This window comes from Pelobates fuscus, chromosome 2 (assembly GCF_036172605.1).
Source record: "Pelobates fuscus isolate aPelFus1 chromosome 2, aPelFus1.pri, whole genome shotgun sequence".
In the NCBI taxonomy this organism is placed as follows: Eukaryota; Metazoa; Chordata; class Amphibia; order Anura; family Pelobatidae; genus Pelobates; species Pelobates fuscus.
In genome coordinates this window covers 318271690-318343778 of record NC_086318.1, presented here as the reverse complement: position 1 = coordinate 318343778, position 72089 = coordinate 318271690, and the positions used below count along the sequence as shown (strand labels likewise).

At 38.9% G+C, this 72089-nt stretch overlaps 1 protein-coding gene across 1 annotated transcript; it reads left to right on the top strand.

Moving 5' to 3' along the window:
• Positions 1-15202: 15202 nt before the first annotated feature.
• NR2E1 (nuclear receptor subfamily 2 group E member 1) lies at positions 15203-70497 on the top strand. Its single transcript, XM_063441301.1, has 9 exons — positions 15203-15818; positions 35969-36114; positions 59906-59993; positions 60437-60672; positions 63496-63642; positions 65521-65617; positions 65976-66125; positions 67791-67896; positions 69835-70497. The coding sequence occupies exons 1-9, from the start codon at positions 15794-15796 to the stop codon at positions 69995-69997; spliced, it is 1158 nt and encodes a 385-aa protein (XP_063297371.1). The 5' UTR covers positions 15203-15793; the 3' UTR covers positions 69998-70497.
• Positions 70498-72089: the final 1592 nt, after the last annotated feature.

Below are 72089 nucleotides of genomic sequence, written 5' to 3'. Positions count from 1 at the left end.
CATTGTTGTTTTGTTACGACCTCTAAGGTTTGAAGAAGCAACACAGAACTAGGGTTTCCTTAGGATGGAACAAGCTGTAGACCTTATTAATGAAGTACAAATGTGTCCTTTCGGCACTGTGAGCAAGGCACCCATGTGAAAATATGAGCAGAAAGAAAACTTTAAACAGAGTATGGAATAGTTTGGTATTAATCTGTCTAATTGCAAAAATTTCCTTCTGGATTATCTCTCAAATGTATACAAATTACAAAGGGATTATCTTATCCCTGAGAGCACTATGCTGATAATTGTACATGTTGATGAATATTTCCTTAATGCAATCAAGTAATATTTAATATTTTCCGATGAATCTTGATATTTTAACTGGAAACAAAACATTTTTGTAACCGCCAATAGATTAGGCTGACAGTCAGGTCATATTGTCTGTAACTTATCCAATTGCTTTCCTGCTGGTTTTCCTGGATACAATAAATCTCATAGAGTATAGTCCCTATACTATAGTGTCAGACAATCTGCGGTTTTCTTCTGGAGTGGCACAGAATTTGTAGTTAAATATTGTTCTAGATTTTCATGCCAGGAGGACCAATTACCAGACACCATAAACATAAAATAAAGTAATTGCCCATTATAAAAAGCATGATACTATACTATTGTTCCTTAACATTTTAAACTTTGGTTTTCATTTGGACACAACAATAAGCGTCCAGTCAGAAGACTTTTGGACCAAGTTGTTTCCATTTGGATGTACTCTTTGTACATTTTCCTTTCAAATACTAGGCAATTTAAATATATAAACCATCAGCCACATTTTATCCCATATTAAATATTTTTTGCCCATGTCTTTGCATGAATTTATATGTCTTATTTAATCGCATAATTCCACACAGCACACCGGTCTATATTAATTCCCAGGTTCCCATATGCAATGTCATTCCATTTTACATTTTGTGATCACATATACCACTACTTATACCATTTACTACTACAATTTACTACTTATAATTACATATGCCATGTAATTCCATATATTATCCCCTCATCTGATTTGTCTTGTCATTCCATTTTCCATCTTGTAATCACACATTATTGCATGATCCCATATTCTACGTGACTCTATTTTACATCCCATGATCCCACAAGGCGTGTAATTTCATGTATCCTGCAATGGGATAAGGAAGGATCCTCAGCAAAATACAAATCAGAAACTTAAGCAAAAAACTCAGTAGGAAAGATTAGACAAATCGAATCCAGAGCATGCTGGATCTGTTACAATGAACGCTGAAATTTAGGAACAATAGTTAGGACAAACTCAAAGTCAGGGTACAGCTTGGTCTGGTACACTGGAACTATTGGAAATGCAATCAGGGTTAAAGGCAAGCCGAATCAAAAACAAATGACAATAAGAACCTAATAATGCACTTAACTACTTCCTGACATTAGGGCATGCTATGCCATCCTACAATAGAAGGGCTCTAATACCGTTAAGGCAGTAAAGTATGTCCTAACAATCTGGCCCTCCGTCCAGCCTGCCTTCTTTACAAGCGTGAGGATCGTAATCGGAGGACACCATAATCACATGACTAGGATTGGCTGGATTTGCTGCAAGAGAACTGCCTGACCCTAAAAAAACCTGCACATGTGGGCAATCGTTGTACTCATGTGACATCATAGCATACAACTATCTGTGTTTAATTGCAGTAAAAGCTAAAAGTATTGACATTCGCAGTTAAAATGCCATGCAGGAAATAGCAACATTTCTTTTTTAGGTTTTATTCATATATAAATTTTTGATGTGACATTAAAACCCTACTTCTCCTGAACAAAATTATATATAATAAGTGTGGATACACTTAATATGAAGAAGGTAATTTATGGTTGAACAAATACTCAAATTCTAGGTTTTGTTTTGGTTAAGAACTTGGACAATTGCCTCCGTCCTTAAGAGTTTAAAGACTTAGATGTCAGGAAAGGGCACTGTTCCTAAACTTGGATAGGTTTAAATAAGACCAGGCCCCTTGCGTTATGACTGGATCAAACTAACACATGTTAGTGTTAACACGTTTTGGCAAACATTAATATGGATAAAAGCTAGATGAAGCTTATGCTTAACAAATTCTGGCTCTCTATTTTAAGTACTAGAAAAAAAGAGAGGTAAAGGCTGCGCCAAAAAATAAAACTAAATAAAATTCAGTAAAATTAGTCCCAATGTAATAAGATAAATAGATAATAAAATGTCTATTTCACACGTTCCACTGGTAGAGTGTTCTCTCTTTCTGTGATACTTCGGATCCTCCCGTGATATGGAAAACACAAAGGAAAAAGGACCAATTGTGCAGAGTGTATGGGATACGTGGCAAAAAAGTAATAAGATGTAATACACTCACATTTACATGAGCTATAGCCAGCTCAGGGGTAACAGGTGTTCAGCAGTATAATCCCTGCTTATAGGATATGACGTATTCTTGTCCACTTTGGGTCTGGTACTGTCCAATTCTCAGGTGAAGGGAACAAAATGGGGACAACAGATAGTGCTCTCTGATGGTAAAATGTGGTATAAATTAAAAAAGGAAGAAATATACTCACAAATTAGAGTGCAGATGACACTGCACTTGAGATATAGCGTGGGCGGTATAATCCCCACCTCAGGATATATAAAATGCCAGGAAAGGAAATAAAAAATTATGCGATAAAAATAATAATAATAATAATATGAATGCTATTCATATTATTATTATTATTATTATTTTTATCGCATCATTTTTATTATTATTATTTTTATCGCATCATTTTTTATTTCCTTTCCTGGCATTTTATATATCCTGAGGTGGGGATTATACCACCCACGCTATATCTCAAGTGCAGTGTCATCTGCACTCTAATTTGTGAGTATATTTCTTCCTTTTTTTATTTATACCACATTTTACCATCAGAGAGCACTATCTGTTGTCCCCATTTTGTTCCCTTCTCCTGAGAATTGGACAGCACCAGACCCAAAGTGGACAAGAATACGTCATATCCTATAAGCAGGGATTATACTGCTGAACACCTGTTACCCCTGAGCTGGCTATAGCTCATGTAAATGTGAGTGTATTACATCTTATTACTTTTTTGCCACGTATCCCATACACTCTGCACAATTGGTCCTTTTTCCTTTGTGTTTTCCATATCACGGGAGGATCCGAAGTATCACAGAAAGAGAGATCACTCTACCAGTGGAACGTGTGAAATAGACATTTTATTATCTATTTATCTTATTACATTGGGACTAGTTTTACTGTATTTTATTTCGTTTTATTTTTTGGCGCAGCCTTTACCTCTCTTTTTTTCTTGTACATTCTCACTCCAGAGGGTTAGAGGGTGACCCTCTGTAAGGTTGCTGCCTTTTTATTATATTATTAGCGCTAACCTATTCCCCACTTTTTTTTCCCATTTTAAGTACTGCTGGAGGGGTGTGGACCCTAGATAAGAAGTTCAATCATTCTAATATGGTTAGACTACTTACGATAGGAAACACCAAGCCACTTCTGGTACCATAACCACAGTAAAGCTGTTTATATAAATGGCATGGTAAGGGAAGCATAAACATAAAGTGTAAATGGGGAGGAGAAGATGGAATTGGGAGCATTGGATCGCTGGGTTAGATAAAGCTATAGAAGCATGTAACATACTAATTGGAAAGACAAGTAAGGATAGACATGTAAATGGCAGAACTTGGATGATGTATAATGTGTGCTGTGCCATTCATATGTTAAGACTGAGCCACTGTTTGCCTAAAATGATAAAAAAAAAAGATAGTAATAATAATAATAATAATGATAATGATAATAACAAAGCAGAGCTTACCTCTATCACAGCCCAAATGTCAAGTTCTCCGCTCAGCCGAATCTTTCTCTCCTAGATGCCAGGTAGGGGATGTAGAGGGAGGACGTGCTGACGGTAGGATATGGGAAGCACACGGTTGGGGGGTGCAGTCATTATTGCATGCAGTCATTAGTGCAGTCATTATTGCATGGATTGCAGGATAAAACTTACCAGGAAAGGTTAAAGGATCTTAACATGTATAGCTTGGTGGAAAGACGAGACAGGGGGGATATGACATAACATTTAAATACATAAAGGGAATCAACACAGTAAAGGAGGAGACTATATTTAAAAGAAGAAAAACTACCACAACCAGAGGACATAGTCTAAAATTAGAAGGACAAAGGTTTAAAAATAATATCAGGAAGTATTACTTTACTGAGAGGGTAGTGGATGCATGGAATAGCCTTCCAGCTGAAGTGGTAGAGGTTAACACAGTAAAGGAGCTTAAACATGTGTGGGATAGGCATAAGGCTATCCTAACTATAAGATAATGCCAGGGACTAATGAAAGTATTTAGAAAACTGAAACAGAAGCTGGAGTTACACGTCCGGCAGCATAGAGGATAAAATTACTACTTCGAATCACCACGGTTCTTTAAGATAAAACTTGGCTTTTATTGGTCAACGTTTCAGTTTAAATATAAACTTCTCCTGATGAAAGACACTAGAGTGCTGACTGTGTACTTTGTTAAGTTTGTGTGTGTTTGTGTGTGTGTGTGTGCATGTTTGCGCGCGTCTCCTAACAAATATATGGTAGTTCAATAAATAACACAGATAAACTCACTAATGCACAGAGAAGCTCACTGACGCACAGAAGAATGAGTGTAGGTAGAGGGGTTGCAGCCGAGAAATCACCCCCGACCCTCTAATATCTAGTGTAGCTTTTATGATCATACGTTTCCTTTTTTGAAAGATAACTAACATTCTACTAACAGACCCCATAGTGATAATAGATAATTTAGTCTGTAGAAGACTGCATTGTTTAATGTATGTTCCCTAAGGGGTGCTGGAATTGTAAAAGGTTGTCATACCCTGATTTCCTTTGGTTCCTACAAGCTCACTAGATCAAACACACACAAGCTCACTAACACACACACAAATACATTCACTGACACACCACAGGCTCACTGTCACTCATCATGCAGCTGTGCTAGTCTCTGGTGGTGAGATGTTCTATGTGGTTGGCGGCAGGTGGCCTCTGCACCTGGTTGTCATTTCCTGGGCTCTTCCTAATGGCTCTTGTTGGCTGGATGGGCCTATGGAGTGGCGTATGGGTGCTGGGGATGGCACTAGGGTTAATCTTGAACATCCCACGCCCCACAGTATTTTTCTACCACATAAGGGGAGATATTGAGGAAGTTAAGAGGTGGAAAATTGCTCCAAAAGATCTTGACTTTGAATAAAATATATGCTAATATTTTGCTACTGTATATTTTCTGCCATTGAACTAGTGATATACATGGTAGACAGATGTTTAATACCTATTAAATGCACACTTGAGCATGGAGTCAACACATTCCCTATTCAACACATTATAAACATAAGTCTCATGATTTGTTGAAAATATCAGTTTATGCAGTTACTGTAATGGGCTCTCACATAGCCAGAATAAGACACTTAACTTTCTATAGAACTGCAGAGCTTATACCACAAGCACTGCTGTATGTGCATAGCAAGGGTTTCTGGGAGTTATAGTTCAAGTATCAACATTCTAGAAAAGTCCTGACAACACTGAGTAGTATTTTTAGAGCAACTTCACATTGCTCCTCTAGTACTGACTTGGTAAATACACTTTGAATTGCCCTACAAACACATGACAGCAAAATAATAATAATCAAATACCTATCGTACACCAAAGTGCAGGTAAAAATATCTTAAAGAATATTCCTGAGAACATTGTGAGGATCTGTATTCTCTAACCTCTACATACTCACACTAATCTGGGGATCTATACTTCCTTCTTTAACTCATACTTTGATAGCAAAGAAAAATCAACATGGGTCCGTCCAGCTCATATGGAGTAAACCTCCCATCAACTGGACCAGACAGTTACATAGTAACATTGATTTCATCAATAGCTGAATAACCAGAGGTATAATATCCCTTTATCCCTGCTAACATCTGTCATCTAATAGGGGATTGAAATTTCAAAATTGGGGAGATTCCAATTTCCAACCTGCACTAATTGTCACACTGGATTTATTTCATATATGAAGGTGTTGGAAAAAATGATGCAAGTGAACGTTTAACTCTTTCATAGATATCCATATTTGTTGAATGTCCTACCCAGGGGCAAATGGTCCCATTGTGTATTCAAAAGGAGAGATATATTCACCTAAAAGTGTGTTGGGGTGAGCTGATTTGCAAAGTTTGCTAAAATAGCTCTGCAGCTATCAAATCTTAGAGTTACAGTTTTAATAACTTTGCTATTCTGGTGTATATTTGGTATTGTGTGTGTGTATATATATATATTTATGTATATTTTTATGTTTTTATGTTTTTTGTACGTTTTTTGCAGCCATCATTGTATGTGCTTTGAAGAGGGTATTTGAGATGAAAACAATGAACCAGATGACATTTCGATAGTAGAATACAGCACATGATGAATAAGAGAAGGGATATTTATCTGTCATTAGATTAACTGTTAGTGGTCACTCCCTCCAGTTTTGTGACATATAGTTAATTTATCTTCTGGCTTCCTACAAAAAAAGAATAATAATATCAATATAGCTTGAGTACAATGAGAAAAGTGAAATATGATTTGCTATATCAGGGAATGTTGTATTACACAGATAAGAGTTTATCCCACATGGAACAGAATGGAATAAAATGTAAATTAATTAACCTTAGATGGAAAAGTTCTTCATTGTCAGATGTGAGATAATTAATGCCCTGCAGTTGTTAATAAATGTTTTGCTTAAGAACACTCAATACTAAGAAATTATGAACACTGTATATATAGTAAGAATCATTTATGAAACTTTAGATAGTAACATTACAGGTCTGAATAGTGATCTCTTGTATAAACAAACAATACAGTATGTACCATATGTAGTATAAATGAATGTTTCACAACAGTCTAAACAGTCGATAAGAATTCTAAAATACATTTTACAAACATTCTGTAAAAAAAAAAAAATTCAACTAGAAATCAGATTATAAGCTGCTGTTTTTATGTAATATTATGAACAATTATAGTAACCTAACTGGTTTAATAAAACTATACAGGTATCATGAATAATATACTATGCAATTACTTAATAATTCCAATTATTTCAATGTAGTAAAAGAGCAGGAAGTGCAACTTATTGCAGTACACTTTCCCAGTGTAAAAAAATGACCACTACTCAAGATCTCAAGATCTTATAAGTACTTCATACAATCAATTACAGAAATACCTTGTGATCGATTAGACGGTTAGTATGAGTATTGGTCTACTCTGCCTTGTAGTATACCAGCTAAGCATGTGCATGGGGAAAATTTTCGGTTCGGTTCGGCATTCCGAAATTCAGAATTTTCGCAATTCGGGACTTCGGCAATTCAGCACTTCAACACTTCGGAACTTCGGCAACTTCGGCACTTCAGCACTTCGGAACTTCGGCACTTCGGCAGTTCGACACTTCGGTAATTCGGCATCTTCGGAACTTCGGCACTTCAGCACTTCAGCACTTCAGCACTTCGGAACTTCAGCACTTCGGAACTTCAGCACTTCGGAACTTCGGCAACTTCGGCACTTCAACACTTCGGAATTTCGGCACTTCTATTGCAGCCGCTTAGTAGATAACTCCCTAATTCCTACGGTATTAGGGTGTTATCTACCAAAAGGCTGAAAGACCTAAATTGGTCTTTCAGACAAATTTACTAATACTAAGTAAAAATGACTTAGTATTAGTAAATTTTGCCCCTACTCGCTATACCGCGAGTAGGGGCATGTCTAGTAAACAGTGAGCAGCCTGTGGCTGCTCACTGTTTAAAAAAAAAATGGGGGGGGCGGAGCTAGCAGTCAAGCCGACAAGTCGCATGAAACCCGAGCTCCGACATTACAACGGCAAAACAGCCAAATACTCAGCAAAAGCTACCTCCAAAAGCCGGGGAAAGACTGAGGGAGAGTCAGCACAATATGGGGAAACACTCACGGAAACCCCGAGGGTCATCCGCGGGACATACCCACGATATCGGGCAACTCTTGTCCCAGGCCTACAGGCCCAAAATGGCGGACATCTTTCACACCATGGGGATGGAGTCACTCTCTGCCTCAGAGGATGAGTACCTGCGCGATATGCCGACCCAGACACCCCAAAGGAAGCAACAAACTGCACCGCCAAAGCAGTCAGAACCACCACTAGCCACTAAGGCCGACCTGTCAGGCATGGTGACTGACCTTAAGGCATTCTTCGCAGCAGAATTAGCAGGCCTCAAGACGGAGCTGAGCACACTTACAGGCCGCATGCGATTCACAGAATAATTAGTCCAGGATTTGAGAGTCCAGCAAGACGCCACGGCGAAGCAAACACAGGAGCTAGTAACCACATGCTCACAACTACACGCCCGGGTGGGGCAGCTTGAAGATATGGCGAGACAGAGAAATATCAAGGTGAGGGGGATCCCAGACACTGTGACAGCAGACTAACTGCCACTCCTCATAAAGAGGCTGCTACAGGCTGCCCTACCATCTAAGCAGGCCAAAGGACTGACACTGGACAGCCTATTCCGCATACCAGGGCGCCCACACAATGCCCCAAACCCTGCAAGGGATGTCATAATGAGCTTCAAATCCCGCTCAGACAAAGACGGATTCCTCCATGCTGTCAGGGGCCAGACCCCGTAAGCTTTTGAGGACCTTACATTACACTTCTACCAAGACCTGAGCCGCCAGACAATGCAGTGGCGTGCATCCCTGAAAGAAACCACAACACAATTGAGGGCAGCGGACATTCAATATAAATGGGGCTAGCCCCGAACGCTAATTGCCACACAAGAAGGGCAAAGCCACTGACTAACAACGCCGGTGGAAGCACCACAATTTCTACAAGCACTAGGCATTCGCCCTATGGCAGTCGCCAAGACGAGAACGACACACCGGTGGGATGTCGCCAACATAGCACCGTTCACCCCATCGGGACAGGCAGCCCCACTAGGAAGCAGCACTATGCACCCACCTGGTTCTTAATGTGGGAAAACTGTCCGTCACAAGGAACTAGTAAAGGCACCGGCCGGATTTATACTACACTGACTTATGCAATGTCCTCCCCTTTTGTATATAATTTTGTATATAATTTGTTTGCCAGTTATGCATTTCTACATTTAATGCCGTGTCATAGGCTAGCCACCTAGTCGGTAGACCGCGACAGCTCAAATATACTTCTTACTCAACACACAGACCGCACGATACCCCGACCTCACAGACCCTTCGACCTGACACAACCCACAGGGCACCCGGGCGACACCTGAAGTCACAAGTGGCACGTACCTACACTGCAAAAAAACAAACAAAAAAAACTCCTCCCCCCCCCCCCAGACTCCGGGGTTAAGGAGGCTTACTATATATGGGCCTTATAATGCCTCTGGCCGCCAAACCGGGGACACAGAACCAGAAACTCAGACCCAGGCTTAACTCACCTATCTTGAAAAATGCACACAAAGCATCCCAAAGAATATGTCTAACTATAGCTTAAGCCTGGAAGCACTGCTGTTTTCCCCTATGTGTTGGCCTCCTCTGCTCACAAACCTAGTACCTGATTTCACAGTAGTTATGTCAACATGCCTGTTTCAGCCTGTTACTAATATATCATGAGCCTGTACAATATGGAACTGGATTTTGGTGCTGTGGCTCTTACACATATACCTAACCTGTTATAGTTTAACAATTTCCGAACCAGAGGCAAAATCACTCGCCTGTACACTATCACACTATTAACAAGCCATCACAGAGTACTATGCCTGTCTTTATCATTAAAAAATTGTGCAGTATATTCTTTTAGACATGTCACTTTGGATATCTCCTCTGTCACTAAGCAATGTCGTGATCACTGAAATCCTGTATCTTATTTTATGCACAACAAAAATAAAGAATTTAAAAAAAAATAGCCCTAAAGTAAAACGATGGGGGGGGGACCTATTGTTCTCCCCCCAGCCCCACCCCTGAGCGGTGGGTGGGGGCCCTAAATACTAATAAGGGGGGGGACCTAATGTCTTCCCCCCTGGCCCCAACCCCTGAGCGGCGGGTAGGGGCCCTAAATTGGTATAAGGGGGGGACCTAATGTCCTCCCCCCTGGCCCCCACCCCTGAGCGGCGGGTGGGGACCCTAAATACTAATAAGGGGGGGACCTAATGTCCTCCCCCCTGGCCCCCACCCCTGAGCGGCGGGTGGGGACCCTAAATACTAATAAGGGGGGACCTAATTTCCTCCCCCTGGCCCCCACCCCTAAGCAGTGGGTGGGGGCCCTAAATCCAAAAAAGGGGGGACCTAAGGTCCCTCCCCATGGCCCCCACCCCTGAGCGGCGGGTGGGGGCCCTAAATACTAATAAAGGGGGGGACCTAATGTCCTCCCCCTTGGCCCCCACCCCTGAGCGGTGGGTGGGGGCCCTAAATCCAAAAAAGGGGGGGACCTAAGGTCCCTCCCCATGGCCCCCACCCCTGAGCGGCGGGTGGGGGCCCTAAATACTAATAAAGGGGGGACCTAATGTCCTCCCCCTTGGCCCCATCCCTGAGCGGTGGGTGGGGGCCCTAAATCCAAAAAAGGGGGGGGACCTAAGGTCCCTCCCCATGGCCCCCACCCCTGAGCGGCGGGTGGGGGCCCTAAATACTAATAAGGGGGGGGACCTAATGTCCTCCCCCTTGGCCCCCACCCCTGAGTGGTGGGTGGGGGCCTTAAATACTAATAAAGGGGGGACCTAATGTCCTCCCCCCTGGCCCCCACCCCTGAGCGGCGGGTGGGGGCCCTAAATACCAATAGTGGGGGGGACCTATTGTCCTCCCCCCGGCCCCCACCCTGAGAGGCGGGTGGGGGCCCTAAAAAAATGCCTGCCCCCCCGAGGTGACTAGGGGTCCCCAAACCCCTAGTCACCCCCTCCCCCCCAAAAAATTATCCTTCTACCTAACCCCCTCACCCTAAAAATAATGAGGGGGGGACATTTAACTAAGAACCTGTAAAAAAAAATAATAACTTACCATTCGATGTTTTCTTTCTTCTAAAATCTTATTTTTTCAGCCCCAAAAAAGGCCAAATAAAAAAACATAATAACCGACGCAATTAAAAAAAAAAAAAAAAAGCGAGTGCAAAAAAAAATAATCCTTCTTCACCCATGGAGGGCTCTGCGCAGACTGAGCTCTGTAGGGCGGGGGAAGGCTTATAAAGCCTTGCCCCGCCCTCCAATTATGCTCAGAGCACTCTGATTGGTGGGTTTAAGCCATCCAATCAGAGTGCTCTGACAGGTAAATGAAGAGACTGACAGGTAAGTCTCTACATTTACCTGTCAAAGCACTCTGATTGGTTCGTTTGAAATCCACCAATCAGAGTGCTCTGTCGCATTTTACACAGCGTGGGAAAGTTCTTTGGAATTTCTTTGGATTAAGTAACCAATCAGAGAGTTATGAGTCAAATTACACAGCGTGGGAAAATTCCAAAGAACTTTCCCACGCTGTGTAAAATTACACAGAGCACTCTGATTGGTGGATTTCAAACCAACCAATCAGAGTGCTGTGACAGGTAAATGTAGAGACAAACCTGTCAGTCTCTTCATTTACCTGTCAGAGCACTGTGTTTGGATGGCTTAAACCCACCAATCAGAGTGCTCTGAGTCTAATTGCAGGGCGGGGCAAGGCTTTATAAGCCTTCCCCCGCCCTGCAGAGCTCAGTCTACGCGGAGCCCTCCATGGGTGAAGAAGGATTATTTTTTTTGCGCTCGTTTTTTTTTTTTTTATTGCGTTGGTTATTATGGTTTTTTATTTGGCCTTTTTTGGGGCTGAAAAAAGAAGATTTTAGAAGAAAGAAAACATCGAATGGTAAGTTATTTTTTTTTTACAGGTTCTTAGTTAAAGGTCCCCCCCTCATTATTTTTAGGGTGAGAGGGGTAGGTAGGGGGATCATTTTTTTTGGGGGGGGAGGGGGTGACTAGGGGTTTGGGGACCCCTAGTCACCTGGGGGGATGGGAAAAAATTTTTAGGTCCCCCACCCGCCGCTCAGGGGTGGGGGCTGGGGGGGAGGACAATAGGTTCCCCCCCTATTGGTATTTAGGGCCCTCACCCGCCGCTCAGGGGTGGGGGCCAGGGGGGAGGACATTAGGTCCCCCCCTTTATTAGTATATAGAACCCCCACCCACTGCTCAGGGGTGGGGGCCAGGGGAGAGGACATTAGGTCCCCCTCTTTATTAGTATTTAGGGCCCCCACCCGCCGCTCAGGGGCTGGGGCCAGGGGGGAGGACCTTAGGTCCCCCTACCTTTTAGGATTTAGTACCCCCACCCGCCGCTCACGGGTGGGGGCTCTGGAAGGGGGACCTTTTTTTTTTTAACAGTTAGCAGCTACAGGCTGCTCACTGTTTAATAGACATGCCCCTGCTCACGGTATAGCGAGTAGGGGCATAATTTACTAATACTAAGTCATCTTTACTTAGTATTAGTAAATTTGGCTGAAAGACCAATTTAGGTCTTTCAGCCTTTTAGTAGATAGCTCCCTAATGCCGTGGGAATTAGGGAGTTATCTACTTATTCATTCCTGTCATTACATTGACTGGCCAAGTAACTTACATTTTATATGAATGTATGTTACTTGATTGTTGTAAGTGTTGCAAATGCTTACAGCTGAATCCTGGCTATGTTTGTATACTTTTTATTTAAAATTGTATACAATGTAACATTTTTCTTCTTTCACTGGGTAAGTACATTATTAGTACTTAGGCAATACTGTGCTTCGGAACTTCGGCACTTTGGCACTTTGGCACTTCGGAACTTCGGCAGTTCGACACTTCGAAAATTCGTCATCTTCGGAACTTCGGCACTTCGGAACTTTTTCACTTCGGAACTTTAGCAATTCGGACATTCGGAAGTACCCGAATGTCCGAATTGCCCGAAATTCGTCCGAATTCATATTCGGACCGAAACGAATTGCACATGTCTAATACCAGCTGCACAGAGACTCTAAAAGTCAGATAAATAGTTTACATTAATCTCCAACTAGTGTTAAAACTCCCAACCAACTACATTTGGTCCAGCACTCACCACAAAGCCATCCAAATGTGTTAACCCTTTGAATGCTAGAAGGATGTAAATATTGAGTATTAAGTGTTGAATATGCTTAGAGGATCCACTATGGAACCAAACCTGTCTGAATTGCTAAATATGTCTATGGTATGAAATACATATTTTATTTTGCAATAATCAATAATCCCAATTTATGCAAATCTCTTGTGACATACTCCCACCAAGTGAGAAGGGCAAAAATGGCTTAATGCTTTTGGTTGTATTGAAGATGGGGTGCAGCTAGTCACTAAACAAATGTAGCATATAAGGGGAGGCTATCAATATCTTGTAGCCTTTTCAATGATGTGATCAAGCTTTACCCCTTTATTACTGAAAAAAAATGTTTTTAAATAGGAGACAAGAGTCCAGCTGTAATCATTGTAACACTGGCAGGGAAAGGGTTAATGTCGTTCTTCTCTACCAGGTAGTAAAAACTTGCCTGTGAATGCCTGTGAATATAACTTTTTGCCCCCTCCCCCACACACCCATCTTTTCCAGGAACTTCTGCAGCCAGATTAAATTCATTCAAAAACTCACTGAGGAAAACAAGATGTGGAAAGGTTGGTTTGTAATCTGCCTGCCCTCCCATTTTGGCAATACTGCTTGCTTTGTATATCTACAGTGAATGTGTTAATATGGTAACATTGTATCTGTACTACAAGCACATACTTGAAAATGAGATCCATTATACTATATTATTCAAGTACTTTCTGAATTACACAAATGACAGACTTGTATACATGACAACAGTACTCTTCTTGCAATTGTCATTTTATTTTGGGGGTCAGATTGTTTTTCACCCTGTTTTCTATATTTTTTTTCCTTTTTGGGGCTCATTCATTAACCACCAGTTAGTTCCTGTGAGTAAATAGCTGAATTGGGAAATAGAAACCAAAAACAGTTAACCAGTTAACCAGGTAGATAATTTTTCTTCATGCTCAGTAATTTTGGCCTTACTTTACTACCTGTCTGCTTTCAACACACTATTCACGTTGATTAATGAGTGAGATGCTTCCAGATCCCTTAAAGCTACACTGTTGTAAATGCCAGAATCACTGTGTTTAGGAGTACACCTTGACCTGTATACCTACGTTAATGTTACCTACCTACCCCAGGTCACTAATACCACATTAAACATGGCTGATGTGGCCCCAAGTTAGTGTATAACTCTAGTAGTCATGGGAGATGAGGTTTAATAATTCACATGGTGATTTGTAGGACCGATTGATGCTCAGCACTGTGCAGAGTCCACACACTTGATGTCTGAGTGGTCCTCTGGGTTAAGCCTTAAAATCCCAATATGTTGTACATGCCTCACACAAACGGTCAATTCAGCATGCAGTGACATCTGTCAATTAGCTAGTCTATTAACATATGGATTCAGTTACTTCCAATTACTTGAGCTAAGAGTCTTACAATCAGAATATCCATCATTATCATATCGTAGAGTGAGACATTATATATGCACTTACCGATTCTGTACACTGGAAGTTTGTAAACTGAGGATAGATAGATAGATAGATAGATAGATAGATAGATAGATAGACAGACAGACGATTTATATAGAAATATTTACATTTATAATATATATATACTTAATAGAGGCAGGTAGTGTGGCCTGGATTTGTAAATGGGACCTAGAAATTAAAACTTTCCTGAGATTTGGACTCGGTCACTAGTTTCTCCAAAAACGATATATAGACGGGTAGACCGGTTTGTCATAAAATTGTAGATTAGGAATTCTATTAAGATTCACTTAAATGGCCAAGTATTGATAGACAGACATACCTGGTGGTCCAGAACCTAGCAGCCAGCCCCAGACCAGCCCCCATCCTAGCACAAGGTGTTTAGGCAGAGAAGAGGTGAGTCCCAAAACCTGGAGCACGCACACAGCACTGAAAGGGTTAACAGCCCAACCTGATGGGATACATTGTGACTAACGTTCTGCCATGATACAGACATAGCGACCCTGTATGATCATTGCTGGGCTTTCCTCTGAGTCTAAGAGATTCATTAATATCACCTCCCTCCTCCCTCACTGCACACACCTCCCCTGGCAGTGATGACGTCAGGTTCCTCCAGCACTTTGGGAAGAGCAGGGGGGAAGCTCACTGGGCAATGGCTGGGAGCCCTCCTCTCCTCCCTGGTGCTCAGTCCTTTAGCTCCTACCCTGGTTTTATTCTAAGGGCTGGAGCCTGCAGCTCAAAGCACAAAGTCACTCAATGCAATGAACTTCTGGCTTGCAAACCGTGTGTGATCCACCCTGCAGAGAGCCAGGCACTGCTTAATCTGAACTTCATTCTGCACCTCCTCCTCATGCAGTCAACTTCTCTAAGCCTACTTAGACACCAGCAATACTGCCCCAGGAAATAAAGACTACTTCTTGACTTCCATAGCTATTGTCACAGAACACAACCAACAACTGCATTTTAATACCTCCGATAAGCACGTCAACTTTTTGTTGCTGTTTGTCCTTGTCTGTGCTTGTTCTTCTGCTGGAGATGGTTTGATGGAGTGAACGTTCTATGCAGATTCAGACTCGCTGCAGCACCAGATCGCTTGTTACTTAGTATCGAATCCCATCTCCAAGGATGCTGACTTGTCAAGTGAGGGCTGAGCTGTAGCTCTCTGTACTGCACCTGTTACAGGACTTTCTCTGGAGCATCGCAAGAGACACAGAAAATCCATCAGGATGAGTAAACCAGCAGGATCAACAAGTGGGTAGCTTCTTCCTTGGAGATTTTATTATACTTACAAATAGTTCATGACCTATACTACATTTACAATTGGAGAGATAATATATTATATATATAATACAATATAATATAATATAATATAATATATTATAATATTATATATTATATATTATAATAAAATCTATTGTATATTATACAGTAAATATATATATATATATGTATACATAAACTATCTATCATTTGCATATATATATATATATATATATATATATATATATATATATTATATATATAATGCAAAATATTTTTTTCTTTATTTATTTGTTACATTTGTAATTGCCTTTGTGCCTTTATGTATTTACTAATCTTATTACACACCGTGTACTGTTTTACACGGGTACCATTAATATTGTACTCTAGCAGTAGGTATGTACATAACCTGTGAGATAAGATCGCTCAGCTAATAGTGCATAAAATAGCAGTATAACATTGCCAAGTACACTAAGTAATGTGTTATTTTTTTAATGGATCATGTTCTTGACACGATTTACATCAAAAACAAGTTTTTTTTTAAAAAAAAAATAACTTTTCTCTCTGACAAACTTGTTTAACATGGAAATGTAACTTGTCACTTTCAAATGCAAAGTAGTGTGATTGGGGAGATTTGAAACATAGGAAATATTGTAGTTTGCAATTTAATAGCGATAGTGTAAAAAAAAAAAAAAAAAAAAGAAAAAAAAGTTTGCTACCAGTTTATTAGAATCAGGCAACTCTGTTCTAATCCACTGCTGCAAAGCGGATTTAAATCCAACCTATTGCACATAGCATCTCTAATTATGGTTAATAAGCCTGGAAACAAGCGAAGCAAAAACAACTTAAAAGTCACATTTTCTTTAATCCCGAATCCTTTAATACTGGAAATTCTCAGTATAGCTAATTGTTTATTGCAGAAGTTGCTGATAAGCCCATGCAAAGTTTATCTGGGGAGCTATTCACTAAACAGCGACATGTGATAAATAGAGATATAGGCCTAAATACTCGTGTTGGGATCGTTCTTCAGCAATTTCTACAGCTTGTATTTTTAATCTAAATTTTGAAGTTCGGATAAAAACACACACACACACACACACACACACACAAACAACAAACAAACAAACAAACACAACAAACGAACAGATCAATATATGTATATATAAACCTTGCTGACCGAGACAATGGATATTAAATATCTATCTGTCTATTTATCTATATTACAATAAATCGAGTTCACAATTAATTTGATAACAAGACATCTCAAATGAAATTTAAAAATATAAAAAAAAACTATTAAATGCGCAATTCACACGCAGTTAAAATGCAGGCAATATATATATATATTAATCAATACGGTTATTGACTGATACATTTATATCCCGTTCTAACTTTGTACGTTACAATAAATAATATAACCGGTTTAATATTCGATCGTCGATATATTGAATGCCTTTGCAATAATTGATTAACATCACTTTCTGCTTATTCATACATTTTATTTCAATAAAATCTAAAATTTAACACGTTTAGGCTCTGCATATGAAAGTTTCAATGGATGCGGTGTATTTAAATTCTTTGGGAGTGATGCTCCCTTTAGAGCATTATTTTGACAGACAAATAGAACTCTTAAATATATGTGACTGTGTAATATCTTAAGATATTGCTGTAACTTAATAAACGATAATAAATACGCAGATAGGTTAGAAACTACCAATCAATTAATAATACATGACAGTTTATTTCAATGTAAGTAAATCGAAGAACAACTCTGTCAATATATCTACCATGGGAACATTATGACAAATAAATAATTATATATGATGTATTTCGAAAAATATTAGAAAAGATAAAATGTATATATATATATATATATATAGATAGATAGATAGATAGATAGATAGATAGAGATATATATATATATATATATATATATATATATTTATTTATTTATTTTTTATATAATTTACTGGAACGTATATAAAGATATACTTTGTAAATACTTATATTTTATACTTTTCATAATAATTTTCTCCTATGAAATCCAACAAGTTAAAATAAATATTAGAATATTGAAAAGAATTCCATCCCCACATGCATAGTAATGATTCATAGTATTTGACTTCTTCTGGTCTAATGCAGTGGGAGGGGGGTCTTGTACTGTGCAGTCTGGCTGGGAGTCCATATTAGTTAGTCATTGTCCCATCTACATACATGACCTGCTGATGGGAGTACAGGATGTGACCTGTGACTTGGAGGCCACCAGTGCTGGGCTTCTCACTGTATAGTTATGTGGTCTGATCTCTGCCTGGGTGGTAGTAAGAACTCAGGGAGCAATCTCTCAAATCCAGACTAACTTCTTTCAACAGCCCCTGATGGTAATTACAGTAATCTAAACTGCCATATATCTTTAAGCAATTATAACACACAAAAAGTCCCAAAGCACCCCTGCTGAGAGATGTTAAAAACGGTTCCCCAGTTCAATAAAAATCTGCTTTCTCTGGCTGTACTGTCAGACCAGGCTGCTCAAACACAGGGACCCTCCAACCCTAATTAATCTGTTCTCCCCATGACCCTATGTCATGTTAACATTGCTCCCAGCATTTTCCATTGTTCTAACCAGAATATTGACCCCAATAAGCCCTGTCAGGTCTCATGGTATGAGGTATGTTATTTATTTATCAGACAACCCAAACTGACAGTGTGCCCCTACCAGCACCCTATGCTGGGCCCAGGGTGATAGGCTGTATGTTTGTTAACTTACATCAGAGTAATGATATACATTAATTATTGTATTGTGTGTCAGACTGAGCAATGTGTCCTAAGAATCACACATCTGTGTGTGTACATAGTGTATTTATACTCATTATATATCGTTAGATTATAAAATATGATGAGAATAAACCACCTACTGATCCCCAAATGTAATATTAGGCATCATGTACAAATCTCCTTTGGTATGTTGATGTGGGTAGGTGATGCTTAGCAGTATAATATATATATATATATATATATATATATATATATATATATATATATATATATATTGTTATATATGTGCAGTTTTGATGTAATGTGGGAGTTATGACGTCATTGCGGTGACAGCACTATGTACAGTGGATGCCATAAGGGTGCAGGGCTGCAGAGCCATTTTGGGTGCAGGGAGGAGGCGTTTGTATGAGTTGAAGCTAAGCCTGCAGGAGGGGATAGGGGGATTGAGTGCCCTCCCTGTTGGCATTGTGTGATAGCAGAATTCCCATGCTACTCTTTTTGACGGGTCACTGGTAAATCAATAGGTAGGTGGCAGAAAGGGCTTGTAATTACACATTCATAAGAAGCAAATAAAACAGGTTTGTTTTTTTTGTTTTGTTTTGTTTTGTATTTTTTTGTTTTTTTATAGACAACCTTTGGGGAAAACTTGCTACCTGCAACCACACCAACATGTTCTATCCAGAGAAAGTTATTTTACTAACAGACTTTACTGCTGGAGATAATTGTATGGAAGATTTCTATCAAGTAACTTCACAGCCCCCTTCACCCCCACCCAGGCTTAATCCCTCTCTCCCCAGTCCTGTTGTATATAGCAGCTGTCGAGTTCCATTTAGTTAAGAGAAGTGGCAGCTTGGCTTATTGGAGGCAGTCAAACCAGTTTCAATGGGAAAATCATTAAGTTAACACTTTATCTAATGTCCCTGTTGTCTGTTCTTGGACATTGTCTTAGAGTCCCTGCTGTAGAGAAATATCTAAGGTCTGTTTTCAGTCCAAGCCTCCCTGGGATGATGCTTGCTTCGAATACAGCCCTCAATCACCCTTCACTGCCTCCTAAATCACCTTTACTCCTCAATACTTCACTGGGATCATCTCAATGGAGTTCATGTAATTAAAACAGATTCTGCAAAATAGGTCACCTTTCCCTATGTTAACCTCGTACTCCCATTCCCAGTGAATATATAGGGACTTATTTATAAGTCTTTAATATTAAAAACAATTTAAAAAGATTATTCAACAATCGCAGACAATAATGTGTTTAATAACTAAAGTATAAATACCCCATTATATCATTAAGGATTGTGATATGACACACATAAGGAGTTGTTTATAAAATCATTCTGGGGCAACATTCTAAAAGTGGAACCCTCAGCCTGGACATTCTATTGGTTTCCATGGTGACTGCTCCAGCTTTAGAATTTTGCTCCAGAATGCATAACCTCTTTAAATTGGTGGGATCGACTATCTTTAAAGAAGAGCCTGTAACTTTGTCAATCAGAAAGTGGATTGTTTTTGCTAATGATATGAGAGTTTCCACCTTTTAATTTAAGTCGTGGGCTATCTATTATCCATATCTTAAAATAATAATAATAATAATAATAATTTACTTTGATTAGCTTGTACACAATTATTGCGATTATGACATCGAGTAAAATATAAAATGGTATCTAACGCAACTAAAGTCGTCCCCAAGTCTTATGACATGTGATGTTATATAATCTATATTTTATTTAATGATTATAGTGGAGTGTATAGTGTATAGGAGTTAGGTGACAGCTCAGATAAAAAAAAAAATCACACCCACTTTTATGATGACTTATATTATTTTGCTTTTTCATTATCACTTTTGTTTGATGCAGGAGAGGACAATTCTCTGTGATTAGTTAATTTTTGGAGAGGGGCACAAAATCTACACCCAGGATAATTTAGTGATCTATAGCTTGAAGCAGGCTTGCATAAACTATGATAATATATGTTAAATAAAATATAATAAAATCAAGTGCTTTTCATAGCACGTTGAACTGCTCAACATCAAATTCAAGCCAGACCGTTAAAACCTAAGGTTTATTCACTAAACACATTGATAACAAAAAAAATACTTGCAAAATTTAAGAAAAAAAGCCCCCAAAAATTCAGAATGGGAATTTCATTTTCTTAAAAGTTTTTTTTTATCTGAATATTGACCATAGGATTTCAAAATCTATAATAAAAAGAGTTAGACATTAAACCCAGCTAAAATGTTTTTACAGAACTTATTGACATTTCATAGTATAAATGCAACAAACAGACTTTTCTTCCAGTAAACTATATATATATTGTTTGAAATATAAAGCCATCTATCTATCTATCTATCTATCTATCCATCTATCTATCTATCTATTCTTTTCTTTATTCTTGCGATGTGATGATTGCTGAGTAAGGACAGAAAACATTTGCATTTAATTTGCAGTTAGTGACAGTAAGTATATATCCGACAGTCAAAGCTTGATGGGATCTACATAGTGTCAGATTTTGCCCAGGCAGTGTAAGTAGTTATGGTACATTATGTTTATATTTATAGGACATAAAAAAGTGCACTGCCATAGAATAGCAAACTCTGATTGTCCAATAACTTTTTTTATCACATTATACAGAAATTCATAGACATCTGGTGCAATAGTTAAACGGTTAATTATCAAACACAAATGTGACATTATTACAAATGTAAAAAATATACAATGTGCAAAGAATCCAAACATATTGACAGTAAATAATTATATTTTACACTGACTGAGGACCTATTAGCTTTACAGAAAATTGTTCGGGTCACAAAATACAATTGCAAAATGTAGGGTTATTATTTTTTTTTTTTTTACTATTATTTTTTTTTTTTTGTGGTTAATTTCGGAAATTCTCTAATCAGCTAACCACAACTAACTGATTCATGAATAGGCTCCTGGACTGTGGCTTTTAGGATTTAACCCTCATCGCCATAAAGGGTTAACATACTTATGTGAAAGTTTTTTTTTTTAACTTGTTTGGAATGCAATCTTTTCGTAAGATCTGCAAAATATATATCTGATGATAAAATGATTCTATGTTTTCAATGACAATGTAGGTAGATGAACAGGCATTATTCAATACACATCTCTTGGGACTTATTCATGAGTCAGTTTCAGTATTTATTTTGACCCTTAATTTGCATATATTAGTGTGAAAATTAAAAAAAAATAATAATTTAAATCTTCTTTTGTAGCAGGAAAAAGGGAAACAGCAAAGGCATTGTCTGGCAATTGTATTTTACACATTTTAGAGTTATTGTATCAGTTCTACAATCTAGTGGAATATACAGTTTTATGAAATAAGTATATGTGAAATCCACATAATAGTTACCAACTCTTTTTGTGGTCCTAGACATATGCTATTAATATGAAGTAATATGAATGATTAGATAGATATTAAAGCCCAGATCACAGTGCTGTGGATGGAATAGACTGGACATGCATGCAGCTGTGAAAAATCTCAGTGTTTTATTTCTGATTCAACACTTCATAAAATCTGAATGCAATAACTGCATGAATCCAATATGATGACATGCAACATATTAAACATTATATTACAGGGAAACAGAACTGAAACGAAAATATTTATCATAATCAAACTAGCCCCCAGTATTTTGGTTCTAATTGTTTTGTTTTAGAAAATACACATTGATTAAGAAAAAGGTAGCTTAAAAAGGATTATCTGTCTGTCTGCCTGTCTGTCTGTCCATCCTTCCATCCTACAAAATTTGAAGATGTTCAGAGATATTTAGCAGAACACGCACACTATAAAAACAATAGTGAATATTCACACTCAGTGGCTTTTTTGTTTTTGTTTTATGAAGGGTTCATTTTGAGTAAAGGGATTAACTTGTGGAAGACTTTTGCAGAACTTTTATAATTTTGTATATTTTAAGCACCTGTGAATAGTGTATATATATATATATATATTATTATTATTATTATTATTATTATTGCCATTTATATAGCGCCAACAGATTCCCTAGCGCTTTACAATATTATGAGAGGGGAGATGTAACTATAAATATAAATATAAATTACAAGAAATTACAAGAAAACTTACAGGAACGATAGGTTGAAGAGGACCCTGTTTAAATGAGTTTACAGTCTATAGGAGGTGGGGTATAAGACACATTAGGACAGGCAATAGCCATCAAATAGGGTGAGAGTGATATATAATTTGTTCTGCTCAGAGATTTTTGTCAGGTGATATTTTTGCCATTATTGTAGTTTGGACATGCTGGGGCTTTACTTGGGTCTGTAGACTGTCAGCTCCCTGACTATGCTATGAAATTGCTTTATTCTGGTTGGCAGAAATAATTATGCAGCCAATCAGAATACAGCTGTGATTTAACCAGGTAAAGTTATTGGTTTCATCTTGACTTGGACATTGACTTTCCATTAAACTGTAGGTTCCTCACTCTTTCACCAACAAAGTCCATTACTGGCAAATTCCAAAACTTTTACATATATATTAGAGTTTTGTCCGTTTTTTTTTAACACTACTTGTGTTGAGTACTATGCTAATATTGTCTTTTTTCTCAAAAAACCCCAACAATTGTTTTTTTCTTAAAAACTGTTCTTATCTATTAAAATGTTTTACTTTATAGATATATTATTTACATTACGTTTATGTCGTCTCCCTGTTCCTGTATGGAGCATTAGATGATGTAGCTGAATGACACAGTGAGTAGGCTATAGGTTCTTGGTTATCTACCAGTGGTCATCATAATGGAGGAGCAGGGACCAACACCCAACCAGCATGAAATGGTAGGCCAGTAGGCTATCATGCTCAGCTTACTGCTGTCACAGTATATGTAAGAGAACCCAAACACACAGAACCTAATCTACAACAGAATATATTATCCATATTACCAGACCATAGAATGGCAGTGCGTAATGTATGAATGGTCAAGGTCAAGGGTAGGAGAAATTAGAGTAAATTAGAGTAAACTTTAGACAAGCCAAATATCAGGAATACAGAGAACAGAATAAATGGTAAACAAGCCAAGGTCAGTAACTGGAGATGAAAGATATCACAAACACACTATTGGGCTAAACAAGAAACACAACATGGCAATTGGGAGGAGAAAGGCCGGGTTTGAAATACCTGTGGCTTTATTTGAATTGCGTCACGTTATAAAGGAGCTCCAGAATATGCAAGGTCAGTGGATTGCTGATTTCGTGTCATTCACGACTTCGTTTGCACGTGCCAAATAGGTGCACTGGGGCGCACCATTCAGACATGTGTGCAATCGCTTATAAACAGTCTCCCTTGAGCAGCTTGCAAGGTTCTAGCAAAAGTAGAAGACTATTGCATCATGGACGAGTTAACAGCAAAAGTGAGATGCACAATGTCCACCTTTTCCAAGGTTTGGGAACCGTGGAAAAAGGATGTCTCTAGCCAGACCTAGGAAGACTTATGGAATTTAGGGAGGGCACGCGTGGTGGCACAGGTTTTTTTTTTCTGGTTTCTTTCCATTTCTTTATTTCTCCTTATTACATTGGGCTAAACCACACACAAGTTGGAGAACATGCTCACTGTCAGGTGTAGGGAAATGTGATGCATTCTAAGATACAAACCACGATCTATTGAGCCCTGTGCGGCTCATCAACGTCTATAATGTATGCTGTACCTTTGAGACATACTTACGAAATGTTCTATATGTACCTTTCTTGAGTTCTGCGAGACTCCTACCTGTCATTTAGTCATTTTGAACGGATGTACTCTATTTGTGTAACATAAATAAAGAATTTAAAAAAATAAAAAGTTTAAATATTAATAAAGCTAAAAATATGGATGATGGCATGCTTAACACACACACACACACACACACACACACATATATATATATATATATATATATATATATATATAAAGTATTAACGATAAAATATATTTAGTAATCAATTTAGTTATTTACATCAAAGTGTAATCCATGTAATATCAACAAGTTACTCAACTCCACCTACAGTAAGGATTTAAAGAATACAGTAATTAGTACGAGTTTATAAAAATAAATGTAAAAAATTGACATGTTAGTAGAACCAGATGAGATATGAGACCACTATGCAAATATATAGGGTCAGTACAAACCACTATATGCTAACCTGTTCATTAGCACGTGTTCAATAGATCCTCATTGGCACAGACATAACAAATTCAAAATATAAACTGCCCACAAAAGTTTGATTACTGAAGCACCACTGACGTCTAAAAAAACTACAGGAACCATCAGGCACTGATAAAAGTCTATTAAAAGAATTTTGTTAAATAATTATTTTGTTACAAAGTCTATTGCAATGCAAGAACTGTCACAGTGCCAGTTTTACAACTGAAAACTGATGCAACTGAACTACTTATTTAGACATGATGACAAATACTCCATGTAATTCAATGCGGGTGCACTAGTCCATTTTTCCATTGTGCTCCAACGTTTCCTGAAACATTTAGGAACACCCTTGTAAGTTCCAATGTGAACCTTTGCTGTGCTACTAAAGGTTAGGCAGGTGACATTTTGTCCTTAATGGTCTTTATGAGAGGCACATACGAAAATAAAAGTAAAAAATTAGTTTTCAAGAAATGATTTTGTGTTAATTAAGGTGGGGGTTGCACCTCTAACAATAAATACGAACAGTTGTGAGTACCATGATTGAGGACAAGGGTGTCAGTTTCTTAAAATACTCTTAAAGTTACTGAAAAACATACATGTATGATAACGCTTAAAGTAATCTAACTCATCTTGCTTAATTTGAATGCTATAAGCCTTTTCAAAAACAAAACATTCTGTAGGTCAAACTTACCACTTTTAGCCCCACCTTAAGCTAAACTAAATGTAAGTGCTCGAGGTATGCTGCATATACCTCAATGATGCTACTATGGTGTTATGTACATTATGTGCACATGCATGTGATATCACAGATGGAAATATAAGGTGCATTTGAGAGAAGATGACTAAGAACACATCGTAGTGTAGTATTTAAATTACACTATGGTGTCTTATTCATATTTTCCCTCACATGTACTTCCTACTATTTGCATTTGATTTACATTGAGGATGTATTAGGATGACACTTCACAGGACAGCAGCAAACTGGAGCAGTATTTGGTTTTTATATCATTTCACTTATTGATGTTTGTATAGTGTGATGTCATAGGCAACATGTGAGCATAATCACCGCTACTAATATGCATGCTCAATGCTCCTGTTAGATTTGTTTGAGGGACCATGGATTGTCTGATAATTATAGCAGTTTTCTATTACTGTTACACTGATATTATCCTTTAGCGCAGAGGTGCCCAAAAGGTAGATTCCCAGATCCCCAAACCATCATGGGAGTTGTAGTTTTACAACATCTGGGGATTTACTGTTTTGGGCAGCCCTGCTTTAGAGGGAACATTAAAAATGTGGGGGGTGGAAGGGGCAATGTTATGTAATCTGGTTGGTACAAAGTACCATCTGTAGAGGATTTATCAATGTTGTTCTAGGTGGGAGGATGATAGGAGTAGTTTAAGCGGGTTGGATATTATGTATCCCACTCTTTAGGTGTCATCGAGCATTGGAGGTCTGCTTCTCATTGCTTCGCATATTTGGAAGAGGAGAAGCTGTCGTGTTTGGTTATTAGGGTATGGCACATGGAGATCGGTTAACATTGAGGTGAAAGTTTCGCATTTATACACATTTGTTCCCAGGTAGTGAATGACATGGTAGTAAAAGATAAGTCTGGGTGTTGTCTCAATGTTTTGGTTAAGTAGGATTTCCACGGTATAAATATAGTGAAGACTGTGGGAGTGAATATTTAGCGGAGAAGCGTGGGTAATCTAGTAGTGTGCCCACTTCGAACAGATGGTAAAGGTGTGTTGCGCCCCTACAATGCCATTGTAATGGGTTAAATGTGGGGATGGAATAAGACAGAGCCCTAAGTGGGGTTGCCAGGGAGAAGGTAGGGGTGCTACCCAATTTGGGTCGGTATTTATTTCATATTTGGAAGAGGAGCTGGACCTGATGGGGAAAGAGAGCAACACTTGGTCTAAGTTGTTTTGACGTCCAGAGCATATTGGGGATTTCGTGACCTCCTATTAAGTCTGTTTCCAGGGAAACCCATTGTGGCCTGGCAGTGGTTATGATATGGGGTATAGCTGTGGCTAAGACAACCATTTGATAGTAGGCTTGTATGTTGGGCAGTGCCAGCCCTCCTTGTTGCTTGGGGGCTTGTAACAACTTAACTTTTTTTTAAATAATTTTTTATTTTTGTTGTGCAGATTACATTGCTAGATCAAGCGCCACAACAGCACACACAAGGTTTACAGGGTAATCTTTGGCATGAGCATATGCACAATATTTTTATATTTTGTGATGCATAGGTAAGCTTAGTGTAACATAAGAGTATGCATAAGAAATTGTAGTGTGTAGTATACATGTAAAATAAAAGAAAATACAGAAGATATAAATTGTGTGAGCTAAGTCTGGCTTGATATAATTAAATAATGGGTAATACCTAAGGTTAACTTGAAGTTGGAGCTCAGGCATTTAGTAGCAGGTATGTGGGTTAGTACCCAGGGTCCCTGTGGTAGCTGCTGTGATTTGTTATCGTGTGTCCCTGGGGGGTTTCTCCTAGAGGGGAGGGCGATGTTCACAGGGTGACTTGGCCCTTCAGCCCATGCCTCGGTGTGGGATTGGGGGGGGGGGACTCCGGGTTTTCCAGAGTGGTAATATTAGAGAGTGCAAATGCTGGATCAACGTAGTGAGAATGAGGTCTGGCAGTCTGGTGGCTCGTCTTGGAGTACCCCACTATGTGTGATGGGGGGGGGGGGGGGGGAGTAGTGTTGTGCGTGTGGCCTCAGTGGAGGAGGATCTAAGAGTGATGGGTAACATCAACATAAGAGAGAAACGGTAACATAAAATAGTAATGAAAAATTTAGAGACACTTGATAGAGTAAAATGTAAAAACTCAACTCTAGTGGTGAGGCAAGTTCAGGCCTGTCTCTGCAGGCAAACTGGAGCCGCTCAGGTGGGGACAGCTGCCCGTTCATCTTGTCGCGCTCCCCGAGGTATGAAGGGACGTGCTGTTGTAGGGTTCCAGGTGGTGTGAGGTAGGGAGGATTTTGTGCTCGATCGCACTGTGTCCAGGGCAATGGTTGGTAGTCCCAGCTTAGGTAACAGATCAGTTGCCTCCCCGAGATCACTGACGGAATGTGTGGCGGTGCCGTGTAGTATCTCCAGTACGCGTTGCAGTCGCCATCGGTACGTGAGGCTGTTGGATCGGAGTAGCGCCGTGAAGGGCTTAAGTGATCTCCTCCACGCCATGGTGCTCCCGGACAGATCTGCATAGAACGACAGTTGCATTCCTTTGAAGGGGTATGGTGAGTGGTTTCAGACTGCGTTCATGAGAGCTATTTTATCTTTGCTGCTGTGGAACTTTACTAAGAGATCTCTTGGTGCTGACGTTGGTGCTGTCGCTAGTTTGCGAAGGCAGAACAACCCCTCCACTCCCACCTGTTTAGCCTGCTTTGGGGTTAGCAGTCCTGCGAGGAGTAGCCATAGGAAGTGTGGTAGCTCTGTCTCCGGGATCTCCTCCAAAATACCCCTAATCTTGAGGTTCGGTGCGCACCTCCGATCTTCCAGCTCTGCAAGCTTTTGGTCCATTTTTCTTTGTTGGGTTTGTGGCTCTTGTATAGCCGTTTGAAGTCGGGTTGTTTGTTGGGCCTGTTTCTGGGTTTCGCTCTCTATAGTGCCCATGCGGGTCGTGAGGCCGTGTAGGTCCCCTCGGAGCTGGGCCATGTGGGCCTGGATTGTATGTGCAATATTTTTTTTAGTAGTTTTCCACAATAAGAATTGCAAACATAAATACATTATTTTTTATTTATTTATTTTTTTTCAAATCTCTTTTTTATTTGAGGCATAAAATTATATGGGGTACAGAATGAGAAAGGGGAGACGATAAAGTTTCATACATAACCGGTATAATACAATGCAATTTATATCATCTCTGAGTAACAGTTGGCCTCATTTTGTATTAAGAAGAGTAGTTCGAGTAAGTTTAGCGTAGTAATAATGTAAGTGGTTAGACTTAAGTGAGATATCAAGCAGAGTTATAACAAAAGTGACACTATACAGGCTAAACAGATAGGTATATTTTACACGTCGTTACCAAGTATAGTCGAGTCTTAAGAGTCTACAAGAGACTAAAATAAAATAAAATGAAATACAAAGGAACGCTTGCTCATGTGCCTATCGAGTGAGTAATAAAGTTTAAACATTACGCTTTGCCTAGACATTCTACATACATGCATGCTATGGCTAATCATTGTTTTAAGCGGTAAGTTAGTTTGTGATGTCAGGCAGTAACAAAGTTAATGAGTGCTAGAAAATATGATTTAATACATGCTAATCTGAGCTGTGATCATGTTTAAGCATAGCACTTGTCTGAGTATTCACGTAATGTTATCTGGAATTGCAAGGACTAGGCATGTGCTGAATATGTAATTAAGGGGAAAACCACTGGGCTAATCTTCAGTTGTAACTGGCTGCACCTTGCTATACATGAGGGAAAACAAATAGATAACAGACTTAATAATAACAGATCAGGCTTTGCGAACCCGGAGCCGGTATGCTGGGTTAAGTCCCTGGTACCCGTAGATGATCATGAGGGTAGCTGTCAATCCATCCGGCGACTTAGGTGCCCTTTCGGGGTCACCTGGAGGTTTAAGCATGAGTTACTGTCGTCTACCACTCCCGGTTCCCTGGTTTTGAGTGCAAATTTTGGCACGTCGTGTTTGCTGAGAGGGTAAAGTGAGTTTAACGGATGGATATCAGAGTGAGTGTGGGACTTGGGAAGGCCGGTAGGCATTAGGGCAGTCCATTAAGGGAATCCTGTTGCCAGAGACAGTCCATTGGAACTTGCAGGGGTTCGGTGCCATAGTAGTGGGGTACAGTGGTGTGCACCCGACGACCCCTCCTAGCTCAGCCGATGCCCACGTGCGGAAAGTTCTTGATGGCGGTAAGGAGGCCCAGCCGCGTGTAGGCCTCAAGTCCCCAGTGAGGCAATCCAGTGTCCCAGACTCCCCAAAAAGGTACCATCGGGTGCAGCTTCTTCTCCTGTTTATTAGCTGTGGGGACAGTGATCTGTGCGTGTGGGTTCTCGAGTAAGGCACCTCGATTTTTGTCTCCAGACGTGGGAGCTTGTGTCAAACACGTCTGGGTTGCTTGGCTGCTAGTAAATACATTATTTTAATATCCTGATGCAGGTGCATTCAAAATATGCCACCAGGGACCTTATTTAAATATTCACTTGCAGGGTGTTTGACCACTATTTTGTTTCTTTTGGGGTTTTTTATGTCTACTATATGTGACAAGATTATATTTCTGTTCTGCACTAATATTTCAGATTTGCATGAAATATATGACAAGAGAGGGACACAACAACTTATACAACCCTGTTGCGAGACACAACAGGGTTGTATAAGTGCTACATAACATTCAGATAAATATTGTTTGCAATAAAAACTTTGTTTTCTATTTGAATCAGTTTCACATTACATTTAGTGCTTCATTGGTCTTTGGAAATACTATGAGATGCACAAACAAACAGGGATATTTACTAAAGTGAGAGTTAAAAATGAATTTAAAATTTAAGGCTAGAGTAGATAAATTGAAAGCACAGCTGACAGAGAATATTTCCAGCTTTTTTTTTTGACCATACATTTGAAATTCACACTTTGGTGAATAACCCTGATAGTATACCAACAAATGAATCATAAAAAGTGAGTTTCTTTCTTCTGATGGCACTTTTAAATTGCAGCTTATCTTCTTCTTTCCCCCAAAGAAATACCTGGAACATTTACTCCCTGAAATAAAGGGTTGTATTTCAGAAACGATGCTCAAAGATCAAATTTGTTCAGTTCCAACTGATCACACACACAACGCTCCTATTTGAAAACATTCCCAGAAAATTGCTCCTGAGATCGGAAATGATGGTGCTGGTGCCAGGTATCAAAATAATTTAGGCAGAAATAATATTCTTTCTCCTGCTGCCGAGTCAAAAAAGAAGCACAATATTTTAAAGCATTTGCGTTTGGGCATCACAAAGGAAAAAAAAAAAATCACTCTTGACGAAAGAATGACAATTTGATTCATTATGAACATGATTTCTGGTATAGCCCACTATATTGTGCCGTACATAGTTTTAAAGCATCCATTAAGTTTAATAATGCAGTCTCTATTCAGTTAATTACTTTATTACGCTTATAGTAAAGAACTACATATGCTGCTGTAGATCAACTCTTTTCTGATGTCTCATTCTTGACCTCACAACCTTTGTACAGTTCTGTTAATGATCGCTTGAACAGAGAGCTGTTTGTATAAATCTTATATTATTCAATGGGTTATTTATTTATTTGGTAGTATAAACCATTGCTAACCTGTTAGCCTTCCTTTATAACTAAATCCTACATTGTACAGTCTGATGTAGCACTTTCCAGCTCTATGCTTTGCAAAGCTGGCCCTAGTATTGCACTCCATGTTCACGATGATATCTGCTTATGGAGAACTTACCATAAAGAGGCTAAACAATATTTCCTTCAAGCGAGTAAATACCCTTTTACACGTGGCAATACACTACGAATCTTGCTCACCATACACTAACTTTACACACAGTTGCTAAACCTGCTGTAATGTGTACAATTATTCACTATCCCTTTTCTCCAGAGTGAAAGTAGAATTTTATTTTGCCCTTTCCTCTGGTTAATCAAAATCCTTGTGTAGTCAAGCAACATCCAGTTCAAATTGTACTACGTTCTCTAATTTTGTGTCATCTACTGAAACCATTAATCTACATGGTTTCAACGCGCCCCGCACAGTTAATAATAAACACATTAATTGACTCCCAGGAGAGAAGGCCAACGCATTCTGCTTAGCATTTGTCCTATTTAGGAATGTTCCTAAACTCTTCACATTCTATCATTAACCCCTTAAGGACACATGACATGTGTGACATGTCATGATTCCCTTTTATTCCAGAAGTTTGATCCTTAAGGGGTTAAACCAGTTAGTAAATACAAGCATGTTCCCCTAAACCTATTTCTATCAGTATGTAGAGCAGTGTTTGTTAACCTCTGGGCCAGGGCTAAAAATGTTTATTATGACCTATATTATACTAGATGAGTTTCTCTGAGCTAATGTTCCAGTTGAGGAATGTCTCACCAAACTAATGCCATTTATATAATTTGGGGTCCTTATAAAAAAAGGTAATAACCCATTGATCCATTGTTGTAGAGTAGTCATATCACATGTTTTCATAAAATGAACGTAACTTTGCAACAACCTTTCTCACATCACTGAATGCAAGTACGGTATGTTTGTTCGGCATAATCTGTCCAGTACAAAATACTCGTGTTGACTCCTATCCCCCACATACTCGTATGTATTACATAAAATCACACATTATTTCACCATGAAAAAAATAATGGTCACTCTTCAAGATGGATGTACCGCCAGCATATATAAAATCTTGGATCCATGGTTTGGAGTCAACCCAGAACAGAGACTTCTTCATCTAGCCTTCTTCATGTGAGAGAATCATTTGAAAGATATGTATACAGATATGTATATGTATACAGAGTCAGACAACTTTTACTGTGGACATTTCCTTTTATCTTAACGGTTACTGTTTTCCAACTGGTGTCCCTCCCTGGTTCCTGTAGCTTGTCACTATGTAATAATTTTGGGAACTTTTGATATGTTTAAACACCATAAATTGCTAGCGCTAGCATTGACATAAGAACCAAAGAAATTCCGGAGGGACAGGCTTTTCTACCAAATATATGCTCCGTAGGGAGGATATGTTAAACCTTGTGGTTTTCTATAGGCAAAATGATAGACTATTACTTGGGAGGCTATTAATAGAATGGATAGAATAGTACAATACAACTCACTGTAGTAATTCTAGTAGCAATGGTGTTTTGGATCTATCCCAGAGTAAGATGTTAAACTGTTTTGGCATGATTTAACACTTAATTTGGAAGACTTATTCAACAATATTTGTTTAGCCAAGATTGTGAAAATATTGGAATATATATCAACCAAAGATAAAAATAAAAATGTATATTATGTATATATTTTGCAGTATAATAATATGTGCATTACGCATAATTTTTCCAGAAACAATCACATCGATTGCATTTGTCTGAACCACAACACTTACATGGACAAATTCAGTTTTGCCTGAAACAAATTTGTTTTGGGGGATGAATCTAAATTTTTCACTGTGCACAAATCTACTGTTAGTTTCATTATGTCACATCTATCATTTAATCTCAGAGTTCACATTCTCTAATCTATATAACTAGACAGATAGGGCGATCGGTTACTCCTCAAATTTCCTCTTACTTTCATGCAGCACAGCTAACAGAGGTACCCAATTGCACAGCTCAGTGAATCCACCCAAATGGGTTGCTATAGAGATGGCTCCCGATCCATTTTTATATGGATCCCGCTAGGCACCCCAACAACTTTTGGTCTTCTCAGAGCAGGATCAGCTGGATATCAGTTTGACCAATATGTTTTCTCATTCAAGTCCTTTATTGGTGAACAGTGCTCAGCTGAAACACTTAGCCACTGAGTAATGCCTACATTAGCATTCACCTTCTCCAGCTCTGAGAGGACTGGATGTGGCTTGGGCAGCCAACAGGACCCAGGTAAGTGTCAAATCATGCAGAAATGGTTTGACAGATTACTCTGGGAGGGCACCACATCAATAACTATTGCCTTAACACAATTTCTAATTTCAATAATTAAAATAACTGGTTCAAATATCTGACCAATATTTTCTAACCTTAATATTGTGGAATTAATACACCTAAAACTATATGGGGTTTAGGCAAATTTTTATGTAATTTTCCAATTGTCTTCTTGTATTTATGAATGATGCTTTTGAGTCATCTGAGATTTATTTTAAACCCAATTTTCTTGACAAATCTATCTGCTACGTCACATTTACTTTCATTTGAACACATTAAACTTGTTTCATATGGGTATATGTTTAGTGTATTCTGGTAATGTTAAAGTATATTCAATACATTCTTCTATGAGCTTTGGATGACATTAGTATGCCCCAGTTTCAGTATTTCAAGAATCCTCAGCAATTTTATTAAAATGTTCCAAATCAAATATACATTTATCCTACACCAACATTTGCAATACCATCCTTGTTTTAATATTGTTGAATAAGCTGTCAAAATTATTTAATATTTTTGATAAACTTTTTTAAAATATTTTAAAATACTTTTTTTCAGCGTATTAAAATATCAGAAATATATGATATATATTATTTCTTTTTAAACATTACAAAAGTAAAATATTTTTCTTAATATCAAATCATTTAAAAACTTTATCCAAAAGTATTAAAGCCTTTGGAAAGCTTATCCAACAACATTAAAACAAGGCCATGGTTGGTTTAGCCAAGATGTGAAAAGATTGGAATATATATTAACCAATAAAAAAATAAAACCGTGTATTATGTTTATATTTTGCATTACACTAATAGGTGCATTTTTGTAACTTCAAAAATGCTACCTGACTTTTAAATTATAATTTAGACTCATTTAGTTGACTTTAAGGAATAAACCAATGCCTATTTTGACACTCAGGGAACAAATCAAACACAGATTTTGTGGTTTACAATTTGAACTCCGATCAGAGGATGAGGCTACATTGCATGAATCTTTTAGTAGATAGTCCACCAAAGACCAGGGTGTAAATCCTGAAAATCATGCCCATTTCATTTGATTTAAATTTAGACATTAGCCATCTTTTATTTCTCAATGGGAAAGAGAGTTTGGTGAAAATTTTGAGGAATCAAAATGACCCAAGACTTTTGAGAACTTCTTTAGAATCATTACCTCTACTACTGGGAAAGAGAACTGTTACTTAAACCATTCCAAACTACCCCATGTTTTCCACCACCCCGCGGTACTCACGATATTGAGGAGAAAAGGCTCTTATATTCATATGTTGCAGGAAAGTTCATGTACACAGGAGACCTTTCACAACATCTCATGCATACTTCTAGCTTTACATAGATTTTTAGGCCTGAATTGGCACAAAGCTGGTGACAACCCAATGCTGGAAAAAACATTCTCTAACTTTTTGGTTGCTATTGAACATATCACAGCTACTCTAAATGATACTTACATAAATTTTCGAGAAACATGGTCTACATGAAGAGAGCCTTGCAAATGTCCCTCAAATGTTGGATCCTTTCAATCTGTATAAGTCACTTTGAAATAGGATGGGCACAGACTTATTTCCTTTCTTTTTAATTTCTTGTTTGTTCTTTTCCCACTCCGTTATCTTGTTTGGCCTTATGTTTCATTCTTAAAGGGAAACTCCAGTGCCAGAAAAACGATCCGTTTTTCTGGCACTGGAGGGTCCCTCTCCCTCCCACCCACCAATCCCCGGTTACTGAAGGGGTGAAAACCCCTTCAATGACTTACCTGGGGCAGTGGCGATGTCCCTCGCCGCTGTCTCCGCCTCCGCGACGCTTCTCCTTGTGATTGCGTCGGCCGGTGGGCGAGACTGATCTCGCCCACCGGCCGTGGAGAGCTAATGCGCATGTGCGGAAATGCCGCGCATGCGCATTACGTCTCCCCATAGGAAAGCATTGAAAAATAATTTCAATGCTTTCCTATGGGGTTTTGAGCGACGCTGGAGGTCCTCACACAGCGTGAGGACGTCCAGCGACGCTCTAGCACAGGAAACCTGTGCTAGAAACTAGGAAGTGACCTCTAGTGGCTGTCTAGTAGACAGCCACTAGAGGAGGAGTTAACCCTGCAATGTAATTATTGCAGTTTATGAAAAACTGCAATAATTACACTTGCAGGGTTAGGAGTAGTGGGAGTTGGCACCCAGACCACTCCAATGAGCAGAAGTGGTCTGGGTGCCTGGAGTGTCCCTTTAATTTTTATGTTTTCTGAGTGACATATTTAACCATTCATGTTAAGATGGGATGCCATTGCTAAATATAGTTTTATTATGTTTCTACGGTACTAACACTAATAATATGCTATTTCTGTATTCATTTCAATTCACTATTCTCTTATTACTTGTTCCTGTTTGATAATATAATGTTGTATTTGACTTAAAAAATGGACAACATAGACAACAAAGACAAGAATAAATTAGCTAAAAGAGGCAATCAAGAGTCATAGTAAAAAAATATCAGATAAAAATTTGCTTGTATTTCTGATCTGTCCATATAACATTAATGTAATACCGTGTGATTAACTTTCAATATTCCAAGTCTAAATTATTGTGGTTTTGTTCCTGCACATAGGTCGGATTCTGGACATTCCTTGTAAAGTGTGTGGGGATCGCAGTTCTGGTAAACATTATGGAGTGTATGCTTGTGATGGTTGTTCAGGATTCTTCAAAAGAAGCATAAGGAGAAACAGAACTTATGTCTGCAAATCTGGTAATCAGGTAAGTCATTTTCATTTCTCGTAACAAGTAGGGACCAACTACTAAAACTGGGTACTGCAGGGGGTGCATTTTACATTCTATACTAAATTCTATATTGTTTTTTGAGAGGGAAGATGTGTCTTTGTGGATGATGGCCCATATATTCTGGTTTGACTGCTATGTTTGTTTAATGATATCTATGTGGGCTTGATGTATGGATCTATGAATTTATAGAATTACAAACTGAAATCAAATTATGTTTGAAACACACCCTATAATCATAATAGGGCGGGGGGGGGGGGGGGTTGCTTTTGCTTTATTTTGGAAACACATGTCAGATTTACTATCTCAATTGGACAGTTTGTGAGACGAAGGAGAAACTAATGAGATATAATACAAAATAAGGAATTCTGATAAATTATTTCTAAATGAGATTTTAAGTTTGATGTTGGGATAAGAGAAATGGCAAATGATTTAGGTAAACTAGAAAAATGGATTGTGAGCACTCCTAATATTGATCCAGAAGTAATACAATAAATGTAGTAAAGAGACTAAAAAGAGACTCGCTCAAAAGGATTCAATGAAACACTATAAGAATCAAGCATAGGGACACAGTGCATCTAAGATTGCAATGCCGTAAAACTACAGCATAAATGTTGCAATGTAAGAAATTTATCAAAAAATCAAAGTAGATACAAAACTAAAAAAAAGAGCTCACAACTCAAGCAAGTGTCCTTTATCCAAAAAAATTAGGTATGTCAACTAAAATGTTAATGGACACACATTGTGTAAAACCCTAAAATTACTATACAAATAAACACCACAGCAGTAATAGTGAGAGATAACCCTGCACATATATAAATAAATAAAATAAGGCCAACAAGTACGAGTCCAGGAGATGCTAAAGACTTGATGGATGTAACACAGGGGGATCAAAAAAATCCTATTATGACCAGCAAACTCAACCCAAAGATTCCTCAGTTGGAGGCCAGGATGCCAAATGTTCACTGATCTTGTGAACAGTGTTGTCTGTAGTACACAGACCGTACTCTGGCACCGTGCCGCAATTGGGGAACATACCAAGCTGGGATCGCGTGGTAAGTCGCAGCCGGTAACTTCGAAAAAGGCAGTGGCTGCCTTAAAGGAGCAGTGTAATAGGTCTGACAGTGGATCAATACGTCCACGCGTTTCGTCTCTGTATGAGACTTTACCAAGACAATACTGTACACTATATCAGTGAACATTTGGCATCTTTGTCCTCTGACTGAGGTATCTTTGGGCTGAGCTCTCTGGTCATCATAGGATCTTTTTTGATCCCCCTGTGTTACATCCATCATGTCTTTAGCATCTCCTGGACTCGTGGAGGGCCCCCCACGGATAAGTACTGCCACTTGATTACTTGTTGGCCATCTTTTATTTATTTATATATGTGCAGAGTTATCTTTCATTATTATTGCTGTGGTATTTATTTTTATAGTATATTTAGGGTTTTACACATTTTAGTTGACATACCCTCTCTTTTTGGGTAAAGGTCACTTGCTTGAGTTGAGTGCCCTATTTTTGTTAGTTTTATATCTACTTTGATTTTTTTTGAGACATTTCTTACATTGCAACATATAGGTTGCAGTTGTTTTTACAGCATTACAATCTTAGATGCTGCACTGTGTCCCTATGCTTGATTTTTATAGTGTTTTATTTATTGAGTCCTTTTGAGCGAGTCTGTTTTTAGGCTGTTTTTCCTTTTATTAAATATATACTGCTTTCTACATTTATTGTATTAGTTCTGGATTAATATTAGGAGTGCTCACACCATTATACTTGTGTTGATTGGAGTCGCTCGTCCAAGTGTGAAGCAGCCCATATTTTTTATGATTATTTGAATTACATGACCCGCTTATTTCTTTAATTTCTCATATTTTTGAGAATGCGACATCCCTTCTTCAGTAGTGAGAAGGAAAGTATTAGGTGTACAATATGTTTTTGGTAATGCATTTAGTAACTGTTTTGGCTAACAAAATGTATAGCCCAAATCCGCTTCCATACAAAATGGGACAATGTTAGTGGTGGCAAAGTCCCTTTAATAGAAAGGTAAACTGCAGGGGTTTAACATTGACTGTAGAATTGTGCAACAATTTCCCATGAAGATGGGTGAAGATATATTTTTACAGTCTTAGGAAGCAGGGCCGGCCTGATGGCACTTTCACAGTGACAGGGGTGGATTTTTGCCACCCTTTTACATTTTAAGGTGCCTGCTGTGGGGCCTGGGTTGCCTATGCATATATATATAGCGATTACCGCTCTCTCTCTCTCTCTCTCTCTCTCTATATATATATATGCAGTTCTGATTTTCCCCTCTTTCAGCTTTATATCTGTTCCTCCCGCAAACCGCGAGAGCGCTGCCGCTGGCCATGGCATGCATTCAGTTGCCATAGCAACCCACGCAATGCTTACATGCCTCAAAGCAATTGTGTGTATAGATTGGTTTTAAGACAAATGTAAAAAATTTTATTGTGTAAATTAATAGTTTTTGTTTTTCATTTATATGTTCACCCTTTAAAAAACAAAAAAATATTTAGGAAACGAATACCTTTAGAGAGTATGTAGTTTCCTTTATCTTGCAATATTTCACACATGGTCTGAAAAACTAGGATAAAAACAAAAAATCAAAATTTTCTCACATGCAGTACATGCGACAAAATAGATTATTAAAAATGGTCAAATAGAGCCAACGCTAACGGTCGCACGTCTATGGAGCTCCGGACCGCGAGGTGCATAACTTACCGATTTTCGGCACTCCAGCTAAGCAAACGGGCCTCAAACAACCCCCTCAACATACCCAAGACCCATGGGGAAAAAAGCGAAAAAGCCTCGGCAGGAGGCACCCCGGCTAGGCATGAGCATTGGGGACATGTGGAGACAGGCCCAGGGCGCCCACGGGCACAACATGGCGGCCATCTCAGGAGACTGCTCTGACCTCTCAGAGGACTTCTCCTACGGCACAGAGGAAAGCTACATGCCTGCTCCAGCGCTCCCACCACCGCCGCCTCCCTCGACAAAGCAGGACTCAGCCCCGGTGACAACCACTATACTGAAAGAGCTGCTGGCGGATCTGCAAAAAAACCTCCAGGCAGACATGGCCACGATACGCCAGGACCTGAAGGGCCTGACAGGCCGCATCGGAGAGCTAGAAACCACCTCACAATCCAGCATGCAACGGATCACAACACTGCAACAGGAGGTCAGTGATCTGAAAAAGCAAAACCTGACGTTTGAAAGCCGCTTTGCCGCATTGGAAGATGCCCGTCGTCGAAACAACTTGAAAGTAAGGGGAATCCCTGAAAACACACCAGACGCTGAACTCCAACACGTGGTGAGAAGACTGCTAACAGCCATACTAATGCCCAAACAAGCCAAAGCAATAGTGGCAGAGGATATGTTCAGAGTGCCCAAGCCAGCAAAAGCACCGCCAACGACTTCCAGGGATCTGATAATCCAGTTCCAAAATGGAAAGGACAAAGCAGCTGTCATGAACGCGCTTAGGGGCAACTCACTATATATTTTTGAGGACATGTCACTAACATTCTATGCAGACCTCAGCGGCAGCACACTGGCATGGCGCCGAGAATTGAGACCACTCACCTCACTTCTCCAACAGCACAAGATAAGCTATCGCTGGCGCCCCTCTCGATCTCTATCCATCACCCATGGGGATACAACCCACGTGGTCCGAGACCTCCAAGAAGCCGCCACAGCCCTGCCAAACCTAGGGATCCACCAACGATTTCTTAACATGGCCCCCCAGAGCACGGCACCTAAATTGACCCACAGCTGGAACCCAGGAACATCCACAGAATTCGTGCCCAAACAGGCACCATCTGGTGCACCCACCCGAGATAAAACCAGACCCCGTACAGGACTGCCACCTACAGGCCCTGACCGGGACTCTTATGCCTAAACACCCATACCCACGCAAAGCATACAAACCCACATCCCGCTAGTATCATGCTGAACCAGGACTGTGGCACAGATGGACCATACGGCAGTAGAACACCCTACAGACACCGGTTCCATGCTAACCTTGTTAAATCGTTTTAATATATATATTTTTTTCTCTAATGTTTTAATTAATTTTTTCTTTAGTGCAAGCAGTCTCTAAATGTTTATGTTTATTTTACCATACATGTACGGCCCTCGGACCAGCTTCAGTAGACACTGCTGCATATAAGCGTTAACCTCAGCGAATTGTGTTATAATATACTTTGAGCAATTCAATTTTATCTGCTGTAATTAACCTACACCCAGCTGTGTCTAACCTGCCAAGGTTAACCTACGACAGGTATCTCTCACTCGTACTTAATTTGACAAAATGCTGAGTACCATAGGTTCAGAACAGCATACGACAGGCGTATAACCACACATATTGTACCTTCTGGGAGCAGATACCTGGACCGTTTATCCTACGTTTAATTATGCTTTTTCGTTGATTATGTTCCTCTTTTCCTTTCTTTTTAACATACAAACGACAAAGAATATAACAAAGATAAACGGCATTACAAGCCAAGATACAAACCTCACTTGTAACCATAAAGCAGCTCTCCTGGAGACTACTGAAATGATTTAGAAGATATGTAACCGTCTATAAAGTGCTAGCTGCTATAAGACGACCAGTTTGGCATCGTTAAGCTCTAAAAACGTTTGTTTTTATTATTATTTGCCTCCTCTACTTCGACTTAGCTATTATAAATGTCTAGATAAGCTGGATAAATAACAAAAAAATGTGCATATTCTCCTGCCACTGTCTAACATGTATTGATCTTGCTATACGCTGTTGTGGAGTTCGTTGACACCTTGTACCCACCTGCACAACCAAAATAAAGAATTAAAAAAAAAATGGTCAAATAATAATGGTCAAGCTTATACGTATTTGCAAGGACCCTGAAGGCATTTATTAGCAGTACAGCTTACTAAAATGGAAACAAACTGTAAAAATAATGTCTGCACTTATGCATGAAGCCCATATACAGTAAATATAGTTAAAGGGACACTATAGTCACCAGTACAACTACAGCTTAATGTTGTTGTTCTGGTGAGTAAAGCCACTCCCTACAACCTTTTTGCTGTAAACACTGCCTTTTCATTTTCTCCATCGCCACACCAGATCTCACCACGGTTCGTCCCGCCTAAATTTTGATGATATCAGCCAATCCAATGTTTTCAGAGAAACGGCAGTGCTTACGTTGCTATTTAGGGACACCTCCAGTGGCCATTCCTTAGATCGCCACTGGGGGTGCTTCTGCTCTGCATGGAGACACTGATCTTTCCCCATAGAGATGCGTTGAATCAGTGCATCTCTATGAGGAGATGCTGATTGTCAAGCCGGTGTTTGGCCCCGCTCCTTGTCGTTCTCAGCCAATCAAATGCTTTTCAATTCTGATGATGTCAGCCAAGGAGGCGAATCAGCAGTGGGGCCATTGGCAGCGGAACTATCTGGCGCTGGAAATACGGTGAGTTTCCTCTATGAGGAGTGTTCAGAGTCTCCATGCAGAGTGTGGAGATGCTAAACGTAGGTGCTGCATATAGTGCAGCACTGAACTAGGAAGCAACTCTAGTGTCCACCTTAATGACTGCCACTAGAGATGTTACTAGGAAGAAAACATCTCTAGTGGCAGTCTGAAAAGGCAGTGTTTACACTGAAAAGCCTGGACATGCTATAGACATATACATACATTATAGCCCCCACCTTCCCCCCTCCTCCCCCCACCCCCGACTGTCAAAATAATATGCCTTATTCAAAATTGTAGCAAATTGAAATCCCAGTGTGGTAAAACTGAGGCTTAGTTCGCTGAGAGTTTGAGAAATGTTGCATATCATCTGTTTTTATGAATGTTTTACCACTCAGACTGCAATTCAGATAGTAACGAATAAACATAATAAAGGTCCCCATAACATAGAGACTTACAGGGGTAGATGCCAACAGCCCAAATTAAGGATGATCTTTTTAAATCCATGAGATCACTGATTGTCTATTTCCTAGTACAACCTGATAAGGAAGATACTTGTATCTAATTTGATTACATTTTGACCATTCTCATATTCCTAAAGTTTAATATGGATGGTATTACATGGCAATTGTATATGTTGGAAAAATCAAATAAACATTTACAATTTGTTTTAAATAAAGTTCAACATGAATGGTATGTATAACAAACCTGTGAATATACTTCTTATTAAGGTTTGCCTATAAGTTTACCTTACATCAACTAGATATTGTCTACCTCTGCATACTACAGGGCAACCCTTTTCATGTGCTGCCCATCAATGTGTATACGTGATATGTGTCCCTGAAAGCATGGTGGATATGGTAGCCCCATATAGTACAGTAACACCAAAACACCTGCGGTCACAAATCTTTTTAAAGTTCGGATAACCCCTCTCACAACTTCAGACCTTACTAATAGAACATGATATTTAGAACCGAACAATAAATCTTCCCCAATATGATGACTTTTATCCATTCTCTCTGAAGGTGCAAGCCATGGCTAATATTCCCAAGTGACCGCCATGTTGTAATTACAGCAGTGACAAGGATAAACTCAGCTAAATAAAAGGCAAAATTACAGAAACTTTACACAATCAAAGCAAATATACTTTAGTAATTGGTGTGTTTTCATATTGTATTACAGTAGTTTTGTGTCTTGGTGTTACATAAAGGAGACCTGCATTAACGGCCACCTACTACAGTCGTTCTGTGTTGTATATGATGTGATATTTGATATAAACACTCAGAGCTGTGCTTTTTTTTGTTTCACTGTTCACTCGATATGTTTCTCTCACATTTCAGATAGAACACATATGTGAAATAATACAAAGAAAAACATGATATAATGGTTAACCACTTTTCTGCCAGAGGTGCCTAGTCTGTTTATTTAATCACATTGCGATAATTTAATTAGAAGAAAATTGATCATAATGCCTTCTTTGTTGACGACTTATTGTAGCTTGACTTGTAAAATAAAAAGAGCATTTGCCATTCTTTTCTGGAGGAATATTATCTTCTATGAAACCGGAGATATGCACGGAGTCAAAAGAGCGATTTAAAATGAAATTGGAACTGTCAAGAGTTAACTAGCTCAGATCAGATTCAGTGAAGATCTCAAAAAAAAATTCAAACCTGCAGTCTGTATCGCATGCCCACTGCTTGCTGTTAGCTGGACTGCCCAAGATATGCAGCTAATCCTTTAACGCCAACCACCCTTTTTGTATAATGTTAATATGCCACTCAACTATAAAAATAACATTTTCTAAAATAGGCAAATTATAATTTTTTTTTTCCATAGAATGGTCAAAAAATAGTATGTATTTCTTATGGTATATGCCATTTTTTCCAAATGTGTCTGCTTCAGTCCGAACAACATCAGGATAATCGACTGATGAGCCACCTACATTCTTGCACTGTAAAGTCGCCAGTTTATATACTCTGCAGATTTCATGTGAAAATGAGCATCGCTCATCGTTGAAAAGTAATGGTCAGTAATGAGTCTGTTTACTCACAGTCAACATACTATCAAACCTGGAGACTACCGTGCATTTCAAATTTCTTTGGAAATTTGTGAGACACCATGTGGTTATCATTTTACATTTCTTTGCACATCACTTCCTAAAACTGTAGTAATTATATTGTGTATTCAGTTCTAAAAATTAATAAATATCAGAGTACGAAGATCAGTCACCAAAGAGATTACATTATACCACTTTACTATCTAAAATCGAGTGCAAACATTTTCATGCATTTTGTCCATAAAGCCTCACTCATCTTTATTTATACCTAGTTATAAATGTCAGCCTGTAGAGGAACACATTTCTCTACCAGAAGCCACTGGTAACTGATACAATGCCAGTAAATTTGCTGAAAATGTAAGCTCACACCCTGCTCTCAAACAGTGCAGGAAGTTTCAATAAGGCATATTATTCCTACAATAAGGGAGAGGGGAGGAGTGAATGGACACCACTATTTTAATGTCAGCATTACATTAGCATTCCAGAGATTGATAAATATTGCTATAGCAGGTTTAAAAACCTTTATTTTAGAACTATATGATTTAACTGTATTTACTGTATGTGGGTATTATGCTCAAATGCAGAAATTCTATTTACATTATGGTATCTTTTTAGTAAGCTTTATTGCTGATAATACCTTCAGGGTCAAAATTAGGTACCTGACCATTTTTATTTATATATTCTACTTTATATCGGTAGCATTTTTGCTTTTATACTAACATTTCATACCCTGTGTGAAATATTGCAAGATAAAGGATGCTGTCCACTGTCTAAAGCATGGGTGTCCAACCTTTTCTTATATTTGTTTTGTAGATAACTCCCTTATTTATCCATATGTGGGATTGCCATATTTTAGGACACCAACTAATACACACACATTATCACAGACCCACATACACATACAATCACAGACCTATACACGCAAACACATACATACACACACACACACGCAATCACAGACCCACACACGCACATACAGTCACTGATCTATACACACAGACATACACACAGTCACAGACACACACTCACAGGCCTATACACACATAATCACAGATACACACACACACACAATCACAGACCTTTACACACATAGTCACCGGCCTATACACACATAATCACAGCTACACATACACAATCACAATCACAGACCTATACACACAATCACAGACATACACGCAAACAATCAGACCCACACACACCTACACACATAACCACATACATACAAACACATAATTACAGATATACACACACAATCAGAGACCCAAACACATAATCATTGACTTACACACACACACACAATCACAGACATACACACAGACCCCTACTACCCCATAAACACACACACAATCACTGCCAAAACATAAAAAAAATTACATGCATACACATTTTGTACTTGAGAATTCCACCCAGCCTCCCTACCTTGCTCTGGGAGGGTTGGATGGATCCTCAGTCCCTGGTGGCTAGTGGTTGTCCTCCTCTGTACTCCTTCTGCACAGGTCCCTTGCGCACCCAGTAGTGATGCTGATGCCGGAATGACTTCATATCCCGGCACCCGGCTCACTGCAGGGTGCAAGAGGAAGATGGCCAGGAGGAGTACAGTATGTAAAGCGATCCTTGCCTCCCTCAGTGCGGACAGTGCCATATTAACACCATTTTGGGCCCAGCCAAAGCAGTGCACCTGGGCCCTGCCTACACAACCACTCACAGAAGTGAGGAATTCACATGAAAACAAAAATTAAATTATCAAAAATTACACGTGTATTTATTGGTCCCTCCAACAAATGCAATACCTTCATACAATACAAACACACAGACTGCTGAATGCACACAGACGAACTGCCGAATACACACGGACTGCTGAGTACACACACACACACACACAGACTGCTCAATGCATACACACAGACTGCTAAATGCATACACACAGACTACTGAATACACGCACACAGACTGCTGAATACACACACACAGACTGCTGAACACACACACACACAGACTGCTTAACACACACACAATACTGAACACGCACACACACACACACACAGACTGTTGAACACATACACAGCAGTTCTTATGTCTATCTTCTGTCCATACTCCCACCTCTGATGCTTGTCATCAAGACTTCTCCAGGGCTGCACCGTTCCTGTGGAACTCTGTTCTCTCCTCCGTTAGATGCTAACCCAGTCTCCAATCCTTCAAAAAATCATTAAAAACCCACTTCTTCATAAAAGCGTATCAATTAAACTGTTAATACCTCCCGACTGATTCCTCTCTTGCAACTTTTATTAGTCTAATACTATCCTTACCTTTTGTGTCACTTTACCCCACTCCCTCTCATGTAAGCTCATTGAGAAGGGCCCTCAATCCCTCTGTTCCTGTGTGTCCAACTTGTCTGGTTACAACTACATGTTTGTTCGTCCACCCCCTGTAAAGTGCTGCAGAATTTGTTGGCCCTATATATAATAACATAATATTAATAATTGTAATACGTGTGAGAGGTGCTTTGAGTGCTTGAGGGGTTCAGTGTGTGAAGGGTTCAGTGTGTGTATGTGAGGGGTGCTCTGTGTGTATATGAGAGGTGCAATGTGTGTATGTGAAAGGTGCTGTGTGTGTATGTAAAGGGTGCTGTGTGTGTGTAAGGAGTGCTGTGTGTGTGTGTTAGGGGGGTGCATAGGGATAAGGGATTTTTTTTTTAAATAAATTTTTAAAAAACGTCATGTTCTCCCCTTCCCCTTAATCCCCACCCCCCTATCCTTCTTCCTACCTTTGTAAAGGAGGTGGGGACACTGCCAGCCCTGGTGGTCCGATGGTGAGTACTGATGAGTAGGCCCTTCGTTAGTGAGAGGTAGGACCTGGGAAGCAGTTCCTCCCGTGAGCATGCTGGTTAGAGTGTTGCCACTGCAATGCTCCAACAGCATTCTGCTCACAGGAGAAGTGAAGACAGCCTGCAGCTAGAGGAGCATTCTCCCATGAAGGAACTTCCTCCCAGGTCCTGCCTGTCACTGATGAAGGGCCTCTGGGCAGGTGAGGGAGGTCTTTGATCTCCCCACTGGCCCAGAGAGGGCCCAAAGGAAGTGAGCAGGGATTGCTCTCCGTGGGTCGGCAGGGGAGTTTAAATGATCTCTCATGTTGGCCCCAGCACATGGGCAACAGTGCCCATGCAGAAAGACGGCCCTGTTTGCGGACAGTTGGGCACCGTTGGTCTAAAGTTTTTTCATTTCGCAAATATTTTTATGAAGGAGGAAGGAATAAGTGAAAAATAAAATCTGTGCAAACTTACATAATTTCCATTTTTTTAAATTTGTCTGAAAAGCAATTTATTCATAAAATGTTTGTGGTATGATATGTTTAGATGCTAGTTATGAATCCCTTGCTTCAAATACATGTTATGCTAGTATTTTTTTCAATTAAAATGAGCTCAGTAGTGAATGGGGTCATTTTGATGTAGCGTGTTGGTTATATGAAAGCATAAGCACTGAAGAAATTAGTTCCAAAAATAGTGTTTTCTTGTAATTAAGTGCAGACTTACCAACTGTCCTGCTTTTAGAAGGACAGTCCCTATTTTGAGGTCCCGCACCTCTCTATACTGACTGACAGAGTTATTCACTAAATTGAGAGTCAAAGTAAATTTCATATTTAAGGTCAAAATAGAGAAACTAGAAATATTCTCTCAGCCAGCTACACTTTCATTTTGGCTACTTTGGTCTTCAATTTTAAAGTCACTTTGAATTCTAATTTTAGTATCATTAGATGCACTCACTCTGTGCAACAGACAAAGCAGTGCTTCACTGGCAATGCCTAATAAAGGCCCACCCAATGTTGGGAAAACATGCTAGTGTAAGTTATCAGCCCTTTGCCGCTTTAGAAAAGCTAAGCATCAGATGCAGGTTTACATACCCATCACTACTGCATTATCATTTTTTTTTACCTGTTCTCAATTAACTTTCGTTTGTTTAGACATGATGAGCGCTAGATAATTGTCAGATTACCGCAAACACTAATGAAGCAACTCAAAATTATATGACTAATACCTGTTGTAATTGTAATACATGTCAAGTGCCTTTGGCGTTATGTTTGGTGGCCAAAGTCTGTGATTGGTTGAACTACTAAGGTCAGTTTACAGATTATCTGATTTTAAACATTTCTGTAATTTTTAATTAGGTGCTATTCCCAAATTATGAATTTCCAACCACAGTTGAATATATTTGTTTGGATTGAAAATATTTTTTTACATTCTGGCTGTTAGAATATTTGGATGATATGAATTAAAACCATTTGGTTAGTACAATTTGTTGAGCTGTTACCTAAAACCTTTGTAATGTGATATTAAAACATTCACTGTGAGTCAGTTCATTTTAAAGGCTCCCATTACACTATTTGTCATGTCAGCAGCTGAAAAGATGTATAACACACAAGGAATCTATTATGCTGGTAGTGACTATTAGTGAAGCAATTAATATGGCTCATTTTTAGTTCTTTTCAACAACATCAGAATGAACGTTCTAAATTCTAAATCTTGGTAACAGTGTATGAAATTAGCCAAAAAGAAGTAACAAATAAACAGTTATTCCAATAAGGAGCCATTGTATACATCCTTAGCAACGTAGAGTTTTAAGGTTTTGATTTTTTTAAATTTTGTGAATTCCGGCAAGATAAAGGTGTTCTGTGGCCTTTAAGTGAACCTGTAAGTAAAAAAATAAACTTCGCTTAAATGCTCGCATATACATTGAATACACCATATATCACATAGATAGTATACATGATGTATTCCCTGTAAAATATAGAGATTTATTCACCTTTTTCTCAGTTCCAGTGCCGCTTAGTGTAACACTCACCTCTGGGCTGTACTCCGCTCCGCCTCTGGTCAGCCTGCTCTCTTCTTTGATTTGCCCTCCTTTTGGACGAATCCCCAAGCAGGGCCGAACTACCCAGCAACGGTGGCACTCTGGCTTTGTTGCTGGCTAGGGAGGTTCCATGGCGACCGCAGCGCATGCTTAGGAGAGCAGTAGGACCTCCTGTGAGAGGTGTTTTATGCTCTCCCTTGTCAGTCATTGCCTCGGCATTCAAATGCAAACAAACACACACATATATATATAAATATATATATATATATATATGTGTGTGTGTGTGTGAAACTAAGGGGGTTGAACTCACCTGAACGTGGATACATTATAAGGGTGCTGCTGGGGCTAATTAATAAAGTATATAAGGTCAGTGCATATTTCCATGTGTGTATCCACCGAACACTCTCTTGTCCCTGTCGCTACACTGTACCTGTTGTCGAATACACACAGACATATTGTCTACAGCTTCACATGTACCCTGCCATCCTCACCACTCCTGTCCACCTCCCAAATCATTCTCCAATTGTTCCACGTGTTTCAGCATTCTTCATTCTTTGGAGAACACACTGATATAGTTATGCAGAATAAATATAGTATATAGCTTAGTATCTACATCTTGAATTCATGGGTTTTTAGAATATGTCAGGAATAACTTAGCAGTTTTTTAAAATTCAGCTGGTTCTTTAAAATCTTGTAATTAAATAACTAAAAAAAATCGGTAGGGGAACGAGTCTTTCTTTGTCTTAATTTAGAAGTTCACTCTACTATCTTTCATTTGTACCACATATCTTTCTAAATCTTCAGATTGTCTTGCCTTCATGCTACCTGGGAAGTCTCAATTCTTTAGGAAGAGGGACAATTGGACATTAGGATGTTGTAAGGGAATATATTTAGGAGTAATTATTTCAGATGACTTAAAGGTAGGCAGACAATTTAATCGAGCAGCAGGAAATGCTAGCAGAATGCTTGGTTGTATAGGGAGAGGTATTAGCAGTAGAAAGAGGGAAGTGCTCATGCCATTGTACAGAACACTGGTGAGACCTCACTTGGAGTATTGTACGCAGTACTGGAGACCGTATCTTCAGAAGGATATTGATACCTTAGAGAGAGTTCAGAGAAGGGCTACTAAACTGGTTCATGGATTGCAGGATAAAACTTACCAGGAAAGACTAAACTTAACATGTATAGCTTGGAGGAAAGACGAGACAGGGGGGGATATGATAGAAACATTTAAATACATAAAGGGAATCAACACAGTAAAGGAGGAGACTATATTTAAAAGAAAAAAAAGTACCACAACAAGAGTCTTAAAGGATCACTATAGTGCCAGGAAAACAAACTCGTTTTCCTGGCTCTATAGGGTCTTTGGGTCCCCCCTACCCTCATGGCCCCCCTCCTGCCGAGCTGAAGGGGGAGGAAAGGGTTCAATTTTTACCTTATTCCAGCACCCAGCTCCCTCGGCGCTCGTAACTCTCCTCCCTCTTCCAACGTCATCCGCCGAATGCGCGCGCATTCAATCAGTCTATAGGAAAGCATTTCTCAATCCTTTCCTATGGATGTTGGCGTCTTCTCACTGTGAGAATCACAGTGAGAAGCGCGGAAGCGCCTCTAGCGGCTGTCAATGAGACAGCGACTAGAGGCTGGATTAACCCTAATGTAAACATAGCAGTTTCAGAGAAACAGCAGGCAGGGTTAACCCTAGATTGATCTGGTACCCAGACCACTTCATTGAGCTGACGTGGTCTGGGTGCCTAGAGTGGTCCTTTAAATTAGAGGGGCAAAGGTTTAAAAATAATTTCAAGAAGTATTACTTTACAGAGAGAGTAGTGGACGCATGGAATAGCCATCCAGCTGAAGTGGTAGAGGTTAACACAATATGAGAGTTTAAGCATGTGTGGGATAGACATAAGGCTATCCTAGACTTAAGATAAGGCCAGGGACTAATTAAAAGTATTTCGAAAATTTTGCAGACTAGATGTTCCGAATGGTTCTTATCTGCCATCACATTCTATGTTTTACGTTTCTATTACTTCTGTGTGATCCCAGATTCTCAAAGAATTGTAGATGGATGGACACTTAGTACTCGCAAGGATTCTCGGTGATTCTGATTCCAACATACAACCTTGAGTAGGCCAAGTGACTTTACAGCTTCCTCTAAAGAGATCCATCTGTGCTCTCCAGGGTTATGCCATGAAACTATTTGTGCCAATTGCTTAACATAATGGCAAAAACAATAATGTGGCAGACCCAAACCCATGCTGCTTTGGGTGATACTACCATCATTGTGATATACAATCATGGTCGTTGTAGCAAACAAACTAATATACTGCTCTTCAAATCAAATGGCATTTCACCAAATAGACCTCCTGTTTTATTAGAGCTCTTTGTGTCATTTCATTTGTTTAAGCTCTTACACCAGCTATTAAATCATCAGCCCAAGTCAGTGCGTAGAATGCCAAAAAAAAGAGTCTGCTTCGCCAGCAGTAATAGACCAAAAGGAGTTACATGGATAATTAAAACATTTTTTGATAATTAAAACAAAAAGTGATAGTTACAGACATTGGTGAAATATCCTTTTTAAATTTTTAGGAGAAGTGATTTAATGGGAATACAGTCCACAGAAGCCACATCCATACATAGGTTTACTAACTTGCAATTATAATATTTTTTTATATAATCGATTAAGAGTCTAGTGATGATTTGAAAGTCTGTAATTGTGTTGTTTAACATGAGTTTGGCTTGAGTTAGCATGATGTTCTACGGTTCTGTAAACTACAAAAAAGAGATCTACGACAGGTGAGGATTGCTGAGATTAGCATATGAATGGATTGAGGCAATATGTGATATGTAGCCTGTTTTAAAATGACTGCCTAGCTTTCTGGTGAGTTAACACTAACTGTTAAGTTTACACTTCTCATTTTTTAAGTTTTGTTATTCTAGGGCAGGGTTCTCCAAACTCTGGCCCTCTAGATGTTGCTTAACTACAACTCCCATGATTCTTTGAATGAAATAGATAGCCAGAAAATCATGGGAGTTGCAGTTCATCAACATCTGGAGGACCAGAATTTGGAGAACCATGTTCTAGAAGAAACATTTGTAATATTTAGTGCGTTGATTTATGTTGTTGGGATTCATAATATGTCTGACAATGTCAATGAGTCCACTAGCAGAGGGAAGCGTGTGGTATGAATGAGTTGAAAATCTCATTAAATTCCTTTAATTGTTACTCCTTGAGAAGGGTAATGTGGGGGGGAGTGGGGGGGGGGCTGAGCTAGCCGCCTAACGGAGAGGCAGCATACCTGAGAACTCCGAGATACTCTGCTGAAAAATTGAGATTTTAATGCTGATCTGCAGCCCACAACAAACCACTCGACCTCGTACCTGCTGTGGGAAGGTGCTATGGGGCGTAAAAATAAAAAAGTGAAGGCTGATAGGGGCCGGTGAGCTGCGATATAGGTGAACGCATGGCTTGGGACAAGATGGCGCAGGAGGTTGAAGAATCCTCATGCTCCTCAGAGGATATCCCCTTCGATCCAGGAGCAGGGGCATCTCACAGCCTGCTGATGGTCCCTCACACTAAGAAACCCTCTGACAGTAACTAGGTCACGGCGGGGCAGCTGAAGCAGATGCTGGCTGAGCTCATGACGAATCTGGCGACAGATATGGCATACTACAAGGATGCCATAGAAGGCACTACCACTAAGATAAACCTATTGGTGGCAACTACAAGTTCTCAAGATTCCAGGATAACCTCCATGGAACACAAACTCTCTACAGAAACAACAAACAGCCACCAATGATAAAGAGGATGCCGCAGAAGATCAGAGGAGACTTACTCAATTTGTCAGACGTTCGCTTAATACACTGCTACCACCGAAGCAAGCGAAAGGGGTGAAATGGATCTATTCCGTCTACCTCCGCTTCCAAGCTGCAACGCGAGGGAAGACCCCCCTGCATTTTAAGGGAACCTCGCTACAACTGTTCCCTGACCTCACCCGCAACATGCTGGAATGGTGCAGAGCACTGCAACCACTACTGCAGCTTCTCCGTGCGAAAAACATCATATAATGCTGTGGGACCCCAAAATACCTCACCTTTACACACACGGGAACAACCTACCGTGCACTGTGTTACTCCGAATTGGAATCCCACATGCGCAGCCTGGGCCTCATGGAACCGGCGACTATATCAGACCTAGCACAGCTTGGTCCTTCTACTATAGAGGAATTCACCTCCCGCAAAGCCCGTTGCCTGGCACCTGCCAGAGACGCGTCCTGAAAGGTCTGGCATGAACTGCTAGTGAGCCTCACAAGGATTATTATTATTTTATTATTTATATAGCTCCAGCAAATTCCATAGCGCTGTACAATAAAAGGATTCTCCACTGAAGCCGAGATCTCTTCAGAGACTGTTTAATTTCATATGCAAAATACTCTGTCTTTTATGTTTTCAGTTCTTGTTTACTTTAATTTTCATTTTACTTATTTACATGTTTATTTTTTTAATCTACGCATGCTACATACTAATTATAGAGATCTGATAGCCACTCCACCACACTAGACACCTCCCTGCTTTGGTACACTGGGATATCACATTAAGCTCTACACACCAAGCTATTCCCCCCCGCAGGGTAGGGCTAGGTATAGTTTAGACACATCGTCTACTAAGAATCCATTGTCGCTACCTGTAATCTGGGAGGGATGGTTAAACCCCATTAGGGTGTGAACAGAAAGGACATACACACCTGCACTAAATGACACACCCCAGGAGAACTACTAGCAAGACTAGCATAGTTACATAGCTGAAAAGAGACTTGCGTCCATCAAGTTCAGCCTTCCTCACATTAGTTTTTTTGCTGTTGATCCAAAAGAAGGCAAAAAAAAACCCAGTTTGAAGCACAATTTTGCAACAAGCTAGGAAAAAAAATCCTTCTTGACCCCAGAATGGCAGTCAGATTTATCCTTGGATCAAGCAGTTATTACCGTACATTGAAAGATTATATCCTTGAATATTCTGTTTTTGCAAGTATGCATCTAGTAGCTGTTTGAACATCTGTATGGACTCTGATAAAACCACTTCTTCAGGCAGAGAATTCCAAATCCTGATTGTTCTTACAGTAAAAAAACCTCTCCTTTGCCTTAGACAAAATCTTCTTTCTTCCAGTCTAAACGCATGGCCTCGTGTCTTATGGAAAGTCTGGTTTGTGAATAGATTTCCACACAATGGTTTGTATTGGCCCCGAATATATTTGTATAATGTTATCATATCCCCTCTCAGGCGACGTTTTTCTAAACTAAATAGGTTTAAATTTGTTAACCTTTCTTCATAGCTGATATGTTCCATTCCTTTTATTAATTTTGTAGCCCGCCTCTGCACTTTTTCTAGTGCCGTAATATCCTTCTTTAGAACAGGTGCCTAAAATTGCACAGCATATTAAATATGTGGTCTTACCAGTGATTTATAAAGAGGCAAAATGATATTCTCATACCGAGAATGAATGTCCTTTTTCATGCATGACAATACCTTACTGTCCTTGGCCACTGCTGATTGACATTGCACATTGTTGCATAGTTTGTTGTCTATAACAATTCCCAAGTCCTTTTCGTGTGTTGTTATCCCTAATTCACTTCCATTAAGGGTATACGTTGCTTGTGTATTTTTTACGCCGAAGTGCATAACTTTGCATTTTCCAACATTAAATTTAATCTGCCATTTGAGTGCCCAGTCCTCCAGTCTATGTAAATCCCTCTGCAGCAAAGTAATATCTTGCTCACATTGTATTATTTAACAAAGTTTTGTGTCATCTGCAAACACTGAAACATGACTTTCAATGCTGTCTTCAAGATCATTTATAAACATGTTAAACAGAAGGGGTCCCAGAACAGACTTCTGAGGGACACCACTTGCCACCTCTGTCCAGCTTGAAAATGTACCATTAACGACAACTCTTTGTACTCTGTTTTTAAGCCAATGTTCTACCCAAGAACAAGCATTTTCATCTAGACCGATTTCCTTGAGTGTGAACACTAATCTATTGTGTGGAACTGTATCAAATGCCTTGGCAAAATCCAAATAGATCACATCCACTGCAACACCCTGACCCTGATACTTCTACTTACTTCTTCGTAGAACGCAATCAAGTTAGTTTAACATGACCTGTGCTTCATAAAACCGTGCTGATTTTTGCTGATAACCATGTTCTTCTCAAGGAATTCTTGAATATTATCCCTTAATAACCTTTCAAATATTTTACCAGCCACAGAAGTTAAGCTCACAGGTCTATAATTTACAGGCAATAGTTTTGAACCCTTTTTGAATATAGGAACCACATCTGCCTTCCTCCAATCCTCCGGAACACTTCCTGAAAGAAAAGAATCTTGAAAGATTAAAAACAGAGGTTCACTTATTTCTACACTTAGTTCCTTAAGTACATGTGGATAGATACCGTCAGGCCCTGGAGCTTTGTTTATATTAACTTTCTTTAGTTGCTGCAGCACCTTGTCTTGAGTTAACCAATTACAATTATTCTGCAAGTTTTTAGTAGCAATCATTTGCACATCTATTGCCATGGGTTCTTCCTTAATATATACGGAAGAGAAATAGTTATTTAAAATTCCTGCCTTTTCCTGGTCTTCATTAACTAACACCCCTGTTTCAGTTTTTAGTGTACACTACACTATAATTTTTGTTTTTTTTTAGAATTTATGTACTTAAAAAATGCTTTGGGGGGCGCAGCTAGCAGCGCAAGGAGAAGGGCTCCATTCCCAGCAGCTCCGGTAAACCGGAGCCAAAAACGCAGAAAATCATAAAAGCCAAAGCCCATCTGCCGACAAAAGCAACGCGAACTAACCCCTGACACCCGGCGGACCCCGCAGATGCCTTTTGTACAGAGATCGGGCACAAAACGCCGCATCAAAGGAGCAGGGGCCTACCGCACACGCGACCAGGCTCTAACCAGGGAGCTGACATCGTGGCTCGGGGCGAGCCCATTCTGCACTGAGGCAGACTTCTACACCCCAGAAGAAATGGGACGGAGATCCCACAAATCAGCCCCAGGTACCTCCATAACGCACAAGGATATAGGCAGCATGTTACAAACTCCCTCACTGATGAGGAGCCGAACTGCCACAGCAATCTCACCCGAGCGGTCTGAAGATGGAGACTCCACACACAGCACGGCCACAGCAGCCATAAACAGCACATGCACACAAACAACTGAAGACTCAATTCCAGCAACCAAGAGGGACATCCAGACAATGCTGACCGGACTCCAAAGAAACTTGCAGCAAATGTGGCAGGCGGACCTGAAAGGGCTGGCAGCAGAGGTGCAAACGGTCTCGGCCCGCACCCAAGCCGTGGAACAAGAGGTGAGAGACCTGCGCCAAGACCTCACCTCCCTAAAAGACACAGTCACCCAGATACAAACCGCACAAGCTAACATCAACAGGCAAGTCAATGTCCTAGATGACAGGGGCAGGAGAAAGAATATCAAAATAAGAGGGGTATCAGAAGCGGTGCCACTGGAAGAACTGCCCCACTTTGTAAGGCATCTGACGGCCTCACTCCTTCCCAATAGGCAGGCGAAACAATTTACTTTCAACGGCGTATATCGCATTGCAAAACCACGACAAGCACCACAGGCGGCCCCACGCGATTATACTGAGATGCCAATCACTAACGGACAAAATAGCCCTAATGTCGGCCATTAAAGGGAACTCACCACACGAATTCGAAACACACCGACTTACCTTTTTTCAGGATTTGAGAAGAGACACTCTACTCTGGCGCAAGAGCATGCAACACATCACATCCACACTGCAAACAGCGGGCATCCCATACAGATGAGCAACCCCAAGAATGCTGTGGGTGACTAAAGGCGAACTTCATTACAAGCTTACTGACCCGGGAGAAGGCTCAGCCCTCCTGACCACACTGGGACTGTCCAACAACGACACAGCCCCACCCGCCGAGCACCCTGGACCCACGACCTGAAGCCTGCAGTGACCACAAGCCACGAATCACGTTTATATATTGTTTGTTCAAGTTTCTTTTGCACTGTTGCACCAAATTATACATAATACTCCCAACTCAAACCAAATTTAACGAACCAGACGAGGCCAGAGGGCCCTGTAGGGAAGATGCACGCAGATTACAGAATCCTACCCTCCCCCTCCCCCCCCCCCCCATTAATGCCCTGGGGTTACAGGGCATAGTAAAACATAGAGCACCCACATGAACCACTAGACGGGTTCACGGGCACAGAAATACCCTCATCGGCAGCCAAGTCAGGCTCAGATAGCCAAGCTCCAAATCCAGACATACCTACACATAGACGAACCACAGAAACCCAGCCCTCACGCTATCGCAAAATTTAAAAACAACCTAACGCCACGCGCAGGGTTAGGGAACCCACAAGCACACACCCTGTGCCAGGGTTAAATCATAGCCCAAGGATCCTAAGGGGCAGCATCAACCTTTCACTTTACCCACACCAAGGGCACAGCCCTCACTCTCGATACGACCAACTAGCCCATTACACTAAAAAGTGCAGAGCTCACCTCAGCCCAACTCACAGAAAGTACATAATGTTACTATATCCCATGCAAATGCTGTTGTGGCATTCTCACAAATGTCTGTATTGTTGCCATTGCACCAAAAATAAAGAATTATAAAAAAAAATTAAAAAAAAATGCTTTGGGGTTAGTTTTGCTCTCTTTAGCTATCATTTTTTCATTTTGAAGTTTAGCAAGTCTAAACTCTTGAGTACTTAACACTGCTCTACTCTTGTTTACTATATAAAATGTGCCAATTAACGAATTAATAATTAATTAATTGCATGAGAAGGAGTTGTAATTCGTTAAAGCTGACTTTTTATACTCCTACCTGTTAAATCTGTCCTTGACATACCAATGCACAAAAAATAATGACTGTAAAAAACAAAACAAAAAAAAAAGGGTAATGCATCTGTTATTTATTTTGGTCATTTTTTTTTTTTTTTGTAAATCTCTTTTTTATTGAGGCATAAAATTTTGAGGGTACAGAATGTAAGAGGGGAGACGATAAAGTTTCATACAAGTCGGGAGAAATACAATGCAGTACATATCATCTCTAAATATTTGTTAGCCTCATTTTATGTTAAGAATAGTAAAGTTACGTCAAGTTAGGATAAAGCGATTATTCATTTGCAGATTATTTAAATACAGGCTAGTACTAGGCTATGGCATGTGAAAGCTGAACAAAGTCAAAATAAACAGGCTTCACAATAGGTTGCTTAGTCTCAGTGGTGAGTGCAGATCAGTTATGCGATTAGCAAGAGTAACACTATGGCTATGTAGGGTCTTATGCATGTCTTAGGTGAGTGGATTACGTGGGTTTCGACATATAGAGATAAAACTAATGCACAACTAATCTGAAGCCATAACAGAGGTGGGTCATTGAGTAGTACTAATAACAGGATTGATAACCCGTTTGACTAGGCTGCCCTAGAGCTTATTGCTGAACATGGGAAGTTATTGCTTATACGCTAGAAGCTAAAGCATAGGTTAGGTTTACTATAGGTATACATGCTAAAGCAGGGTTGTGCAGTGGACAAGGGAAAGTGACGCTTATTAATATTGGCATCTCTGAGCTGCAGCTTACGAACTGTAGTCCCTGAAACAGTTCATCCAATGCCCAACCTCTCGAGGTCATGGGGGCTTGCATGCGGTGCATAGAGGGTAGTTGCTGTTGGCGGATTCTTGCTGGAGCTGGGTCCGAGATCACACGGAGGGAAGAGAGCGAGTGTCTCTAGTCGGTGGGGTGCAGCACTTCTGATGGAGGGTCTGTTAGTCTGCAGTCTCTTGGGCCGCTTATGCCTCCGTGTGTGTGGACGATTCTTCCGGGTGGTCTCCTCTGTGGCCTGCAGGTAAGGTATGGGTGGGTGAGCGTGGTGATGTTGCGCCCGGGGGTTTTCCCCTCACCTCCCGCTGCCTGCGACTCCTCTTACCGGTTGTCGGTAGGTCATGCAGGTCGGGTATGGTTGCTCGGTGCCGCTCTTTAAGTTTGTCCCAGAAGCGGTTGAAAATCACCTCCAAGCGCTGAAAGGTGTCTTGCTGTGGGCTCTGTATCGGCAGCTTGCTCTTGGGTGCTGTGTTGCCTTTCCCAACAACGACAAGTTTTCGCAGAGTGCTAAGCGATCAGCTGATGCCTTAAAACTCAGCCACGCAAAAATATTGCTGTTGGATCACCAAACATAATATGGATAGGAGAACCAAAAACAAAGAGGACTTCTAACAGAGGGAATGAGAGTTATAGGGGATTTTATTGTCTTCATAATCCTATAACATTATGGTACCTTGTGCTACTAGATGTGGACCTTAATATTATACCTCGACAAAGAATGGTGAATATTAAGTGGTGTTAAGGTTCACTAACTATTTACAGCTGACATTGTTGTCTTAAGGGAGGAAACTGAGACTGTGAGAGCCATATTGCAATACTTTGCAAATTGTACTCCAAAACAAATTATTTGCTCAAAGGAATCAAATGTTAAGTAATGCCAATAGACAGTTAAGGGGATTGCATACTTAGTGTACAACTATTTTGGACTCTCCTTCCTACCCTATTCCTTCCAAAGTAGGATAAAATGTGCACCTTTATTGGGGTCAAGTAAATTAATTCCTGGTTCCTGGTAATAAGCTGTGTAACCTATGGGTCATAACAGCTACTGAGTTTACCCCGAAAATAAAATATCCCCTGAAAATAAGCCCTACCCCGAAAATAAGCCCTAGTCGCTAGTTTGCTAATCTATGTTCGGGGAATTTTCCCCCGAACATAGATTCGTGGGATTCCATACGCTAGTAAGCTGATCTATGTTCGGGTCTTATTTTCGGGGGAAAAAACGGTACCTAAGGTCACTTTATAGTTAATCCTGCTCTGGCTAGTCTCCATTTTCTTATCTACAACGGTTTTGTATCTTTCATACCACTAATATGCTACATGATAGTGTCCTTTTGGGACTACTGTTTTGGCGAGCAGGGGTAGATTCATGGTTACTATATGAAATATAAGTTATTTTATTTTTACTGCAAATATATGTTATTATAACATTTCATGAATAAACTCTGAAATGGAAAATACGAAATGCAATCTGAAATAGCCTACCAAATAGTGAAACTTACAAAAAAGCAAAAAATAAAATAAAAAATGACATTATTGTTCATGATTAGCAATAGCATATAATTATTTTTCAAACAAGCTAAAATCATAAACTAATTTTTGTGATGCCAACACTTTCCGTAAAACCCAGTGTGCAATCAACCAATTGGTATGCCATGCATTTTTGACCTATGTTGTACTTCACCAAGTAATTCAACCCACATGGAGAAGGTCGGAGGAGCATTAATGCATTAATTTATTGTTTCCGATTCCAGGGAGGTTGTCCGGTCGACAAGACGCACAGGAATCAGTGCAGAGCATGCCGCCTAAAGAAGTGTTTGGAAGTCAATATGAATAAAGATGGTAATTATTGCAAGATCCGAATAAACAGCTAGTAGTATCTTTTAATAAGAAAACATGATATCCTTTGACCGAAATATACAATCACGTATTGTTACTTATATTAGAAAAAGAAAAAAATCCAATTATAATATTTTCTTAGCAATCAGTGAGACAGTCGTGTTTTTTTTTTTTTTTTTTTGATAAGCAAAATCAAAAGCATTATGCTTAAGAACAGAAGCCTACATTAAAAAATGATTGATGTGCCTCTGATAAAAATATAGATTAATGTAGTTATTTAGAAAAAGGAAAATCATAAGGAAGAGATGTTCTCAAGGACACAGTATGAGGGAACACTTTCATGATTTTAACCTTTTAATGAACTGTAGTATCTAAGATAATGTTCTCTGCATCATTTTGCTAAATATATTTGATTAGTTCAAAGATGATTACTGGATTGATTTCAGCTGTACAACATGAAAGAGGGCCAAGAACATCCACCATCAGGAAGCAAGTGGCTTTGTACTTCAGAGGGCACAAAGATGTAAATGGATCAGCACCTCACTTCCCATCTACAGCTCTACCAACCCCTAACTTCTTCACCGCTGTGAGTCAACTAGAGCCACACACCCTGGAACTGGCCGCAGTATCGACTACCCCCGAAAGACAGACACTGGTTGGACTGGCACAGCCTACCCCAAAGGTAAACTACCCTCCAATAAAGAGAGAAATGTACTACTGCTGGAGATATTTTTTAATTATTATTAAAGATACTGTTTCTTCTGCTTATTGCTATTTTATCCCATACCATAATTTTGTCTTCATCAATCTAGAAAATATTCAAAGATATAGGATTCAATTACATAAATTTTACAATTATAGGGTAATAGCTTCTTGATCCGAGGATAAATCTGACTGCCATTCTGGGGTCAAGAAGGAATTTTTTCCTAGTTTGTTGCAAAATTGGAAGTGCTTCAAACTGGGTTTTTTTTTTTGCCTTCTTTAGGATCAACAGCAAAAACAGGTGAGAGTAAGGTTGAACTTAATGGACACGTGTCTCTTTTCAGCCTATGTAACAATGTAACCATGTAAAATAGTGGTGTCTCTACATCTAGATCTATCTTCTGTTTTGGAAAATATATCTGGAACACCCTAGTTCTCAATTTGCTTTCAGCCGAAGGGTTTCTTTTATAGTCGTAAACTCAATATCAAACTCATATACTTATTCATACTCAAATATCATGTTTAAAATATCTTTCACAATTGCACGAGTGTTTCAGTTTTTCCTTACACATTTCTCCTGTAGGAGATCCGTCACTTATCAGAATTTTTCATATAACTTTTACTAATTTAACAAATATGTATTTGTGAGGATGAAAAATAAAATTAAATACAGAAATCAACAAGTTTTTATTCTGCAACTGGTGCCTCCATCCTAGCCCCTTGTCTGTCATTGTTATAAACTCTGCTCTTTGCACATGGCTGTCAATATGAAAGGAAAACAATACAATGACAAGGTGAAGCAATGAAGAGGCTTCATTTGCAATGTTTACCCTGGTTTTGTCTTTTCCGAACTGGATTATGATGTAATTTGCTGACTCTTTAATATGAATTTAAAATAATACAAGCATCCAATGAAGAAGAAAACATTTATAGATGTTTTTCAATGGGTAATTGGTGTAAATTCAAATCTACTCTACATTTAGATTAAACATTATAAAACCCCAAATGGTCAACAAAATAATAAACTCGCTCTGCATTTCATAGTATTCAAATTACAGCAATAAATCTTTAGTTCATCTCTAAATTTCTTTATGTTAGGGCATAGGCTGGTGTGGAGAGCAGGGCAATTCAGAGAGAGTATACAATTATTTTCATCAAACATCTTATTTGAGAGGGTCAGTCCTTTTTTGCGCCCTAATCTCTCTGTCCCCCTTTTTTCTATTAGTTCCATATTGTTGGTGTGTCTGAGTGTGTAACAGAGATCCACAATATGTGTCTTTAAACTACAATAAATGTGTTTAGAAATCAGTCTGTGTCCGTGTGATACGATGTTCCTGTTCTAAATTACATTTAAGTTGCATAAACAGAACAGCCCCGCTCTTGGCCAAATTCACAGCCACACCCCTAAAATTGAGTTGTCCCTCTTTGTCCATTTGAAATGTTGGAAGGTATGGGTATGTGTTCTTCATGGGTTAGTAGAGAATGGACATGAGATATTACCCAGTCCTCATATAACGGATATTTGAATTTTTAGTACAAAACTGCTTAACACTAATTATAATAACACTTTATTTTTAAATTAAAGTGTTAATATAAAGCACTTTAGCAAATGTTCTTGTAGTTAGTTAAGGCCTTGACTTTAAAAGCTTTCCAAATTTAATTTAAGATTTAATATTGTTAGAAAAACGTTCCAAAACACTTGTAAAGTGTGCCTCTTAAGCCCCCCTAATTCTTGTGTGCCCCTTAATCTTACCCTTTTCATCCCTCTTAAACCCCCACCTTTTCTGTCCCTCTTACCCTCCTTACCCCTTGTGTGTCTACTATGCCCCGCTTACCCTTCTTCTTGTTCCTTTTCTTTTGTTGGTTTGAGGACTTATGCTTGGACACACACAAAATTGTGTCAGGGAGCAGGGAGGAGGCCCCATCCTCATTTGTATGAGCATGTAGTAAGTGTTTATGTGTGCATAGGGGATGTAGTGTCCGTATAGGGTATGTATGGAAAGTGTGGGTTGGCATAGGGGCGGTATTGTGCGAGAAGCAGAGACAGGGGCTTACAGGGTGTGGGGAGTTATGCAAGATTTTTTTTTATATTAAATTAATTATATTTGATTCCCCTCTCCATTTTGGATACCTACGCTCAGGGAGGGAGCATTTCAAGATCCCTGGTGGTGCAGTGCTCCAGATCTGCACCTCTGCTGAGTGCAGATTCAGTCATTAGGAATTCCTCTTGTGAGCTGTACCACTCTGGGTATTAAAACATTAACCTGTGGCAATACTCTGAGCCAGGGTTTTCAAGAGGAATGCATTAAATCTGTACCCAAGAGTTTTCATGCCTCCTCTGCCTGTTGCATTAGGTTGTCACATTTGGTTGTATTGGGTCAGTGAGGAAGATCCATGTTCTCCTTCCCAGCTCAAGATGGCACATATCAGAGCTGCTGGTATTCTGATGGATTAGGTTCTCTGTCAAAAGCTGTTTCCCCTCACACTTGATTAATCTTCTGAACGCCTCCATCCTTAGGCTCACTGTGGCTAAAGAGACTGCTCGGTGCAGTCCTGAAATTTAAGTGAAGTTACTGTTACACTGAGTTTTACAGTTAAGGTCTTCATTTCAAGCCTGGGATTTAGGACATTCGTTTAAGGTTAGGGTTGAAATAATTGGTTAGAAATAGGGATATTTTCTTTTATTTATAGATACTTTTCATTGCCTATCCCACTATGACCCTTGGTATTAGGTTTAAAGTTTTGGCATTTCTAATTCTCAGTTTTTCTAAAAGTAGTCAAATATTTTTCCTCTGCGTTTTAGTATCCACATGAAGTGAATGGAGCACCTATTTATCTATATGAGGTAGCTACTGAATCGGTGTGTGAATCGGCTGCCAGGCTTCTTTTCATGAGCATTAAATGGGCAAAGAGTGTGCCTGCTTTCTCTACTCTGTCTCTCCCAGATCAGGTAAGAAATACACTGTAACCTTGAAAGCACCTAGACTTATTGTGTGTGTGTTTCTTTAAATATCAGTGAACTGATTTTTTTTTTCTCATCCAAAGCGTAAATTATAATTGATTAATTTCTGTAATATCCTATATTTTAAGATGCTCTAAATATGACTACATCTACGGAAACATTGTACACTGTTTACCCTATTGCTGGTAAATTTTAACCAGGGGGAAATAAACTACCTTAGTCTGTATGTAATATACTACAGCCAAATTATTTCCTACTGGAGTTTTGCCATTTATAAAAGATACCTTATGGAGATCTTACAGTCAAGAGGGTTCTTTATGGTGCAGTGTATTTAGGTTTAGGTAATGTATATTTCCGAACTAGGAACATGGACAATGCAAACAGTACTCTTAAAAAAAACTTTTATTTAGTAAACCTGGTCATTATTTCCCCCACCTCCCCCGCCCCCCCATCATTTTTCCAGGTTCTTACATTGAGCAGTCTCTTACCTTAATATGAATTCCAATTCAAGGGCTAATATACGATGCCAGAATATTTACCTTGGTCTCTTACCTACATTTTGAAAGCAATCCAGAATCACATCCATATTAAACTGGGTCACCAGAGTTGATAAAATTGAGTCTTTGAGGAATTTCATCTTTGTGTTTTTGAGAAAGACCAGCCTTTTGGTCCAGTTTGACATTGGTCCAGTATTTACTGGCCCAGTCCTTACCCCTTTCTCATCATGTCTGCAAAGGACTAGCTAATGTGTTTTGATCTTGATCACAAAAAAAATTGTCAATGGCGCAATTAGAATTTGTGTACTAAGATGAACCATGTTAAAAAATAAAATGCAATGTAGTTTTAAAAAAAATACACAAAACATTACAATTAGCATACATATGGGGTGCGGAATGTCAAGGCCAATATTTGAGCGTTTTGTGGAGGTTCTGCACACTAGATTTTAATAATTGCACTTTTTTCAACCTTTTGTACAATTTATAAAAAATGATTACACTTGCACTTCATTTTTAGTTGTGCTTGATATCAGTACACAAATTCTTGTTGGGTCATTACGCGTTTTGTAGTCAATTCTCAGAAGACATTATCGGTTGGTCCAGTTCAATAGTCAGCAGTACTTACAGTAGTATATGTATTCTGTAATAATAAATAGCAAATTTGTTCTGTTTTGCTGTATGCATATCTTCCCGTTTCATTTCTTCTTTACTTATATATACTGATTTTTCTGTGCATTATCTGGGTCCTTTTTATTAAACCTTTTCACATTTTTGCAATGAGATGGCAGAAAATGTTGTGTACCACTTTCTATGATAATGTTTTTATTTACATTTATTTATGTATTTATAATTGTATTACTACTTTTTTCATAAAACACATTTTTTAATTATAAAATTGGGCAAATTTGGGAAAATACATATTCCCGCATTTATACAGACTATAAAAGTCACTGTGTTAAAATATCATCAATGCAATGCAACTACGCATACAACTTATAAATAATTACACAAACACATACAAAAAGACATTATGGTAAAACAACAAAAACAAATGGGGGGGAGGGGGGAGTAACAGTGAAGTTAATGTAATGTAATAATGAATTTAATGAATGATTTCCTTGTTGTCTGTCTTGCTACCAATCCATAGGGAATTTTATGCTCTAAAACCAATTTATTTCTGAAGACCACTTCTAAATGTAAGCCACAGCACAATGCGATACAAACCCCTTTATTCATCATATCATTGATGAAACGTAATTGAAATAAAATATTCAGCTATAAAGAGTTCTAAATAGCCAGCATAGGAACAGTTTAATAATAGAACATGTATGACTGATGTGCTTATAATCATTTGTATATTATTTGGCAGCTGATGCTTCTGGAAGATGCATGGAGAGAGCTATTTGTTCTGGGAATTTCACAATGGGCCATCCCGGTTGATGCTAACACACTGCTGGCTGTTTCTGGTAAGGACCGCTCAATTTAATGACTTTGTTCTAGAAAATTAACATTAAAATACATTACTCGCAACAAAAACAACATGTGAAGAATAATAAATCTCTTCTGAACAATACACTATACCTGTCATTTATAAATCTATATTTAAATGCAAATAGCGTTGTCTTGTTGTATTCATAACTGCTTGTATCGTTATTGAAATGCAAATTACTGTGTTTGTTATCATCCAAAAGAGTATTTCATAATAACTTTCCAAACATAAAATCGACACTGAAATAGTTTATCTTGCGCTGTCAGTTTGATAGATGTTAAGTATGGAGATCTGAGAGAGATTAAAACCAAGCAATGGGTATGTTTTGATTTTAGGAATGAACAATGATAACACTGATTCGCAGAAGTTGAATAAGATCATCTCAGAAATCCAGGCTTTACAAGAAGTGGTGGCCAGGTTTCGTCAGTTACGGCTCGACGCTACAGAATTTGCCTGTCTCAAATGCATTGTCACTTTTAAAGCTGGTACGTATATAACACATGTTATAGTCTAACAACAATAAAATCATTAAAGTTGGATCCAGTGCTTTAGCCAACAAGTTGATTAGTCAACTACATAACCAATAGTTTGTGTATATGTATTAATTATAAACTAATTGAAACTATTTAATTTTAAAGAGGGATTTGTAGCATATTTATTTATTCTCTTTAACTTAGCTAATTAAAATTATTTAAAAAAAAAAAAAGTAAAATCATTTTTTCACATTTCGGAAGATAGACAGACAGACAGACAAAATATCAGATGATTTCTTTTATCTTGCATAATATTCCAATTTCCTTAGACGTCCCAACACAGTAGTTTTTTTTTTTTGTTTATAACCTTGGCATAATATATGAAGGCCAAAATAGATGAGCCAGAATTGTAGAATTCTTCCACAAGCAGTGTTCTCCCATACGTGTTCCCCACAGACATGCAGCATCACAAGCAGCATCCTTATAAACATGTAACACTACACGCAGCCTCCCCACAAACTCTCAATACCCTAAGTAACACCCCCACAAACATGCAACAACACAAGCAGTGTCCCTACAAACACACAATACTACAAGCAGCCTACTCACACACAACACCAGAGCCAGCAACACCATAAACAGTATACAAACCACCCTCACCCAGCCCTGTCTCTCTTGTTGTCTGGTGACACAAGAGACAAGAAACCAGCTCATCACCAGGACTCAATGCACAGGCTGCCCTGGAGGCACACTGAATTGGGATGGCTACTTTGGAAGATGCATTGGTGATAAAGTGAACTTAAAGGGAATTTCTGTAAAAACGTGAATTGTGGTAATTTGCAAGAGAATAGCAAAATCTCTGTCAAAACAGAAAAACTGGAAATATTCTCTAATTCATCTCTTTTTTCCAAGTCAACTTCCTTGACCAGATCATTTTTTTTTTTAGCAAATAGACACTTTGACATACTAACCTACTCATATACAGCAGTAGGATCCAAAAACACATTTATTATTATTAATATTATTATTTTTTAAATCGTCAGCTAAGGACCTGTAATCTGTCAGGGGAATAAAATTGGTTGTTGGAGGAAGGGAGGGGGGTTCACAAATAAGAGGCACACTAAAGTCACCAGCGCAATACAGCTTAATATAGTTGTTTTGGTAAGTATAGTAATTTGGGGGGAGGAGGGGGGCAATTAAAAAAAGGGGGGGGCTAGATAGTGTTTTTAGCACTATAGGGTCAGGAATACATGTTTGTGTTTTTGACCCTACAGTGTTCCTTTAAGGACTTGTCGTGGGTACCTCATGATCTTGCTATGTCCCTGCTATGCTTAACTCCTAAATGGCAGAGAATTGAGCACTAAGACTGCAGGGGCATGGTCTATACTGAAAAAACCCCACTTTATTAAGCTAAAGCTTTTTTTTTTGCTCAGAGCATCCCTTTAAATAATGAAAACAGCCGCTCAAAAGCATATATTAGCTGTTATATTTAGTGTCATTATTACACAGCGTAATGTTTTACAGCTGTGGAGTGAAATGAAAGTTAATACAGAATTGTGTTGGCAGTGACAAAGTGTATTATGCTAATAACTTCCTGTATTGTATTTTTTGTTTCCAATGTTTTAACAAGCCATTAAGACATTAAATGACTAACAGTGAATTCATTCTCCCTTCCAGTTCCTACACATAGTGGTTCTGAATTGAGGACTATCCAGAATTCCACTGCAATAGCAGCTTTACAAGACGAGGCTCAGCTCACTCTAAACAGCTATATACATACCAGGTGATTATGACTGTCACTATGAAAGCCGCGACTAGACATAGTATTGATGTCACAACACAATAAGAGTAATGACTATGACAACTGGCTAATAATATACTGTTGTAATATAAGAAGTCTTTAAAAAAAACAAAAAAAAAACAACAAAGCATTTAAAAGGTTTTCCTTGTAGCCATGGGAAGAAGAAATCATTACTAAGCACAATACAGTACTCAGCAACCCAGCTGTGCATTATTACTGCCTTGGGATATGATGTGACTTGTCAAATATATCATATATATATATATATATATATATATATGTAGCAATAAGAGATGCACTCTCAGGTCTTTATAAATAATCAGTAGGTATTTATTCAAAAAAAGTTACATCATCAGATCGAAGTTTCGACCCTACAGGGTCTTCCTCAGGATATATATATATATAATAAATATAGAGATATGAAAAGCACTCCAAGGACTTCATATAGACGGTGAAAAAAGAAACTTAGCTTTATTCAGCAACTGCCACGAGTGATCAACGTTTCAGTCCCATGTCAGGACTGACGAAAGTCCTGACATGGGACTGAAACGTTGATCACTCGTGGCAGTTGCTGAATAAAGCTAAGTTTATTTTTTCACCCTCTATATGAAGTCCTTGGAGTGCTTTTCATATCTCTATATTTATTATTTTTGCTGACAAGCACCGGGCTATACATATTATTTTACTGTGAGTGCAAGCATTGGACAATATTATATATATATATATATATATATATATATATATATATATATATATACATATATATATATATATATATATAATATAATATAAATCCAGATTTATATATAATTATAGAATTGTACAGAATTTGGTGCCACTCCATATGTTCTAGCTAACAATTACTAATATATATAATATAAATGTATTTATATATGTAACATATATATATATAGATAGAGAGATAGATAGATAGATAGATAGATAGATCCAAAGCTCCTGCACTCCAACTTTAACAAAATAAATACTTGGTGCTCTGGTCAATATTTATATAGATAGATAGATAGACAGACAGGTAGATAGATATTTCACAGAGATCATGCTGGTGTGCTGGTGATCCAAGACCACTATTTATCTACTAAATTCGCTCTTTTTCTATTTATCCCTAATATTGTGATTTTTCTTGTAACTCTTTTTTCACACATCAAAACTGGGGGCATTTGGGATTTTTGTTAGCTACAAGCTGATACTTTAAGCATAAAACATATTATTGCCCAATATCTTTCCAATTTCTAACTGCCTTTTCTGGATATTTACTCCTATTTGCTTTTACAATTTATGATTGCTCATTTTAAATGACTAGTAAAAGTTATGTTTTCTTATTATATGCAGTCTAGTTCTGGGAAAATGTGTTCCAGCAGTCCAGTACAACATTTTTTTCAGTTGTTACAGAGCATCCAATAGATTGGGGGGCACCTAGGTAATAACTGGTCTTGAATTACCAGCACCCAACTCCATGATAGAGGAGTTTGTGGTCCCCACAATAGAATCAAAGTACAATCCATGGGATTCACAATGTAGGGGCTCAGTAGTCAAATTATTTGGTGCTCACAGTATAAAACAAAAAAGGCTCTTACCTTTTGGTCCTATTGTAGAAGGACTGTGACTTTACTGTCGTTATTTTACCTTTGCGGTCTTTAATCCATAATGCACTGTATATACAATATTATGAATGTGTGCACAGTCATGGCTACATGAAGAATGAAAAAAAGAAAACACATTGCAGTCCACACTGAGTAGTATATGTAGTCAAGGCACATTCAAGTTGTAAAAGTGCTTCAAATTATTCCTCTGTAATGTGAATAAAAACAATGTGATTTGAAATAATCTGTATACGATGTTGCTTATATATTATATTGTATGATTTAAATTATTGTGTTCTTTTCTTTTTATACTTAACAGATACCCTACACAGCCCTGCCGTTTTGGAAAACTTTTATTGCTTCTGCCAGCTTTACGTTCCATAAGCCCATCTACCATAGAAGAAGTATTTTTCAAAAAAACTATTGGAAATGTTCCCATCACACGGCTTCTGTCTGACATGTATAAATCCAGTGACATCTAACCCATGGGTATTGGCCCATTGGAAAGGACTGTTCAGTGGGAGACCAGTCAGCAAAAAAATAAATAAAAGAGACCAAGATTCTGGACAATAATCTCTTGTTAAAAAAACATCATATTGATGAATATGCTATCCAGTTACATTCTAGAGCACAAAAGAACTTGGTTTCAAAAGACATTTCATCTCAAAATTGAAGTGTAATTTATATGCGCTGTCTGCTTCTATTTTCAAAAGTGCTGTTAAAAGATGTCACATAGTGTACATAAATATAAAAACACATAAAGGATCACTATAGTGTCAGAAATCTATTCCTGGCACTATAGTGTTGGTGTGGCTGTTTAGGCCACCGGCCCCCATTGCTCTGCGGCGAGAAGGTGAGTTTACTCACCTTTTTTCCCCACGTTGTGCCGGTCTCACCGCGGCTGGCTTTGCCTGGTCCCGCCTCTATGGCCTGATGATCTTGATGATCTCAGCCAATCAAATGCTTTCCTGTAGGAAAGCATTGGGGGGCTATTGTGCATGCAGAGCAAAATTCCGCACTGCGTCAATCAGGATCGCCTCATAGAGATGCATTGAATCAATGCATCTCTACGGGAAGCGTTCGGCGTCTCCATGATAATGTTCTGGTGGAAATATCAAAAAGTCCTCATGAAGCAGACATTTATATTCAGATTTATCAGAACGAGAAAAAACAAAAAGATCATGTTTTACTGGAATTATCAAAGGGGTCAAATGCTTATCCTTAAAATGTATATATAAAAATTGAGACAATATACATTTATTTACGTGAAAAAAGAAAGAAAATTTGGACTACATTTAATTTTCACTTTTGATCAGAAGTCTGAAGAGCCTTAAAAAGATAAAATACCGGAAAACAAAGTGGAGAACAAAATGAATTGTCTGAATACACAAACCAAAGGCAACTGCATGCAAATATTTGGTCATAAAACAGAGAGAAATGTATGGAGATTATTCACTAAACAGAAGACTGTGGTATGATAACCACAGACTTGCGAAAATGAAGCCAAAACATGGAGAGTGGAAAAAAACTTCAACTTGAACCCTCCTGTTTAGTATAAAAGATAGCACAATTCAACCAGCAAAACTAGTAATGATTTTACGTCCTATGTCAATGACTTTACGAATCAACATCTCTGGTTCTGTAAAATGATCACAGAGTAACAAACACTTACTGACATCAGCCCACAACAATTTAGGAAGATGGGACATTTAGTTACAGCTCAAAGTAGCTACTTTACATCCTACGATTTGGTGTGTTTTAGGTTCTAGCACTAAGAAAAATCAGCACTTCGACTATCTTAGATACGTAAATTTTTTCTTGTACAAAGTGTCAACTAATTTGTGAATTAAAGTTGTATTCATATTCAATTTCTTTACAAAGAATAAAATATATTGAATTTGATTTTTGTTAATAATGTACTATTCAGAACTTCATAAATTTACAGAAAATGTATTACAAAGTTCTTTTGCCATATGTATTATTTATTTATTATATATCTGCACGCACGCATGAACAAACGAACGCACGAACGCACGAACGCACGCATGCACACACACACACACTCAGAATCAGAAAAAACTAACAGAATGATTTACATTACTATATCTTGTTTATGTGTAGTCTGACCTAATGGATGCAACAAAGTGGCAATAGGCGCGTTACTTTATGGTGTTGACTGATCTTTTGAAGAGTTAGGAATAACGAAAATGTAGAGTTGTCAAGAGCCCATGTGGACACTTGCTTGAAGGAAAGTCTTTCCACAAAACTAATAGAGATTAAAAAAAAACATAAATCCTTAAATTTAAAGTGGAGCTGTAGCTTCACAGGATTGATTTTTACCATTGTTCTTTATCCCTGCATCACTTTTCATTCGACAATCAACATAGAGAACGCCTACAGAGAATAGGGGAAATCAAACAAGGTTTCTATTTCTCCCGTTCATCTCTAATGTTTGCTCTAGTTGTTTCTTGTCTGAACAGGAGTATTATGCAATATGCTAAATCTTAAATATAAATTTAAAATAAAATGATGCAGCTACATTCACTAGTGTAAATTCTAGACATGTGACAATTT

Bases quoted from the DNA above. Each gene is read 5' to 3' on its own strand.
- NR2E1 (XM_063441301.1), top strand. From the start codon at position 15,794: ATGAGTAAACCAGCAGGATCAACAA. The intron at 59,994-60,436 runs GTAATTATTGCA...GATTGATTTCAG, and splicing joins AGTCAATATGAATAAAGATG to CTGTACAACATGAAAGAGGG. The intron at 63,643-65,520 runs GTAAGAAATACA...ATTATTTGGCAG, and splicing joins CTCTGTCTCTCCCAGATCAG to CTGATGCTTCTGGAAGATGC.